Consider the following 71,607-nt stretch of genomic DNA (forward strand, 5'->3'; position numbering starts at 1 on the left):
AAATAAAATAAAATATAACTAGCTAGTGCCACCCACCCCACCTCCCCATCTCCCTGCCCAGCTGTGTAGCAAGGGGACAGAACCTCATTTTCCAGAAAGTGAATTCATAGGCTAATGATGCCAGCTCAAGTCAGAGGGTTCTGAGAAGGCTGCTGAGAGCCTCTCAGCCATTTCTCTGCCATGAGGGCAGCAACGTCCCAACCCAGAGGGGACACTGGGACCATGGCAGGTCTTGGCCTCTCAGGCTGATATTCCTCAGAGGTGACATGGGCAGATAGTGGCTCTACTGCCCTGAGATTGTCATGGTGATCAAAGAGATCATGTGAAGGAACTCTTAGGAGCTCTGGAAAGTTCTGTAGTTTGATCTTGTGTGGGTTACCTGGGTGTATATGTGTGGTAAAATTCGTTAGGGTCATCACTGAAAATTTATGCACTTTGTTATATGTAAATAGTATCTCAATAAAGTCCACTTGGCATGAAAATGAGCAAAACGTGAGATAACATATGCAAGGGCACTTTGTACCCTGTAAACCATCTGCTAACACAGATTTTTAAAAACTTAGTGAACTATGGCCGGGCACAGTTGCCCATGCCTGTAATCCCAGCACTTTGGGAGGCTGAGGCAGGTGGATCACGAGGTCAGGAGTTTGAGACCAGTCTGGCCAACATGGTGAAACACCGTCTCTACTAAAAATACAAAAATTAGCCGGGTGCTTTGGTGCGCACCTGTAGTCCCAGCTACTCAGGAGGCTGAGGCAGGAGAATCGCTTGAACCCGGGAGGCAGAGGTTGCAGTGAGCCAAGATCGTGCCGTTGCACTCCAGCCTGGGCAACAGAGCAAGACTCCATCTCGAGAAAAAAACAAACAAACAAGCAAACAAAACTTAGTGAACTCTAACAACTCTCCTGAGTTGTAGTATCTGGACTCATTTGGCCTGTTTTGGAATATGAATGGAATCATACCATATGGACTCCTATATTTGTTGGCCTTCTTGTGCAACATTACATGCATGAGGTTCCTCCATGTCTTCTCAAGAGTTTACTGATTCTTGTGCTGTATAGTATTCCACTGGGTGAATACACCATTTATTTCTCCATTCCCTGTAGGTGGTAGGCATTTGGGTAGTTTTCAGTTGGGGCTATTACAAAGAGCACCGCTCTGAACATTTTTGCCTTTGGGTAATCAAATATTTGCATTTCCTTTGGCTCTCTACCTAGGAGTGGAGTTGCTGGGTCAGGGAATATGCATGTTCAGTTTTAATAGATATATTGTTAGTTTCTAAAGGATAATCCCACAGAGTTCTCATTACCAAAATAAATATGCAAAGCTCGAAATGAGCTCATGTGGCAATTTCATGTAGAAAATGGTCACATTCAGTCAGGTGCAGTGGCTCACACCGGTAATCCCAGTACTTTGGGAGGCCAAGGTGCTTGAGGTAGGGTGTTGGAGACCAGCCTGGCCAACATGGTGAAATCCCGCCTCTGTTAAAAATACAAAAATTAGCCAAGTGCAGTCGTGCACACCTGTAATCTCAGCTACTCGGGAGGCTGAGGCAGGAGAATCTCTTGAACGTGGAAGGCGGAGGTTGCAGTGAGCCAAGATCGCACCACTGCACTCCAGCCTGGGCAACAGAGCAAGACTCCATCTCAAAAACAAAACACAAAAAACAAAAACAGGAAATGGTCACATTCCACCCAGCACCATTCTGGAGCTCAGCATTTTTGCCAGCAGCATGATTTCCTTGTCTAGCCTACATCTCTACTGCTGCAGTTGAAGGATACCCAGTATACCCTGTTCAACAAGAATGAAAACTTTTTTCATCTGCCCCAGTTTTTTTTTTTTTTTCTTTTTTAAGACAATGCTTTATTAAATCATCTCCTCATATCAAATGGTGTACTTAAAAACCACGGCCATGTAGCTGGTCACCATCATAGCCCTGGTCAGCCTGGCGCAGTGTGACCTCTGAGCAGCAGGGTTCCTACACTCCACTCCATGAGCACCCCATGCTGTCACAAGATCAGGCAACATGGGTGTCCCAACTCTGTAGACCTGTCGTACAGGGCAGGAGGCCTGGAGCTAAGGGTTGAGCCTATGGAAGGGGGCCCAGCACTCAAACCCCCACAGGACGGCAAGGCTCCTCCTGGTATGGGTCTTGCAGCTGCACACATCACTGGGGGGCTCCCCAGGACCCAGACTGCAGCCCACGCAGACACACAGACAATGCTCACAGTTTCCATTCTGACTCATATGTCAAGTGATTCAGAAATATTACTCTGCACTGTTACAGGAACACAGATTAGACTTTTTTTTTTTTTTTTTTGAAATGAAGTCTCACTCTGTTGCCCAAGCTGGAGTGCAGTGGCACAGCCTCGGCTCACTGCCACCTCCACCTCCCAGGTTCAAGTGATTCTCTTGCCTCTGTCTCCTGAGTAGCTGGGATTACCGGCCCACGCCACCATGCCCGGCTAATTTTCATATTTTTAGTACAGACGGGGTTTCACTATGTTGGCCAGGCTGGTCTTGAACTCCTGACCTCTTGATCCACCCGCCTCGGCTTCCCAAAGTGCCGGGATTACAGGCGTGAGCCACCGTGACCGGTCAGATTTTACATTATTAATACAAATACAAGGCTGGACGCGGTGGCTCACGCCTGTAATCCCAGCACTTTGGGAGGCTGAGGTGGGCGGATCATGAGGTCAAGAGATCGAGACCATCCTGGCTAACATGCTGAAACTCTGTCTATACCAAAAATACAAAACAATTAGCCGGGCATGGCGGCGGGCGCCTGTAGTCCCAGCTACTCGGGAGGCTGAGGCAGGAGAATGGCGTGAACCCGGGAGGTGGAGCTTGCAGTGAGCCGAGATCGTGCCACTGCACTCCAGCCTGGGCAACAGAGCAAGACTCCGCCTCAAAAAAAAAATACGATGTCTACAAAAAGTGCTTAACATGACCCCAGGATGGGGCTCACAGGCGGAGTCAGCCCCAGGACCCCTAAGGGCCCCACCCTCATGACCTCATCCAAACCTGATCACCTCCCAAAGTCCCTTTCTCCAAATACAATCCCATTGGGGGTAAGGGCTTCAACATATGAGTTTTAGGGGACACAACTCAGTTCACAGGAAAAGGCAAGAAAACTCTTTGTGTGCGCAGCCAGGCATAATGGCTCATGCCTGTAATCCCAGCACTTTGGGAAGCAGAGGTGGGAGGATTGCTTGAGGCCAGGAGTTTAAGACCAGCCTGGGCAACATAGCAAGACCCTGTCTCTACAAAAAGTTTAAAAATTAGCTGGACATGGTGGTACGCACCTGTAGTCCCAACTACTCGGGAGGCTGAGGCAGGAGGATTGCTTGAGCCCAGGATTCCAGGCTGCAGTGAGCTATGATATTATCACTATACTCCAGCCTGGGCAACAGAGTGAGACCCTGTCTCCAAAAATAAATAAATAAATAAATTTAAAATAATTAAAAAACAAAAATATTTGTGTGCTGGGTCAGAGTTCTGGAGGAGATAAAAAGGATGCCAGAGGGGCCTGAACTTGGCCTGGGCAGGACACAGGGCAGTTGGAGAGACTTCCAGTGGGAGGAAGGGCTGTTCCTTACTTCTATCACTGGCTGGCTGGCTCACCACTGTATCCCCATAGTATCTGTAAGCAAAGGGTCTGGCATGCAGTATGTGCTTCATATATACTCTTTTTTGATTGTTTGTTTGTTTGTTTTGAGATGGAGTCTTGCTCTGTCACTCAGGCTGGAGTGCAGTGGCACCATCTCAGCTCACTGCAACCTCCGCATCCCAGGTTCAAGTGATTCTCCTGCCTTAGTCGCCCAAGTTACTGGGATTACAGGCGCCCACCACCATGCCCAGCTAATTTTTGTATTTTTAGTGGAGACAAGGTTTTACCATGTTGGCCAGGCTGATTTCGAACTCCTGACTGATCTCAGGTGATCCACCCATCTCGTCCGCCCAAAGTGCTGGGATTATAGGCACGAGCCACTGCACCCGGCCAAAGTCAAGTTTTAAAATTACATTTTTAAAGTGCTGTAAGTGAAGAAAACTGTCAACCATAATTCCATATCCAGTGAAAATATCCTTCGGAAACGTAGGCAAAATAAAGACATTCTCAGACAAACGAAAGCTGAGAGAGTATGCCACCAGCATACCTGCTCTAAAACAAAAGCTAAAGGAGGTTCTTCACACAGAAGGGAAATGAGACCAGAAAGAAATTTGGAACTTTAGGGATAAAGGAAAAGCAGTAGGAATGGTAAATATCTGAGTAAATAGGATAGACTACTTTTCTCTTCTTCTTTTTTTTTTTTTTTTCTTTTTTCGAGACGGAGTCTCACTCTTTTTGCCCAGGCTGGAGTGCAATGGCATGATCTCGGCTCATTGCAACCTCTGCCTCCCGGGTTCAAGCGATTCTCCTGCCTCAGCCTCTGGAGTAGAGTAGCTGGGATTGCAGTTGCCCGCCACCATGCCCAGCTAATTTTTGTTATTTTTAGTAGAGACGGGGTTTCGTCATGTTGGCCAGGCTGGTCTCGAGCTCCTGACCTCAGGTGATCCGCCCACCTCGGCCTCCCAAAGTGGTAGGATTACAGGCGTGAGCCACCTCGCCCGGCGATTTTCCTAGCATAAGCATTTAATGCTAGACATTTTCCTTTAAGCACTGCACTTTAGCTGCATGCCACGGATTTTGGTATGATGTATTTGCATTACCATTCAGTTCAAAATAATTTCTAATTTCTCTTTAGGCTTTTTATTTGACCTATAAGCTATTTAAGCATGTGCTATTTGATTTCTAAGTATTTGGGGATTTTTAAGGTATCTTTTTTTTTTTTTTTTGAAACGGAGTCTTGCTCTGTCGCCCAGGCTGGAGTGCAGTGGTGCAATCTTGGCTCACTGCAAGCTCCACCTCCCGGGTTCACGCCATTCTCCTGCCTCAGCCTCCCGTGTAGCTGGTACTACAGGCGCCCATCACTGCACCCGGCTAATTTTTTGTATTTTTAGTGGAGACGGGGTTTCACCGTGTTAGCCAGGATGGTCTCAATCTCCTGACCTCGTGATCCTCCTGTCTTTAAGGTATCTATTATCTAGTTTAATTCTATTGTGGACAAAGAACACATTCTATATTATTTCAATTCTCCTAAGTTTGTTAAGGTTTTATGACGCAAGATATGGTCTACTTTGGTAAACGTTTCATGTGCACTTCAAAACAACGTATATTTTGCTGTCGTTGGATGGAATGTTCTACATTCATTGATTAAATCCAGTTGGTTGATGGTGTTGCTCAGTTCTTTTTTTTTTTTTCTTTGAGACAGAGTCTTTCTCTGTCGCCCAGGCTACAGTGCAATGGTACAATCTTGGCTCACTGCACCCACTGCCCTCCAGTTTCAAGCAATTCTCCTGCCTCAGCCTCTGGAGTAGAGTAGCTGGGATTACAGGCACCCACCACCATGCCCAGTTAATTTTTGTATTTTTAGTTGAGACGGGGTTTCACCATGTTGGCCAGGCTGGTCTGAAACTCCTGACCTCGTGATCTGCCCACCTTGGCCTCCCAAAGTGCTGGGATTACAGGCGTGAGCCACTGCGCTCCGCCCCAGCTCCATTCTTTTATATCCTGGCTGATTCTCCCTCTACTTGTTCTATTAGTTAATGACAGAGGACTATTAAAGTCTCTATAATTGTAGGTTCGTCCATTTCTCTTTTCAATTTTCTCAGTTTTTGCTCCCTATATTTTGAATTTGGATACTTGTACACATTTAGGATTGTTCTGTCTCCTTGGTGAATTAGCCCTTTTATCATTTTGTAATGTCCCTTTTTAACCCTGGTATTTTCTTGCTCTGAAGTCTACTTTGATTTTTTTTTTTTTTTTTTTTTTTTTTTTTTTTTTTTTTGAGACAGAGTATCTCTCTGTCACCCAGGTTGGAGTGCAGTGGCACAATCTCAGCTCACTGCAATCTCCGCCTCCTAGGTTTAAGCAATTCTCCTGCCTCAGCCTCCGAAGTTGCTGGGACTACAGGTGTGCGCCATGATACCTGGCTAGTTTTTGTATTTTTATGAGAGACGGGCCGGGCGCTGTGGCTGACACCTGTAATCCCAACACTGTAGGAGGCTGAGGCAGGCGGGTCACTTGAGGACAGGAGTTCTAGACCAGCCTGGCCAACATGGCGAAACCCTGTCTCTCCTAAAAATACAAAATTAGCCAGGCGTAGTGGTGGGCGCCTATAATCCCAGCTACTCAGGAGACTGAGGCAGGAGAATCGCTTGAACCCGGGAGGCAAAGGTTGCAGTGAGCTGAGATAATGCCACTGTACTCCAGCCTGGGCAACAGGAGTGAAACTCTGTCTCAGGAAGGAAGGAAGGAAGGAGGCGAGGAAGGGAGGAAGGGAGGGAGGGAGGGAGGGAAAATCAATGAAACTGAAAGGTAGTTTTTTGGGAAAAAAAAAAATAATCAGTAAAATTGATAAACCTCTAACCAGACTGACAAAGAAACAAAGAAAGACACAAATTACCAATGTCAGGAATAAAATAATGGGTATCACAATAAATACCATCGATATTAAAAAGGTAAGGGCATACCATAAATAACTCTATTTACATAAATTTGACAACTTAGATTCAATGAACCAATTTCTTGAAAGCCATAACTACCCAAGAGGAAATACATAGTGGAATAGTCCCATGTCTAATAAAGAAATTGAATTTGTAGTTAAAAACCTTCCAACTGGCCGGGCGTGGTGGCTCACGCCTGTAATCCCAGCACTTAGGGAGGCTAAGGCAGGAGGATTGCTTGAGCCCAGGAGTTCAAGACCAGCCTGGGCAACGTGGTGAAACCCCATCTACAAAAAATACAAAAATTAGCTGACTGTGGTGGCGTACATCTGTAGTCCTGGCTACCTAGGAGGCTGAGGTGGGAGGATCAATTCAGCTGGGAGATCAAGGCTGCAGTGAACCATGATCATGCCACTGCACTCCAGCCTGGGTGACAGAGCGAGACTCCATCTCAAAAAAAAAAAAAAAAAAAAAAGAGTTCTTAGACATGAGTCCAAAAGTTGATCCATACAAGATAAAATCAGTAAACTGGGCATCACCAAACTTAAAAATATTTTGGTCCTCAAAAGAGACTATTAGGATCAAATACCGTGGCTTATGCCTGTAATCCCAGCACTTTGGGAGGCGGAGGCAGGAGGATCACTTGAGCCCAGGAGGTCGAAACCAGCCTGGGCAACATAGTGAGGCCTGTCTCTACAAAAAACTTTAAAATTAGCCAGGTGTGGTGCCACATGCATGTAGTCCCAGCTACTCAAGAGGCTGAGGTATGAGGATTGCTGGAGCCAGGGAGGCTGAGGCTACAGTAAGCTAAGATTACACCACTGCACTCCAGCCTGGGCAACAGAGCGAGATCTTGTCTAAAAAAACAACAGGCCAGGTGTGATGGCTCACGCCTGTAATCCCAGCACTTTGGGAGGCCGAGGCAGGTGGATCATGAGGTCAGGAGATCGAGACCAGCCTGGCTAACACGGTGAAACCCCATCTCTACTAAAAATACAAAAAATTAGCCGGGCATGGTGGCGGGTGCCTGTAGTCCAGCTACTCGGGAGGCTGAGGCAGGAGAATGGCGTGAACCCAGGAGGTGGAGCTTGCAGTAGTCCAAGATCGCCACTGCACTGCAGCCTGGGTGACAGAGCGAGACTCCGTCTCAAAACAACAACAACAACAACAAAGACACAGTTAGGAGAATGGAAAGAAAAGCTCCAGAAAGGAAATATTTGCAAATCACATATCTGGCAAGGGACCTATATCCAGAATATATGAAGAACTCTCAATACTCAACAATAAGAAAACAAGCCAGTTTTTTAAATGGGCAAAAGATTTGAATGGATATTCCACCAAAATAATATGGATGGCAAATAAGCACATGAATAGATGCTCAACATCGTTGGCTGTTAGAGAAATGCAAAACAAAATCACAATGAGATATTAACTTAAATGTTAGAATGGCTGGAATAAAAAACACCCTGACAACACCAGCTGGTGAGACAGAAGAGTCCTTGGAACTCTCATACACTGCTGGTGGGAGCTCAAAATGGTACAGCCACTCTGGAAAACAGTTTGGGGGCGGGCACAGTGGCTCATGCCTGTAATCCCAGCACTTCGGGAGGCCAAGGTGGGCAGATCACCTGAGGTTGGGAGTTCGAGACCAGCCTGGCCAACATGGTGAAACCCCGTCTCTACTAAAAATACAAAAATTAGCCAGGCGTGGTGGCAGGTGCCTGTAATCCCAGCTACTTGGGAGGCTGAGGCAGGAGAATCGCTTGAACCTGAGAGATGGAGGTTGCAGTGAGCCGAGATCATGCCACTGCACTCTAGCCTGGGTGACAGAGCGAAACTCTGTCACAATAAATAAATAAATAAATAAATACATACATACATAAATAAATAAAAACCAGTTTGGCAGTTTATTTTAAAGTTAAATATCCACTTACCATGTGATCCAATAATCCTATTTGTAGGCATTTATCCCTACAGAAATAAAAACTATTTTCACAGAAAAACTTGCACATGAATGCTTATGGCATCATTATTCATAATCACCAAAAACTGGAAGTCATCAAAATGTCCTTTGACATGTCAATGGTTAAACTAATTGTGGTACGTCAATTCAATGAAATACTGTATTTACTCCAAGATAAAAGGAAAGGTGTACTAATGCTCACAACGACATGGTTGAATCTCTAAGAATGCAGAGTGGGCCGGGCGCGGTGGCTCAAGCCTGTAATCCCAGCACTTTGGGAGGCCGAGACGGGCGGATCACGAGGTCAGGAGATCGAGACGATCCTGGCGAACATGGTGAAACCCCGTCTCTACTAAAAAAAAAATACAAAAATCAGCCGGGCGAGGTGGCGGGTGCCTGTAGTCCCATCTACTCGGGAGGCTGAGGCAGGAGAATGGCATAAACCCAGGAGGCGGAGCTTGCAGTGAGCTGAGATCCGGCCACTGCACTCCAGCCTGGGCGACAGAGCGAGATTCCATCTCAAAAAAAAAAAAAAAATGCAGAGTGAAAGAAGCCAGTCCAAAAGGTTACATGCGATATGATTCCATTTATATGATACTCTGGAAAAGGCAAAACCACAGTGATGGAGAACAGATCATTGGTTGTCAGGGGAGGGTGTGATGGAAACAGCAAGAGGGAGATTTTAGAGATGATGGAGATGGTCTGTGTCCTGACTGTGGTGGTGATTACACAGTCTGTGTATGTGTTAAAATCAGAACTGCACATCCTCAAAAATTCAGTTTTACTCTATGTAAACTTTAAAAAATACAAGTAAATAAAAAAATCTTGCCAGGTGTGCTTCTGCTTTCTCTCAGGCCCCTGACTGATCCAGTCACTATAAAGAGATTTAAAGGAGAAAATAGGCAGAAGAAGGGGAAAGGAAAGCATGTCTTTGACAGAAATTGCATGTGCAGACCAGGCACGGTGGCTCACGCCTGTAATCCCAGCACTTTGAGAGGCCCAGGTGATCACCTGAGATCAGGAGTTCAAGACCAGCCTGGCCAACATGGTGAAACCCCATCTCTACTAAAACTACAAAAATTAGCCGGGTGTGGTAGCTCATGCCTGTAATCCCAGCTATTCAGGAGACTGAGGCACAAGAATCACTTGAACCCGGGAGGCGGAGGTTGTGAGATCCCACCACTGCACTCCAGCCTGGGTGACAGAGCAAGACTCTGCCTCCAAAAAAAAAAAAAGAAAAGAAAAGAAAAGAAAGAAAGAAACTGCATGTGCAAATCAGGAAGTGAGAAAAACATCAGAAGAATAAATGTGGCTTAGTGTGACTAGAGTGAGAGTGTAAAGCAGGGAGCAGTTTAAAAAAAGGTAGGAGCTGGGCACGGTGGCTCACACCTATAATCCGACTTTAGGAATAAAGGCCAAGGTAAGATCATTGCTTGAGCCCAGGAGTTTGAGACCAGCCTGGGCAATATGGCAAGACCCTGCCTCTAATAAATAAATAAATAAATAGGCCAAGTGCAGTGGCTCATGCCTTTAATCTCAGCACTTTGGGAGGCCGAGGCAGGCGGATCACCTGAGGTTAGGAGTTCAAGACAAGCCTGGTCAACATAGCAAAACCCCATCTCTACTGAAAATACAAAAATTAGCTGGGCATGGTGGCGTGCACCTGTAGTCCCAGCTACTCGGGAGGCTGAGGCAGGAGAATCGCTTGAACCCGGGAGGCAGAGGTTGCAGTGAGCTGAGATCGTGCCATTGCACTCCAGCCTGGGTGACAGAGCTGGACTCTTTCATAAATAAATAAATAAATGAAAGGCAGGCAAAAACGTAGGAAAGCTAAAGCAGGAGCCAGGCCATATCAGTCACATTAAAGAATAAGGGCAACAGGGAGCCACTGAAACAGTGATTCCTACCCAGAGGTGTGCCCCAAAGTCACATGGGGAATGCTTGCAAACTACACATTCCCAACCCACAAGCCAAGCCAACAACTCAGAATCTCCAGAGATTGAGCTGGAGCCTATGTGTTTGGCAAAGGCACCTCCAGAGATTCTGATGTGCATCCCTCATTACAAACAATTGCATTGCAGTGTTAATTGTTGAAGCTGCAGACAGCGCTATGGGGGTTAATTGTGCCATTCCTTCTCTACTTTCGTGTCGATTTGAAAATTCTGTAACCCCCAATCTTACTTTGCAATTGTTCTCAGTAGCAAAATACTGGAAACAACCCAAATGTCCAGCAATAATAAAATGGATTAAACATATTGTGGTTGGCCGGCCACAGTGGCTCATGCCTGTAATCCCAGCACTTTGGCAGGCCGAGGCGGGCGGCTCTCCTGAGGTCAGGAGTTTGAGATCAGCATGGCCAACAGGGTGAAACCCTGTCTCTACTAAGAATACAAAAATTAGCCGGGCATGGTGGCAGCTACCCAGGAGGCTGAGGCAGGAGAATCGCTTGAACCCGATTCAAGGCGGAGGTTGCAGTGAGCCGAGACTGCACCACTGCACTCCAGCCTGGGTGACAGAGCAAGACTCTGTCTCAAAAACAAACAAACAAACAAATAAATTGTGGTGTTCATGAAATGGAATATTATACAACAAAGAAAGCTCAAAAACAGGCAAAGCAAAATTTAGGGCTGTGTATCTGGGTGATTAAACTATAAAGCAAGGAAGGAGTATGGCTGCCCCTAGGAAGAAGGGGTTAAGATTAGAAAAGTGTATCTTTTTTTTTTTTTTTTTTTCTTTTTTTTGAGATAGAGTCCCTCTCTGTAGCCCAGGCTAGAATGCAGTGGCCCGATCTCGGCTCACTGCAACCTCTGTCTCCCAGGTTCAGGCGGTTCTCCTGCCTCAGCCTCCCAAGTAGCTGGGATTACAGGCATGCATCACAACACCCAGCTAATTTTTGTATTTTAAGCAGAGATTGGGTTTCACCATGTTGCCCATGCTGGTCTCGAACTCCTGACCTCAAATGATCCACCTGCCTCGGCCTCCCAAAGTGGTGGGATTACAGGTGTTAGCCACCGTGTCCAGCCAGGAAAGTCTCGCTGATGGGCCTCTGGGATGCTGGCAAAGCTCTGCTTCTTGGCCTGGGAGACAGTTATTAATAGGCTGGCATTTGTGTTATAAGTTATATGATCGGCTTGGCACCTTGGCTGATGCCTGTAATCCCAGCACTTTGGGAGGCTGAGGCGGGAGGATCACTTGAGCCCAGGAGTTCAAAACTAGCCTGGACAACACAGCAAGACCTAGCTTCTATTAATACTAAAAATAAAAATAAAAAAATTAGCAGACTGTGGTGGTGCACACCTGTAGTCCCAGCTACTTGGAAAGCTGAGGTGGGAGGATCACTTGAGCCTGGGAGATCGAGGCTGCAGTGAGCTAAGATGGCACCACTGCACTCCAGCCTGGGCAACAGAGCCAGACTCTGTCTTTTTTTTTTTTAGGCCAGGCGTGGTGGCTCACTCCTGTAATCCCAGCACTTTGAGAGGCCAAGGCGGGCGGATTGCCTGAGCTCAGGAGTTCGAGACCAGCCTGGGCAACATGGTGAAACCCTGTCTCTACTAAAAATACAAAAATTAGCCTGACGTGTTGGCGCACACCTGTAGTCCCAGCTACTCAGAAGGCTGAGGCAGGAGAATTGCTTGAACCCTGGAGGCAGAGGTTGCAGTGAGCCGAGATCACGCCACTGCACTCCAGCCTGGCAACAGAGGGAGACTGTCTCAAAAAATAATAATAATAAAATAAATTAAATTATGTGATATGCCTTTTTTCAGCATTTTTAAAAAAACTGACACTGCAGGGTTTATTTTAGCAGAAGAATAATAAATCTGATTTGCCCTTTGGGAAGGTGGTTCTGACTTCTGGGTAGAGAACGGATGGAATATGAGAGCCCTCAGGACAGCTGGACCAATTCTGAGGCTGCTGCAGCAATTAAGGTGAGGGCATCAATGGGGGCCTCGACCAGGGTGGCGGCAGGCAATTTAGGAGAAGCAGGCATCTGAGGGGAGCTTGGACAATGGAGCCAACTGGAGTTAGCATTTTGGGGTGCTGATGAGGGCACAGGGGCCATGCAGGAAGTCAAGGGAGCCTGGGCTCAGCTTTTTTGAGCTGCGTAATCCTTTTCTTACTAACATCATCCTTTTCCTTTTTTGTCCTTTTAGTCTATGCAGGGGGCTGGAACCAACATACCTTTTACCTCCTTTTCAAATCATTTACATTAGGAGAAGACAAAGTGTTTCAGGAACCACAAACCATGGGGTTTAAGCAGATAGCAATTATGCACCATTAGCAGTGTGGAGAAGAACTGATCCAGGCCGGGCCAGGTGGCTCAGGCCTGTAATCCCAACACTTTGGAAGGCAAAGGTGGGAGGATCCCTTGAGCCCAGAAGTTTGAGACCAGCCTGGTCGACATAGTGAGACCCTGCCTCCACAAAAAATACAAAAATTAGCTAGGCATGGTGGTGGGTGCTTGTAGTCCCAGCTACTGAGGAGGCTGAGGGGAAAGGATTGCTTGAACCCAGGAGGTAAAAGTTGCAGTGAGCCAAGATCATGCCAGTGCACTCCAGCTTGGGTGACAGAGCGAGACACTGTCTCAAAAAAAAAGGCCAGGCATGGTGGCTCACACCTGTAACCCCAGCACTTTGGGAGGCCGAAGCAGGTGGATCACCTGAGGTCAGGAGTTCGAGACCAGCCTGACCAACATACAGTGAAACCCTGTCTCTACTAAAAAATACAAAAATTAGCTGGGCATGTTGGCACACACCTGTAGTCACAGCTACTTGGGAAGGTGAGACAGGAGAATCGCTTGAACCCCAGAGGCGGAGGTTGTAGTGAGCCAAGATCGAGCCACTGCACTGCAGCCTGGGTGACAGAACAAGACTCTGTCTCTCAAAAGAAAAAAAAAAAGAATCAATTCATAACACAATGCCAAGCTCACAAGTGTTCGCACAACATGCTTGGGAATTTATCCAAAGAGAATATTTTTTTAAAGACTTACCAATTACCCAACTCCAACAACTGTCAACTATGATCAATCCTGTTTCATCTATACCCTGACCCACTTCCCCTCTATTTGGAAGCAAATCTCAGACATCATTCCATTTCATTGGTAACTCCTGGGCTCAAGCGAGCCACCTGCCTCGGCCTCCCAAAGTGCTGGGATTACAGGCATGAGCCACTGCACCTGGCCCCAATTTTTAATTTAGAAAAAAATGTAAACCTGCCCCAAAGTTGCAAGAATAGACAGCCCAGGGGATGAAGCCAAGGTGCATAGGGGTTTATTTTTCTCATGTAATAAGAGAGCCAGAAGAAAACAGCTCAGGCTGGGCACTGGTGTCACCGTGTCATCTGCATGTAGATTCACTGAAGTCTCCATCCCACCAATCTCAGCGTGCGGTTCTCATCTTTGTGGTCACAGACCGGTTCACACACTTTTGGGCATCACACTCCAAGTTCTAGGAGAGAAAAAAGAACAGAGCCAAAAGCCTCTTTCTTTTTGTGAGACTTTGTTTGGGAAGGGGCACCTGCCCCATGGACTCCCACCTACTCCCATTATTACATTGACCGGAACTGGGAGGCAAGTCTCTCCTGGGGTGCGAGGCTGAGGAGCCAAGTATTCTTAGAGAGGCACATTGCCATCCCGAACCAAATTGGCGTTCTGTTAGGAAGGAAGGAGTGGAAGGGAATATCTGTTACAGAAGGGTGAGAGAATGAAGGCGGAGGGGCAGCTGTTTCTGGGGTCTAGGCTGAAGGAAGCATGGAAGAGCAGCTGACATGAGCAGTGCTCAGAAACAATGAGGCAGCCTTAGGTCACTGACTAATAGAAAGAGGTGGTGAAATGAAGAGCAGTCAGGGCGGCTCTAAGCTTCCTCCCATGGGAGAGTAGTGGAAGGATTGGGGCAGGGTTTGGGTTTTTTGTTTGTTTTGTTTTGAGACAGAGTTTCGCTCTTGTTGCCCAGGCTGAAGTGCAATGGTGCAATCTCGGCTTACTGCAACCTCTGCCTCCCGGGTTCAAGTGATTCTCCTGCCTCAGCCTTCCAAGTAGCTGGGATTACAGGCATGTGCCACCACGCCTGGCTAATTTTGTATTTTTAGTAGAGACGGGGTTTCTCCATGTTGGTCAGGCTGGTCTCAAACTCCTGACCTCAAGTGATCTGCCCGCCTTGGCCTCAAAGTGTTGGGATTACAGGCTTGAGCCACCGCACCCGGCCAGGGTTATATTTTTTGTGACAGTCAACTATTATATGTCCATAGGAACCATGAAATCATCAACTCTTCTATTTTTTGTGAGATGGAGTCTCTCTCTGTCACCCGGGCTAGAGTGCAGTGGTGCAATCTCGGCTCACTGCAACCTCCACCTCCCGGGTTCAAGTGATTCTCCTGCCTCGGCCTCCCATGTAGCTGGGACTACAGGCGCCTGCCACCATGCCTGGCTAATTTTTGTATTTTTAGTAGAGACAAGGTTTCACCATGCTGGCCAGGCTGGTCTCAAACTCCTGACCTCAAGTGATCCACCCGCCTCGGCCTCCCAAAGTGCTAGGATTACAGGTGTGAGCCACTGTACTCGGTCATCAAGTGACTCTTTGAATAGATCACTTTTTTTTTTTTTTTTAAGACGGAGTGCAGTGGCATGACCTCGGCTCACTGAGAACTCCGCCTCCTGGGTTCACGCCATTATCCTGCCTCAGCCTCCTGAGTAGCCGGGACTACAGGTCACCCGCCACCATGCCCGGCTAATTTTTTTTGTATTTTCTGTAGAGACGGGGTTTCACCATGTTAGCCAGGATGGTCTCGATCTCCTGACCTCGTGATCCACCCACCTCGGCTTCCCAAAGTGCTGGGATCACAGGCGTGAGCCACCGCGCCCGGCCTGAATAGATCACTTCTTTTTTTTTTGAGATGGAGTCTCGCTCTGTCGCCCAGGCTGGAGTGCAGTGGCGCAATCTCGGCTCACTGCAAGCTCCGCCTCCCAGGTTCACGCCATTCTCCTGCCTCAGCCTCCCGAGGAGCTGGGACTACAGGCGCCCGCCACTGCGCCCGGCTAATTTTTTTCTATTTTTACTAGAGACGGGGTTTCACCATGGTCTCGATCTCCTAACCTTGTGATCCGCCCGCCTCGGCCTCCCAAAGTGCTGGGATTACAGGCGTGAGCCACCGCGCCCGGCTAGATCACTTCTTAATTGTATATGGCAAGTATGGTTCTTCTTACTTCATAGCAAAGAAAGCAATGCCCAGACATAAAGGCATTAACTGAAGGTCCCAGTCAGTGAGGTGGTAATCTCTTGCACATGAATAGAGAGCATTTGACTTTTAGAAAGTAAAAGTGCTTTCATGTTAGATCCTTTCAAGGCAGGAAGACAGCAGAGGAGGCTGTCTGATGAGCTCATAATATGGGAGCCAGAAATAACATGTCTACCTGGAGTGCGCTACATGTAGTGACCAGGAGCCAGTGGAAGCACAGGCTGTCCTTGACCTGTCCCTCATCAGCTGGGAGTGAGGTGGCCAAAGAAGAATCATGAGCCTCAGCAGCTCCTGCCCCACCTCCCATAGGGAAGAGACTAGCCCAGAGCCCTGTCAGGGGACGGATGTCTTTTCTGTAGCGCTTCCTTGGAACTCTATAATTAGAGTAGTTAGCTAGGGATGTCAGGGAGAGTCTCTCTGGAGAAGTGACACTTGAGTTGAGTCCTGAATGAGGAGGAGACAGCCATGTGAAGAAAGGAGGTTCCAGCAGAAAGGATGAACTTGGCGTGGTTAAGGATTGAAAGGTGGCTGGTATGATAGGAGCACAGTGGATGAGGGAAGGTTGGCAGGAGTCTTGTATAGTAAGTCATGATGGAGGCAGGGAGACCAGGTAAGCAGGCTATTCCAGTAGCTCAGATGAGGAAAGAAGTTAACTTGGCTTGGCCGGGCGCGTTGGCTCACACCTGTAATCCCAGCACTTTGGGGGACCAAGGCGGGCCGATCACCTGAGGTCAGGAGTTTGAGACCAGCATGGCCAACATGGCAAAACCCCATCTCTACTAACAATGCAAAAATTAGCTGGGCATGGTGGCACGCACCTGTAATCCCAGCTACTCAGGAGGCTGAGGCAGGAGAATTGCTTGAATCCAGGAGGCGGAGGTTGCAGTAAGCCGAGATTGCGCCATCGCACTCCAGTCTGGGCAACAAGAGCAAAACTCTGTCTCAAAAAAAAAAAAAAAAAGAAGTTAACTTGGCTCAGGATTTTAGCAGTGGTGATGATGCAGTGGGCAGGTGTGGAGATAGAACCTAGGAGATTCAATGACAAGTGGTATGATAAAGAAAAAAGGAATGACTTATATCAGCTTTGACCTGAGTGACTAGGTGAAAGAAGATGACATTTAATGAGATGTGGGGGGACCCTGGAGAAGGCAGGGAAAGGGAGGGAGGAAGTACAAGTATCTCTTGCTATCCACCATCCATTCCATGCTTTTGTTCAGATGCTGAGGAATATTGCATTATTTGAACATTAGATAATCTATGAAAATACTTAAGTAGGCTGGGCATGGTGGCTCATGCCTGTAATCCCAGCATGTTGGGAGGCCGAGGTGGGCAGATCACCTGAGGTCAGGAGTTCAACACCAGCCTGGCCAACATGGTGAAACCCCATCTCTACTAAAAATAAAAAATTAGCTGGGTGTGGTGGCGCACACCTGTAGTCCCAGCTACTCGGGAGGCTTAGGCAGGAGAATCACTTGAACCTGGAAGGCGGAGGTTGCAGTGAGCCGAGATCGTGCCACTGCACTCCAGCCTGGGCAACAGAGTAAGACTCTGTCTGAAAAAAAAGAAAAAAGAAAAAGAAAATACTTAAGTATATTAATAAATCTAGAAAGGAAAAAAATAAAACTATCTCCATAAAGACTGAAAGACATGTGACAAATTAAATTCCTATTATTTGTTTGCTTGCTTTTGCTTTGTTTTGTCTTGTTTTGAGACAGAGTCTCACTCTGTCACCCAGGCTGGAGTGCAGTGTCTGGATCTTGGCTCATAGCAGCCTCCACCTCCCGGGTTCAAGAGATCCTCCCACCTCAGCCTCCCAAGTAGCTGGGATTACAAGTGTGCACCACCACACCCGGCTAATTTTTATATTTTTAGTAGAGACAGGGTTTCACCATGTTAGCCAGGATTGTCTCAAACTCCTGACCTCAAGTGTTCTGCCCACCTTGGCCTTGAAAAGTGTTGGGATTACAGGCATGAGCTACTGGCCTAAATTCCTTTTTTTTTTTGCGATGGAATTTTGCTCTTGTTGCCCAGGCTAGAGTGCAATGGCGTGATCTTGGCTCACTGCAATCTCCGCCTCCCAGGTTCAAGCGATTCTCCTGGCTCAGACTCCCAAATAGCTGGGATTACAGGCATGCGCCACCATGCCTAGCTAATTTTGTATTTTTAGTAGAGACCAGGTTTCTCCATGTTGATCAGGCTGGTCTCGACCTCCCGACCTCAGGTGATCTGCCCCCCTCAGCTTCCCAAAGTGCTGGGATTACAGTTATGAGCCACCAAGCCCAGCCCAATTCCTATTCTTAATAAAAACTAAAAACATGAAGAGATACTCATAAGATTTTTTTTTTTTTTTTTTGAGATGGAGTCTCTCTCTGTTGTCCTGGCTGGAGTGCAGTGACACGATTTTAGCTCACTGCAGCCTCCACCTCCTGGGTTCAAGAGATCTTCCCACCTCAGCCTCCCGAGTAACTGGGATTACAGGCGCAAGCCGCCATACCTGGCTAATTTTTGTAATTTTAGTAGAGACAGGGTTTCACCATGTTGGCTAGGCCTTGAACTCCTGACCTCAAGTGATCTGCCCACCTTGGCCTCCCAAAGTGCTGGGATTACAGGCATGAGCTACCTTGCCTGGCCTCCTCTTAACATTTTTAACATTATTCCAGCATCATGCCTAAATGGGGAAACACCAGAAGAATTCACCATTATTATTTAACATTGTACTGACAATACTAACCAAAACAATCAGATGAGAGAAAATAAAGTAGCAGTCTAAGAATTGAAGAGGAGTAAGTAAAACTATCATTATTTGCAGGTGATATAATTGTGAACCTGGAAAAGCCAAGAGAAGTAACTGAGAAACTACTATAAACAATATGAAAATTATTTATCTATTTATTTATTTATTTTTGAGACGGTGTCTCGCTCTGTTGCCCAGGCTGGAGTATAGTGGCACGATCTTGGCTCACTGCAACCTCTGCCTCTGGGTTCAAGCAATTCTTCTGCCTCAGCATCCTGAGTAGCTGGGACTATAGGTGCGCGCCACCACACCTGGCTAATTTTTGTATTTATTTTATTTTTTTTTTAGTAAAGATGGGGTTTCGCCATATTGGCCAGGCTGGTCTCGATCTCCTGACCTCGTGATCCGCCTGCCTCAGCCTCCCAAAGTGCTGGGATTACAGGCATGAGCTACTACACCTGGCCTAATATGAAAATTCTTTTTTTTTTTTTTTTTTTTTGAGACGGAGTCTGGCTCTGTCCCCCAGGCTGGAGTGCGGTGGCGCGATCTCGGCTCACTGCAAGCTCCGCCTCCCGGGTTCACGCCATTCTCCTGCCTCAGCCTCCCGAGTAGCTGGGACAACAGGCACCCGCCACCGCGCCCAGCTAATTTTTTCTATTTTTAGTAGCGACGGGGTTTCACCGTGGTCTCGATCTCCTGACCTTGTGATCCGCCCGCCTCGGCCTCCCAAAGTGCTGGGATTACAGGCGTGAGCCACCGCGCCCGGCCCAATATGAAAATTCTTACAGTAAGGTAGCAAAAAATAAAATACACCAGAAATCAATTATTTTCATATATACAATTACCAGTTAGAAAATACAATGGAATATACTTCATTTATAATTACAACGAATAAGATAAAATACCTAGGAAAGGCCAGGCGCAGTAGCTCATGCCTGTAATCCCAGCACTTTGGGAGGCCAACGCGAGTGGATCACCTGAGGTCAGGAGTTCAAGACCAGCCTGACCAACATGGTGAAACCCCATCTCTACTAAAAATATAAAAGACCTAGCTGGGCATGGTGATGTGTGCCTGTAGTCCCAGCTACTCAGGAGGCTGAGACAGGAGAATCGCTTGAACCTGGGAGGTGGAGGTTGCAGTGAGCCAAGATCATGCCACTGTACTCCAGCCTGGCAACAGAGCGAGACTCTGTCTCAAAAATAAAAATAAAAAATAAAATACCTAGGAATAAACTCCACATGAAATATGCATCTGGCCGGGTGTGATGGCTCATGCCTATAATCCCAACACTTTGGGAGCCTGAGGTGGGTGGATCACGAGGTCAGGAGTTCAAGACCAGCCTGGCTAACATGGTGAAATCCCATCTCTACTAAAAATACAAAATCAGCCGGGCATGGTGGCTCATGCCTGTAATCCCCACTACTCAGGAGGCTGAGGCAGGAGAATCTCTTGAACCTGGAAGGCGGAGGTTGCAGTGAGCCGAGATCTCACCACTGCACTCCAGCCTGGGCAACAGAGCAAGGCTCTGTTTCCAAAATAAAAAAATTTTTAAAAATAAGAAAAGAAAAAAAAACATTAAATCATTAAAAGAGATGATATCCAAAGCCACAAAGATGGGTGAAGGAACTTAGGGAGAGATTAGAGTCAGAGAGGCTGGTCAGTAACTGAACCCCGAGGGTCTCTAATATTTGTTTGTGATATATTGTCTAATATTTGGGTTGTGAGGAGGAAGAGGGCCAGGCATGAGAGGCCAAAGAGGAGGAGAACCAAGAAGTGTGCGTGCATGGAAACCTAGGGACTAAAGCATGTCCATGAGGATGTGCTAAGTGTACAGTGCTGCTGAAAGACCTAGTGTAACGACAAAGAATAGGTGACTATGACTTTTTTTTATTTTTTTGAGACAGAATCTCACTCTGTTGCCAGGCTGGAGTGCAGTGGCACGATCTCAGCTCACCGCAACCTCCACCTCCCGGGTTCAAGCGATTCTCCTGCCTCAGCCTCCCAAGTAGCTGGGATTATAGGTGCCAGCCACAAGCCCAGTTAATTTTTTGTATTTTTAATAGAGACAGGGTTTCACCATGTTGGCCAGGATATTCTTGATCTCCTGACCTCGTGACCCACCCACGTTGGCCTCCCAAAGTGCTGGGATTACAGGTATGAGCCACCGTGCCCAGCCGACTGTGACTTTAATAGGAGCCACTTCATTGGGATGACAAAAGCTGATTACAGTAGAATAAAAATAAGGCAAGGAAGTAGACACAGTGGATTTGAGGTCTTGCAGGAAGCAGGGGGCAGTACAAAAAAAAAAAAACAGAGCAGCAAGCTGCAGAGGGACATGAGATCAAGAGGGCTTGATGGATGATATTGGGCCGAACACCGTGGCTCATGCCTGTAATTCCAACAGTTTGGGAGGCTGAGGTGGGAGGATTGTTTGAGCCCAGGAGGTCAAGGCTACAGTGAGCCGTGATGGTGCTACCGCACTCCAGCCTGGGTGACAGAGTGAGACTCTGTGCCTCAACTGTGCCCCCAACCGAAAAAAAGATGGGTGATATTAAGGGAGTGAGCCAGGAGAGTGGGAAATAGAGATGATGCGTGAATAGATGACAGACAAGCACAAGCGCTAGTTTCCTGAGAAACAAATAGAAGATTTGGCCTTAAACAGAGGCACAAGGCTGGGTGTGGTGGCTCATGCCTGTAATCCTAGCACTTTGGGAGGCCAAGGCAGGTAGATCGCTTGAGGCCAGGAGTGCAAGACCAGTCTCGCCAACATGGTGAAACCCCCGTCTCTACTAAAAATACAAAAATTAGCTAAGCGTGGTGGCGCATGCTTGTAATCCCAGCTACTTGGGAGGCTGCAGCAGGAGAATCACTTGAACTTGGGAGACAAAGGTTGCAGTGAGCCGAGATCATGCCACTGCAGGAACACTCCATACCTCCTCCGCTAGGAAGAAACAGAAAGCTTCTTTTTTTTTTTTTTTTTTTTTTTTTGAGACAGAGTTTTACTCTGCCACCCAGCCTGGAATACAATGGCATGGTCTCAGCTCACCGCAACCTCTGCCTTCCGGGTTCAAGCGATTCTCCTGCCTCAGCCTCCCAAGTAGCTAGGATTACAGGCATGCACCACCATGCCCAGCTAATTTTTGTATTTTCAGTAGAGACGGGGGTTTCACCATATTGGCCAGGCTGGTCTTGAACTCCTGACCTCAGGTGATCTGCCCACCTCGGCCTCCCAAAGTGTTGGGATTACAAGTGTGAGCCACCATGCCCAGCTGAAAATTGAAAGCTTCTAAGGGAAGAGAAGGCACACATATGGCTGGAGTGACACTACTTCCTCTCTTGGGGTTTTAAACAGAGCTATTTCCAAAATACATACTTGTCTTCTAGTACTTAACACATCTTGCAACACCTTTATTTTGACTGCTTAATCGTTAAGACATAGTAAGTCTATAGCTGTGTCCACTCTATTGACACTACTATTCATTAGTTATTTTATCTACCTTAGTAGAGAATACAGTCATAGGAACCATCCAGTCTTGATGCGCTTCTGTAAGGAAGATAAAACAATTGTTTCTAAAACAATTCAGAAAGATAAAACCCTACCTCCCTGTAGAATGAGATAAAACCTAAGAGTTGTATCCCAACTCCTCCGAAGCAGGAAATGAATAGGATGACCTGGGTTACTCTGCTGCCAAACTTTAGGTAAGACTCACCCTCCTCCCATTCTTCTTTTTATTATCACCGTTAAATGTAAATTCTCCTGTCTCAAAATATTCCTTCTTGCTTGGTAAAAAACCAAAACAGTAAACTTTTTCTTTCTTTCTTTCTTTTTTTTTGAGATGGAATCTCAATTAGCCAGGCATGGTGGTGCGTGTCTGTAATCCCAGCTACTCAGGAGGCTGAGGCGGGAGAATCACTTGAACCCAGGAGGCAGAGGGTGCAGTGAGCCCAAATTGCACCACTGCACTCCAGCCTAGGCAACAGAGTGAGACTCCGCCTCAAAAGAAAAAAAAAAGAGAGATGGAGACTCGCTGTGTCGCCCAGGTGCTCTGTCTCGATGGCATGATCTTGGCTCACTGCAACTTCTGCCTCCTGGGTTCAAGTGATTCTCCTGCCTCAGCCTCTCGAGTAGCTGGGATTACAGGCACCCACCATCATGCCCGGCTAATTTTTGTATTTTTGTAGAGACAGGGTTTCACCATGTTGGCCAGGTTGGTCTCAAACTCCTGACCTCAGGTGATCCACCCACCTCGGCCTCGCAAAGTGCTGGGATTATAGGCATGAGCCACCGTACCTGGCCCACTTTTAAAAAAATAGCCTAGGCCGGGCGCGGTGGCTCAAGCCTGTAATCCCAGCACTTTGGGAGGCCGAGACGGGCGGATCACAAGGTCAGGAGATCGAGACCATCCTGGCGAACATGGTGAAACCCCGTCTCTACTAAAAAAATACAAAAAACTAGCCGGGCGAGGTGGCGGGCGCCCGTAGTCCCAGCTACTCGGGAGGCTGAGGCAGGAGAATGGCGGGATCCCGGAAGGCGCAGCTTGCAGTGAGCTGAGATCTGGCCACTGCACTCCAACCTGGGCGACAGAGCGAGACTCCGTCTCAAAAAAAAATAAATAAATAAATAAATAAAAATAAAAAAATAAAAATAAAAAAAATAAAAAAATAGCCTTAAAGTTTCATTTGATATACTTATACCTTATCTCACTCCAAAATTTGGAGGCAACTTTTTTTTTTTTTTCTGAGACGGAGTCTTACTCTGTCGCCCAGGCTGAAGTGCAGTGGCACCATCTTGGCTCACTGCAACCTCTGCCTCTCAGGTTCAAGCAATTCTCCTGCCTCAGCTTCCCAAATAGCTGGAATTACAGGTGTGCACCATCAGGCCCGACTAATTTTTGTATTTTTGGTAAAGGTTTCTATCATGTTGGCCAGGCTGGTCTCAAGCTCCTGACCTCAGGTAATATGCCCACCTCCCAAAGTGCTGGGATTACAGGCATGAGCCACCACGCTCGGCCTGGAGGTAACTTTCAGATGTCCATGCAAGAAAATGAAAAGGTTGGATAAAAGAAAATAAGTAAGAAAAATTCAACCATGGGTGTTGCTAATAAATGCAGTAAGACTTCATTCCTGTGGTGGGCAAAAGTGAAATCATATAGTTTTCCCAGTGTTGCTTCTAAGAAAACATGTTTCTTAGACGCAAAGCATATTTGTGACACTGATACCTGGGATAAATGTATACCACGGGTTCTGTTAACACTGTAGATTTCTTCAAAATTCCTGTATAGGCTGGGCACAGTTGCTCACGCCTGTAATCCTAGCACTTTGGAAGGCTGAGGTGGGTGTATTACTTGAGGTCAGTTCGAGACCATCCTGGCCAACATGGTGAAACCCCATCTCTACAAAAATTAGCCAGGAGTGGTGTCAGGCACCTGTAATCCCAGCTACTTAGGAGGCTGAGGAAGGAGAATTGCTTGAACCTGGGAGGCGGAGGTTGCAGTGAGCCAAGATGGCGCCACTGTACTCCAGCCTAGGCGACAAGAGGGAAACTCCATCTCAAAAAAAAAAAAAAAAAATCCCCGTGCAATAAAGAGGACTGCAAATTGAGCATGGCAGCTGCTTCTGTGCTCCATATGAAAGAGAAGGCTCTGCCCAAGTGTGTTCCAATTAAAGAACTTCTACAGGAAGTCACAGCAGCAGCATTCAATGACAAGGTTCCCTGATGAAAATTGACATGGAAATTTTAAGCGTTATTAAAATCCTGAAACATTAAGGTAATTAAGTTGAATGCATGCTGAGAATTAATATTCAAGTAACTCCAAAGTACTCTCAAAATGAGTTTTAAGAAGATGAAACTGAAAAGGTAGAAAATTCCTTCCAAGTTTGGGATTAGCTGAATACTGCATTTTCTGCCCAGGCAGTTATTAACTTACTTAATTGACTACTAGAAAGCGTCTCTCTCTGTCCCAGATAGGAAACCTTCCAAAAGGTGCTTACAGACTAAGAATGCTTACAGACTCATGCCTGCATGAGTTATGGTTGTCTTCAGCAGGAGGGTCGGTCGTTCTCAAATACCTAAGGCTGCCATGACTACACGCTGGACTCCTGAATATTCCTGCATGCACTTTCTTCACAAAATGTGGCTTTTCATAGCGGCACTTGCTCCACAGAGGAGCACGATCCTAGGATGAACAAATAGGAGAATCTCATGTTAGGAAGCACTAGGTAATCTTTATTGTTGGTTGGCTATTCTAAGTTCACAACATAAAAATAAGTTTAGGCTGGACGCGGTGGCTCATGTCCGTAATCCCAGCACTTTGGGCGGCTGAGGTTGTAGGATAGCCTGAGCTCAGGCATTGGAGACCAGCCTGGGCAACATAGTGAGACCTTGTCTCTGCTAAAAATAAAAATACAAAAATTAGCCAGGTGTGGTGGTGTGTGCCTGTAGTCCCAGCTATGCAGGAGGCTAATGTAGGAGGATTGCTTGAGCCCAGTGACAGAGCAAGACTGGACCTTGTCTCAAAAAAATAAAAATAAATAAAAAACAAAAAGTTTTGAACCCAACATAGTAAAGATGTTGATTCTCCTCAAAACTGATCTATAGGTTTAGCAGCATTACCATCAGAATCCCAGCAAGATTTTTTGTAGAAAAAAAGCTTATTCTAAAATTTATGTGGAAAGGCAAAGGAACTAGAAGAGCTAAATTACTTTTGCAAAACTATAATAAAGTGAGAGGAATCACTCCTACCCAATTTTAAGACTTACTATATAGATAAAAATAATTGAGGCCAGACGCAGTGACTCATGCTTATAATCCCAGCACTTTGGGAGGCCGAGGTGGATGGATCACCTGAGGTCAGGGGTTCAAGACCAGCCTGGCCCACATGGCGAAACCCTGTCTCTACTAAAAATACAAAAATTATCTGGGTGTGGTGGTGCACACCTGTAATCCAAGCTACTTGGGAGGCTGAGGCAGGGGAATCGCTTGAACCCAGGAGGTACAGGTTGCAGTGAGCCAAGATTGTGCCACTACACTCCAGCCTGGGCAACAGAGCAAGACTCCATCTCAAAAAAAAAAAGAAAGAAAGAAATACTGGCCAGGCGAGGTGGTTCATGCCTGTAATCCCAGCACTTTGGGAGGCCAAGGCAGGTGGATTACCTGAGGTCAGGAGTTTGAGACCAACCTGGTCAACATGGTGAAACCCCATCTCTACTAAAAATACAAAAATTAGCCATTAGCCGGGCGTGCTGGTGGGCACCTATAATCCCAGATACTTGGGAGGCTGAGGCACGAGAATGGCTTGAACCTGGGAGGCAGAGGTTGCAGTGAGCCAAGATCACACCACTGCACTTCAGCCTGGGTGACAGAATGAGACATTGTCTCAAAAAAAAAAAAAAAAAAAAAAAAACCTGACAAATTGGACTACATCAAACTTTTAAATGTTTGAGAGCAATTAAAAGTATTTGCTCTGCAAAAGACCTTGTTAAGATGAAAAGACAAGTTAGATTGAGAGAAAATATTTGCAAATTGACAAAGACTTGTACTTAGAATAAAGAACTCTCAAAACTCAACAGTAAAAAACTATCAATTTAAAAATGAGCAAAAGACATAGATATATATTTTACCAAAGAGAATACAAGGATGGCAAATAAGCATATGAAAAGATGTTCAACATCACCAGCCATTAGAGAAATGCAAATTAAGACAATGAGATATTACTTTACACCAATTAGAACGGCCAAAATTTAAAAATAATGACAGGCCTGGTGTGGTGGCTCATACCTGTAATCCCTTTGAGAGTGCTGGGTGAGATGGGAGGATCACTTGAGCCCAGAAATTCAAGACTGGCCTGGGCAACATAGTGAGACCACATCTCTTAAAAAAAAAAAAAAAAAAAAAAAATTAGCCGGGCATGTTGGTACACACCTGTGGTCCCAGTTACTCAGGAGGCTGGGGTGGGAGGATGGCTTGAGCTTGGGAGATCAAGGCTGCAGTGAGCCATGATAGGGCCACTGCACTCCAGCCTGGGCAACAGAGTGGGACCCTGTCTCAAAAAATAATAATAGTAATAATAATACAATACTAAATGCTGGTGAGCATGCAGAGAAATTGGATCTGCCCTGCATTGCTGGTAGGAATGTAAAATGGTACAGCCACTCTGAAAAATGGTTTGGCAGCATTTTAAACTAACACGTACTTAACATAGGACCCAGCAATTGTACTCCTGGGCATTTATGCCAGATAAATGAAAACTTATGTCTACACGAAAACCTGTATATAGGTTCATATGTAGCTGAATGTTCATAGCAGCTTTATTTGTAAGTCACAAACTGGAAACAAGTCAAATATCCTTCAATGGCTGAAGGGATAGACTATGGAATATCTATACCATTCAGCAATAAAAAAGAACAAACTGGCCGGGCACGGTGGCTCACACCTATAATCCCAGCACTTTGGGAGGCCGAGGCGAACGGATCACCTGAGGTCAGGAGTTCGAGATCAGGCTGGCCACCATAGTGAAACCCTGCCTCTACTAAAAATACAAAAATTAGCTGGGTGTGGTGTCGTGCACCTGTAATCCCAGCTACTTGGGGAGAATTGCTTGAATCCTGGAGGTAGAGGTTGCAGCGAGCCAATATCGCGCCACGGCACTCCAGCCTGGGCGACAGAGTGAGACTCTATCTCAAAAAAAATATTTTTTTTGATCAGAGTCAAAATAACCTAGTCTCAAAAGGTCACATACTGCATTTATGTAACAATTTTTAAGTTACATTTTAGAGATGTTAAACAGACAAGTAGTTGTCAGGGGTTAGGGACAGGTTAGGGAAGCAGGAAGGGGGCTGATAGGATTTAAAAAGAGGTAGCAGGCTGAGCACTGTGGCTCACGCATGTAATCCCAGCATTTTGGGAGGCCGAGGCAGGAGGATCACTTGAGGAGTTCAGTTCAAGACCAGCCTGGGCAACATAGTGGGATCCCATCTCTACAAATAATTTAAAAATTAGGCAGGGGTGGTGGCACATGCCTGTAGTTCCAGCTACTCAGGAGGCTGAGGTGGGAGGATTACTTGAGCCCGGGAGGTCGAGGCTGCTGTGAGCCATGGTCACACCAGCCTGGGCAACCCTGTCTCAAAAAAAAAAAAAAAAAAGAAGAAGTAGCACAAGGGAGATCATTGTCATGATGGAACCGTTCTGTGGAGGTTACACAAATCTACACATATGATAAAACTGCACAGAACTACATACATGAGTGCATACAAATGAGTAAAACTGGTGAAATTGGAACAGTGTCTGTGAATTGTACCAATGGCAATTTCCTGGTTTCATACTACAGTATGCCAGATGTTACCATTGGGGGAAACTGGGTGAAGGGTACAGTGGAAGCACTCTGTGCTGTTTTTGCAACTTCCTGTGAATCTATACAGTTTTATTAGAAAATAATTTTAATTGGCTGGGCACGGTGGCTCAAGCCTGTAATCCCAGCACTTTGGGAGGCCGAGACGGGCGGATCACGAGGTCAGGAGATCAAGACCATCCTGGCTAACACGGTGAAACCCCGTCTCTACTAAAAAATACAAAAATCTACCCGGGCGAGGTGGCGGGCGCCTGTAGTCCCAGCTACTCGGGAGGCTGAGGCAGGAGAATGGCGTAAACCTGGGAGGCGGAGCTTGCAGTGAGCTATCTGGCCACTGCACTCCAGCCTGGGCAACAGAACAAGACTCCGTCTCAAAAAAAAAAAAAAAAGAAAAGAAAAGAATTTTAATTGTATAAAATTTTCTCAGGAAAGGATAAAGCAGCAGAAAATCTTTATAATTTCAACCAGAAGCAAAAATTATTAATATTTTATCAGTTTTCCTTCTGGTCTTCTATGTATTTTCAAAATACTTAAGATCATTCTGCACACTGAGATGTAACCTACTTTTTTCTCTACCCACCAGAGCAAGTAGTTTCTCCGTCACTAGTATTTGTAAATGGCAGCTTTATATATATATATATATGTATGTATGTATGTGTGTGTGTGTGTGTGTATAGAGACTTTTCTTTTTTTGAGATGGAACCTCACTCTGTTGCCCACACTGGAGTACAGTGGCACAAACTTGGCTCACTGCAACCTCCACATCCCAAGTTCAAGTGATTCTCCTGCCTCAGCCTCCCAAATAGCTGAGACTATAAGCGCTCGCCACCATGCCCAGCTAATTTTTTTTTGTATTTTTAGTAGAGACGGAGTTTCACCATGTTGGCCAGGCTGGTCTTGAACTCCTGACCTCAGGCAATCCACCCACCTCCCAAAGTGCTGGGGTCACAGGTGTGAGCCACCATGCCCAGCCAGCAGCTTAATATTCTGAATACAATATATAATATTTTAAAACATTAATTTAGCTCCAATTCTAGTTAAAAGGAACATGGTGAGCAAAAACTAAGGCAGAAGCAGCAGCACAGGATTTGTATAGACAGTAGCATGACATTCAGCTACAGGATAAGATCTGGGAAGCAAGTTAAAGCTGCAATGGTAGATTAGAACCACACCATAGGGGCCACGTAATAGAATGCCATTAATTTGTTTGCAATGTTTTAATTTGGAATATAGAGATGCTTCCACCATGAAGAACCAGAAACATGATCATGGCAATGCTAAGTTTGAAACAGATGACAAAAAGAAGGGGAGAGAACAGTGGACTCCACACCTAAGCCTGCTGTATCAGAATTGCCTGGGGAGCTTTAGGAATAAAAACACAGGCAAAAACCAAAACCAAAACCACAGATTCCTGAGAAAACCCCAGAGGTGGAGGATCCTGTTAGGAGAGTTGCCCTAGAATCATTTCCCAGGTACTTTATGTTGCAACACCAAGTTGGAGAAACACAAAAGGAAAATGGCTAGGTTCCAAGAGAGGAAAGACTATCTATATTAATCACTACATCTCCCAGTGCCAATACTCAGACACCAAATCAGGTTTTGATTGCACCCTAAGTCAACCCTCGCCTTGCACTAAAAGATCCCATCAGGTGATTGAGGTCTGGAGGAGAGGTTCAGGGACCATTCTGCATACCACTAATGTTGACTGTTAGGTAAATGAGATGGGCTGTTGTGAATAGAATGAGTGGAAAAGGAAGTGAATGGAGGATTTCCAGCGAAAGATAGGCGCTTTACTTCTCTCGAAAAATGAAACATCAATGTAACAAGGAAGACAGTAAATACCCAATAAACCACGATTTATCTGCTTCACACAGTAAAGGACAAAAACCAGAAATACAGCCACAGAATGCCTTAGAATATAGATGTGTCACGTACTGATAGCCTGCCTAGGCAATTGGAGATGTGGCTGGTCCCCTAGAGGAGATATTACCAGTGCCTCATTTTATGTATATAGTTTGTCCATTTGCCAGTTGATGGACATTTTTGTTTCCACTTTTTGGTTACAATGAATGATGCTACAAAACATTTACATACTTAGCATTTTCATTTTTCCTGGGTAGAATCCTTCTAAGAGTGGAATTGCTGACTTTATCTCGTTTTGAGACACCTATTTCCTGCTCTTAAATCGTATTGGTCCGTTTTGTCTTCTCCCATAATAAACATCTTTCCAAGTCACAAAATACCCTTTCATAATATTATTAAACAGTGCTTTGTCAAAAAAGTCCTGTCTCAGAATTATCCTAAAGAAAACCCAGTCAGGTGTATGCAGAGAAAACTCAGAGGAAAAAGAAATCAATGAAGAATGAGAAAATTAGGCTGGACGCGGTGGCTCACGCCTGTAATCCCAGCACTTTGGGAGGCCAAGGCGGGCAGATCACGAGGTCAGATCGAGACCATCCTGGCTAAATTGATGAAACCCTGCCTCTACTAAAAATACAAAAAATTAGCCAGGTGTGGTGGCGGGCCCCTGTAGTCCCAGCTACTCGGGAGGCTGAGGCAGGAGAATGGCGTGAACCCGGGAGGCGGAGCTTGCAGTGAGCCAAGATAGTGCCACTGCACTCCAGCCTGGGCAACAGAGCGAGACTCCATCTCAAAAAAAAAAAGAAACTAGAGAGTAGTCATTATAGAAGGGACAGCCACATTAGAAACAATGACCCTAAACATGCTGAAAAATAGATCATAAACTGAAATGACACAAGCAACAAAGCAGGTTTAAATATACCCATAATTGTATCAAAAATAGAATGGAACAGAAGAAAGCAAAACCCAAAGATAGTCTTGTAACTTTCAATGCCCTGTACCTACAGTAAGTAGATACCTCTGTATTCTGGGAGTAGTGAAGCCCTATCAACAATGTATTAGTCACTGAGCTCCAAAGAGCAAGCCTGTGGCCATTCAAGCAGGTCACTTAGAGCACAGGAGCAAGGGAAACATTTTAAGAATGAAGGTTAGACATAGTTCCTATAAAGCCATTTTAAAAATCTTGAAATTCAGCCAAGAATCCAGGAAACACAAATAGTGCACAGGAGTGACAACTGCATTTAAGTGTAATTAAAATTAAACCAGATTAATGTAGTATGTAAACGTACTGCATTTGTCACCATAATCCTAACCATGCTAGACTAGAAATAATCTCAATCTCAAATTTTGGCAGTTCCCCCAAAGCAGATTGTCACTCCTCATCATTCACATGAAAGGGAACTTGAACTCTTCTTTAGCATCCAGTTTCACTCCACGAGTCATTTTCAGCCATTGACTATTCAATCTAGCCATCCTAAACTTTTCCATGTTTGACTAAATTGAGACCCAAGTATGTACATCTTTTCTATCTTCAAAATACACACGGCCATGTTTCAAAATTCTGCTCCAAAAATTTAGGCTTGAGTTCATGACTGGACAAAGGTTAACCAGAACCGTATTTCCTTACAGTGCAAAAAATTCTTAATCATACTGCAAACCTTCAACTACAGTGAAACAAAAGCTGAATACACATATTCCTTAGAGGTTGAAACATACCAAACTGCTAGTACGACAATCTAATCAAACACCTAGGCACTTGAGGTAGCAGCCTGTTGCAGCAGTGTGTATGGTAAGCATAGATATCTATTACCTGTTTTTTCTTTTCTTTTTAGAGGTAACGTCCTGCTGTATGTTGCCCAGGCTGGACTTTAACTCCTGGGCTCAAGCAATCCTCCTGCCCCTCAGGTTCCAAGTAAGCTAGCACTCACTATAGGACCATGCCATCATCACACCTGACCCAAATATATTCTTGATTCCTTCCCTAAGTACATACTTACCATTACTTGGACTACTGACACACTTCACTTTTATCCTGCTCATTCTTCCACTGTTCAACCATCCTTCATATCGGATACTTCAAAGAACGGTGAGACTCTCACCCATGTAAAATTGTTGGAAGTATAAGCCAATTTCTAGTACATGCTGTACATCAGTAAGGGCCTTTTAGACTTCCGTCTATTACAAAAATCCTGTTTCACTGTATTTCAAGCTAACATCTTCATCTTTCATTGCAAATACTTTTGAGAGTCAAATCCAAGAGGCATCTCAAAAAACAGCACTGGATGACAACCAAAAAAATAACATTTTACAATTTTTCAGGCAAGAGCACTTTATTTTCACCTCTGAAAATAAACCACAATTGACAACAACAAAGGAGACTGTGCAGTTCAACTTTTTATTTTAATAAAATCAGAATATGCACAGCACATGCAGTGCTAGCATCTAAACTAATACAATAAGCAATTACTAAAGCTACAGTGACTTGAGGTTCAATCTTTACATTCAGCAAGTTTAAATCCTTACATGATTTTTGAAACCTTATTAACTGAAAATATTGCTTGCTGATAAAACTTGCTCAAATGCTATTGCTGAATGTACAAGTCACTGATTATGCCAATACAACAAAGATAACCACATGTTTGAGGATTGCAATGTGCCAGACATTCACTGAAAAAAAAAACAAACAAAAAAAACACACAACTAAACAAAATTCACACAACAAACATCTGAGATTCTGGACACTTCACATCAGTGTTTTGAAGTGTTTCATTAATATCTTAAGACAAGTGTATCAAAACCTTGGCATGATTTAATTTCAAGTCGCCAATTTTGTTTTTACTAACATCAGAAAGTTATGGCTACACTGCCAACGCCGGGTCTGCTTAATTTGACTTAAGAGTTTAATATGACTTAACATTAAAAGCTCACACTACCCCGAAATATATAATTTCACGCATACGGTGACATTCAACATTCAAGTGCCAGTGTTTTTGTACTGTCTTTTGGTCAAGTTTCTTTAAACTTTCAAAGAATCACTTTTAGGCTTACAAAAATAAATATTTGTCAAAATGTTCAATAAATATTACATAAAACTAGCAGCAAAAAGTATCTAGAAATCTGTCGTGTGCAAATAGTTTTCTTCTCAACTATCATTCCCATGGTCCCAAATAAATTTTAGAATCTAGTCCCATCCCCTTCCTAGACAAGCTGCGTTCAACAATCTCCAAGAGACAAAGTAAGATTGGAAGTTTAAGGACACGCACACAAGACATATATATAAAATTCTCTGAATGTGCAATAAAAGAAGTACTTTGTAAAAAGTTATGGGCAAAATGTACAAGGGCCTAAACCTAGACTAATTGAAATAGCACCATAACAAATGACCTCAATACTGTCAAGTGCACCTACTTAATAAAAGTTTTAGAACAAGGCACAATACACTTGAAAATCTATTGCACTTTAGGAAATTTTTGCCGTCTTCCTATGCCACTGTAAAAAGATGGAGCGTTTTCATCACTGCATTCTGGCCACAAAATTAGCACAGAATTCAAAGTGGCAGAGGCATTTTAGTGGTGGACAATGCTCATCTTTGGCCAGATTTAGCATAAACAGACTATAAATACAATGGAAACCTATGCAACTAAAACTGACTAAAACTGCACTGTAGAGCAGAATTGACACCTTGTGCAGTTATGTACATATTTCCAACCTGTGTGATCTCAAAGATTTCAGTTTGTTACTCTTCTGGAGCCATTTTACAAAGTCTATAGTAAGCCAGTTTAACATCTCAACGCAGCTTGAACAGAGTAATGTGAATCGGCATTTAAAATAAAGCCTGCTGCATTTAATTCTTCCTGTTCATACCCTCTTGACCAAAAAACATCAACACTAGCATGCGTTATTAGACCAAAAATCATCCAAGGCCCTAATGAGGGCTGGTCATTGCTGTGGTCAGCCATTCTACCATTTCAATTTCATTTATGGCAGGCATTTAAAAAGTCTAAGTAGATGAATTCTCCTAAAAACCTATTTCAAGTTATCAGACCTTTAAACTTTCCCTGTAATAGTATGCCCACATTTGGCTAGCTCATTAATTAATGATCTGCCTAAACGTTGAAAGAGGAATTGCTGTATTTACTTGCATTAACTTTGAAAACAGTGCTTTGAATGTATGCATGTATTCATACATCACCTTATCATGACTGGAATGGCTTAAAGACTATCAGGTTCTAAATACCTATCCAGGATAGAGTGAGCAAATCAGAACTTTAACTTAATACAGTTTGCCACATTAGAAACTAATTCCATTAATATGCTTCAAGACATTTGTTGTTTGTTTTCCCCCAATCTGCAAGTATCAAAAAGCCCTAATGCAGGCTACCGCATAAGTTTTTCCTTATATTATTTATGGATGAATCGATGATTCCTGTTAAGTTGTATCACACCTGTGTGCCAAGGTTTGATTTTAGCCCAAGTTCAGTAAATTTATTTTGTCAAAACAATTGATATCTTGAGCATTACTGAGCCAACAGGACATCAAAATAAAAAGTTGTCTAAAGTTAAAGGCACAGTACATTAACAAACAAATGATCCTCAGTCACAAAATTATAAATGCAATTTGGGATGGGGGTAGGCGGGAGGGGAGTTAATCCAAACTACAGCAATGAAGTCTTCAAACCACCTTCTGAACAGGGCTGCTGATTGTTACTTTCATTTCTTCTTGTGACCTTGAGCTCCCTTAAAAAAAAAATTTCAGTGGAGAATCACAGCTGGTAATGTACTGCGAGTTCTTGAAGCTACACAAGGTATAGTCTGGCTAAGTTACATGTGGTTTCCATATTAGCTTGTTTGGCAGGGTGACCTACTGCAAAGCAGGCTCAGTTACCCCACCAGTCAACCCCCTGGGAGTTATAATTTCCTCCATATCCATCACTGTTGTAAAAGCCTCCATAGCCACCTAATGAGAGATTTAAAAGAGAGATAAATTAATGAAGTTATCCATCATTAAATACAATTCTTCCCTTAAGTACTTTGCCATCAAGTTTCTATAGTGCTGATCTTAAATGGTTTAATTAGACTTTGAAAAAGATGACTAAACGGAAAAAAACCCTTCCCAAAGCTATGAAGTTACAGATTAACGCTACCTCCACCGAATCCTCTGCTGCTACCATGGCCACCTCCGCCACTGCGGCTGCTGCTTGCACGGCTGCTGCTGAAGCTGGAACTGCTGGCACCACTACTTTGTCGGTAGTCTCTGGCACCAAACCCTCCACTAAATCTGCTACTATAAGAAAAAATTTATGTTGGTTCACATGAAGATGAAATTCCACTGAAGTAACCTAACTCTTACATACTTCCCAATGACCAATTTCTATTTTTCCATTCAAACAATTCCCCATCCAGCCATATTTTCCCCAACATTAGAATGGAGTGTCATCCATTCTAATACAACCCCTTACCAAAGAATCTAGAAAGCCTAAGATGATTAAGCTTTTTAAATACTGTGAAGTTAACCCTGGACATTATGCATGCAGAGGAAACACTAGAAACTGTAAGTGAACACCTATTATACCATATATACCTCACCTCTTAGAACGTCCACGACTGCTACCCTTGTAGTGGTGTTCATAAGCCATGTTTTCTAACCAAGATGGCACTTCTTGTTTAGCTTCAACAAGAAGATCCAACAAATCCTTAGTAATATTTATGTTCCTCTCGTTAAAGAATGAGGTTGCCAGGCCTAAAAGAGTTCCCAAAAAAATATATAAACAAACGTCTTCCACAAAGTAACTTGCTACCCTTCTTACTTTCCTATGCAGAAATATTTAAAATATTACAATCTTATTATTTAAACAAGTGCTTTGAGCAAAATCTTTGTCACTTTCGTTGTTAAAAATGTATTTTAGATCCTAGCAAGTTCTTTGCTGCACGCATCACAGCTAAAAACATGAAACCATCAAGTAATCAAATACTTACCAAGGTTTCCTACACGTCCTGTACGACCAATGCGATGTACATATTCTTCAATATCACTTGGCAAGTCAAAATTGATAACATGTTTCACATTTGAAATGTCCAGTCCTCTTGCTGCTACCTGAAAAATAACTTATATGAGATATGGCCCACTTAAAAGAAAAATACTTGAACATGCTCAACTTGAATCAAAGAAAGATGTTTATACATACTGCTGTAGCCACTAGAATTGGGCTTTTTCCTGAGCGGAACTGGTGAAGGGCCTCTTCCCTATCCCTCTGAGAACGGTCTCCATGGATACTGGTACATGCGTATCCTTCATGGTATAAGAAATCCTCCAGAGAATCTGCACCCTTTTTGGTCTCCACAAACACTAAGGTCAGTGAATCCTTGCCTGTCGTTGAAAAATTATAAGTTTTTGTCACTAATATGGCTTAGTTCTCTTTGCACTTACGTATGCACAATTTTCATGTGTCAATTAAAATACATACATATCTTCTTAAAAATGGGCTTTGAACAGCATGTTTTGAATTGAGGAGGAAAAGTAATAAAGGTAATCCAAATACATTTAAGAGATGGGGGTCTCACTATATTGCCCAGGCTGGGAGTACACTGGCCATTCACAGGTGCAATCATGGCATACTACAGCCTCAGTCTGCCAAGTAGCTGGGACTACATGCATGTACCACTGCACCCAGCCCAAATGGATCACCACCAGATCAATGAAAATTATTCATAATTTTAGCTGGGTGCAGTGGTACGTGCCTGTAGTCCCAGCTACTCTGGAGGATGAGGCAGGAGGATTATCTAAGTCTACGAGTTCTGGGCTGTAGTGTACTATGCCTATCAGGTGTCCACACTAAGTTTGGCATCAACATGATAACCTCCCGGAAGCAAGGGAGCACCAGGTTGTCTAAGGAGAGGTGAACCAGCCCACGTCAGAAACAGAGCAGGTCAAATATTCCCATGCTGATCAGTAATGGGATCGTGCCTGTGAATAACCCTTGCACTCCAGCCTGGGCAACACAGAGAAACCCCATCTCTAAAAAAAATTAAAAATTCATAATGTTGGCCGGGCACGGTGGCTCACGCCTGTAATCCCAGCACTTTGGGAGCCCGAGACGGGCAGATCACGAGGTCAGGAGATCGAGACCATCCTGGCTAACATGGTGAAACCCCGTCTCTACTAAAAATACAGAAAATTAGCCGGGTGCGGTAGCGGGCGCCTGTAGTCCCAGCTACATGGGAGCATGGAAGGCTGAGGCAGGAGAATGGCATGAACCTGGGAGGCGGAGCTTGCAGTGAGCCGAGATTGCGCCACTGCACTCCAGCCTGGGCAACAGAGTGAGACTCCGTCTCAAAAGAAAAAAAAAAAAAAAAATCATAATGTTACCTGTTGCATTTAGGAGGTCAAGCAGAAATGACCGTTTGTCTGATTCTTCCACCCAAACTACTTTCTGTGTGATGTTTTCAGAGGTAGAGCCAACTCTTCCTACAGCCAAGAAGATATATTCATCTAAGAAATCACGAGCCAGCATCTGAAAGAAAAAAAATTTTTTTTATTACCTGAGATAAACAAATTTCTAAATAAATAAAATTTGCGGGGCCGGGCGCGGTGGCTCAAGCCTGTAATCCCAGCACTTTGGGAGGCCGAGACGGGCAGATCACGAGGTCAGGAGATCGAGACCATCCTGGTTAACACGGTGAAACCCTGTCTCTACTAAAAAAAAAAAATACAAAAAAAAAAAAAAAAAAAACTAGCCGGGCACGGTGGCGGGCACCTGTAGTCCCAGCTACCCGGAGGCTGAGGCAGGAGAATGGCGTAAACCCGGGAGGCGGAGCTTGCAGTGAGCTGAGATCCGGCCACTGCACTCCAGCCTGGGCGACAGAGAGCAAGACTCCGTCTCAAAAAATAAAAATAAATAAATAAATAAATAAAATTTGCAACATCCAACAGTACCTGTATTTCCTTAGGAAAAGTAGCACTAAACATCATAGTGTGGCGGACACCCTTTGGAGGCATAGTATCTTGTTCAACTATTCTACGAATCTGAGGCTCAAACCCCATATCCAACATCCGATCAGCTTCATCTAACACCAAGTATCTGTCACGTCATGGGAAAAAAAAACAAACCTGAGTTTAGAATGAGGAGAAATCAAGATGGTTTTAGTATGGCTGTTAGTATAATTACAATTGTGTTAAGTTATTACAATTATATATTCATTAAGGTGGTGCCTCACACTGCATAATTTTACAGACCCAGCACAGGATTCTTGCCACTACATAAGTCATTCAAGATTACACAGCCAAATTAGCCCATCCTAGTTGACTGTCCCACGAGCTGATCATTCTAAGCCTCCACCAAGATATTACTACTGATTTTTCAACATTAAAATTACCATGAACAAGATTTTTGTAAAAGTTAGATGTCTGAAATACATCACTTCTCAATCTTAAAATTTAGACAATGTTGCCACCACCACAAACCTAATGGCCAGTAACTTTAATACTGCATCCCATACATTTAAAAATTAACATAGTTAGCCAAGCACCGATGGCACATGCCTGTAATCCCAGCACTTTGGGAGGCCAAGGCAGGTGGATCACCTGAGGTTGGGAGTTCGTGACCAGCCTGACCAACATGGAGAAACCCCGTCTCTACTAAAAATACAAAAATTAGCTGGGCGTGGTGGCACATGCCTGTAATCCCAGCTACTTGGGAGGCTGAGGCAGGAGAACCACTTGAACCTGGGAGGTGAGGTTGCAGTGAGCCGAGATCGCGCCATGGCACTCCAGCCTGGACAACAAGAGTGAAACTCCGCCAAAAACAAAACGAAACAAAAAAACATACTTGCAAAAGTCTAATCCAATCTTTCCTCTTTCCATCATATCCACTAGACGTCCTGGAGTGGCTACTAACAAATGGCATCCACGTTCCAAGTCTCGAATCTGCTGACCAATATCGGCACCACCATAAACCACGCAAGGACGAACTCTAGATCGGTATGAAAACTGTAAGCAAAAAAAGTTATGAACTTCAAGATCAAAATTTTTACATGTTCATAAAACATTTAAGTAGAATCAATGAAAAAGCTAATAATCACTGGAACTCATACTTACTTTTCTGGCTTCCTCGTAGATCTGTACTGCCAACTCTCTCGTTGGTGCTAATACCAAGGAGATTGGGTACTGTTTGCGGCGCCCATACCTTCCATTTTCCTAAGAAATAAATTAATTTTTAAGTTAACTCTACCTACCCTGTTTGAAAAGTTCATCACAACATAATTCCCCCTTTTGTAATTTATAGATTACAGATTACACTTGAAAACTGTTTTTCATTCGACTTAAGTCTTAGCATCATTTAGAAAGCCCTCTCAATGGCCCCCTACAAAGTTCTACAATAATTTCCCATTTTATAAAGAAACATCTACCTTCATGGCCCTCAAAGCCTCGCCTGGACCATCTGAATAAATCTGACTCAAGATGGGCAAGAGAAATGCTGCAGTTTTTCCAGACCCTGTTCAAAAACAAACAAATCCTGCTCATTAAACAGACATTGGTAGATGACAGTGTTTTTTAACTGCCCTATTACTAGTAATTAGTACTTTCAGTTTATGATTAAGTTTTCCAAAAAGTGGCTTCTTTGGTCCATCTCTAAGGAGTCAGCAAACTGAGACTATTTTTGTAAATAAAGCCTGCTATTTTTATAAATAAAGCTCTTACAGAATACAGCCATACCCAATAATTTATGTATCATCTATGGCTTCTCTCACAGTCCAATAGCAGCGCTGAGCAGCTGCAAAACTGCATGGCCCATAAAAAAACAAAATATTTTATTGTCTAGTCCTTTACAGCAAAAATATGATAATGTTTTACTCTTATGAGCTGAGCTTACCTGTTTGGGCACAAGCCATCAAGTCTCTTTTCTCTTTGATAATAGGAATAGCATGCTTCTGCACTGGAGTTGGGCGAGTATAACGAGTAAGCTCAATGTTTCCCATGATAATTTCTCCCATCTCAACATCACTGAACTGTGAAGAAATTCAATGGGGTTAGAAATGCTATCTAAAGCTATTTCTGTTTTATACTAATAATGGAAACAACCAACAGCTGATTTGTAACTCAGCTTATAGTTTAAGAAAATTACCATATTATACTTTGAGAAAAAACAACCCCCAGGCTTACTGCACATTGGAGAAGACTTTGGGTTGTTCCTATGTTTGACCCATTTTCTATTTTAGGTAATAAATTATTCATAATGGTGACACTGAACTCAGCTTCTCCTTTTCCACAAATCTATGAAGCCGCTGGTCTACACGACTTTATGAAGCTCATCTCACATTCTAATATACCATGAAAATATTTACACCTCCCTGTGTCTTGAAAAGTCAAGTAAAAATACTTACACTTTCAATATGTGGAGGACAGTTGTTGCCTGTTGCCTCAACTGGAATGTCATCATATTTCTCAAAATTAATCCCAGTGTTGCCTCCAGAAAAGAGTTCCCTCAAATCAAAAGATGGGTAAGTTCATTTGTTATACTATAATGCTTCATCACAAGTAACATACACTTCAAAAACTTACTGTTCCAAGCGTTCACTTGGTGGGAGTGGTTTTGACCAATCATCTTCATCTGATTTGTCACACCAGCGACTGTTTCCACCACGTTCGAATTTGCCAAAGCCACTTCTGTCACCACGGCTGCCAATGCCGTCATAATCACTCCGTCCACGATCATCAAACCTGAACAGCACAAGCAATTAATCAGAATCATATCATTTAACCATTATCAGATTCTTATCCCTACTCTATAACTGTTATCTGGAGACTTAAGTTATGGCTAACTATAAGGATGTCAACAATCCAATTCTGAGTTATTTGACAAATAAGGCTCTCTAACCAGCATCATTTACATAACCTCATTTTCTAAAATCAGTAATCTTTGTATTTCTATAAAGTCATATAGCCTAAAAAGCCTCGCAGATGACAAAATTAAGAATAACAATTTTACTTGAAACTGGCAAACAGCTCACAACCTTCATTTAAACTGCTCATCCAAATATATTTAATGGTAGGGAAAAGAAGAAAATAACACACCAAATATCAGTCGTCCTAGTTATAATAGGATGTCACTTAAAGGACAATTCACCTGTGTGACTTTGGATAAAAGGTAGAAAATAATCCTTACCTGAACTAAGATGTTATTAGAGTTTTAGGCCTGTTTGCGAAAAATCAGGACACAGGACTAACAACAGCTATTAGGCACATGGGGTCAGTTCACCATACTTGTGTAATCAAAAATACAAGGTGTTTAGAAATTGTTATAGAGTCCACAAAAATCCCAACCAAATTAGGCCATTCACTAGAGGAACTTACTCTTTTAAGTGGAACATATAAAACACGAGAAATAGAATAACTCATTTCATTATGCCAATGAGCATATTCCTATTTTCATCTAATTTCTAACTAAGAGGTTCAATTTAGTAAAAGCCTCTTACAGCTAAAATACAATGACCAAACAGACATAATGCTTGACATCCAAATGGGTGGTCAGGATAAGGACTTACTAAACTGTTATTACACATACACATAAGGTGGTAGGACAAGAAATCGCTTACCTTCCCCTTGATCCACTTCCACGATCACTGAAGAAGCTAGACTTCCCTCTTGAATCACTACGAGATCCAAAACTGCTATACGCATCCTTATCTTTGCTAGAACTCCACCCTGAACTGTCTTTGTCGTAGAAACCTTCGATTAAAAGAGCACAAATCCATTTTATTATTAATTAGAAATAGGAACCATGTTAAGGTATTATCAATCTTTCTGAATTTGAAGGCCTCCACTGACTATCTTATCTCTGGGCTTGAGGTTCAATCTCAAGATATTCCTACCATGGCCCTATAAGAGAACCAAGATTTACAGCTGGTTTACACCAGGACAAAGTTTTTCTTTAATTCTCCCCACCAGAAAATATTGTCCACTGGCCAGGAATGGTGGCTCATGCCTGTAATCCCAGCACTTTGGGAGGCCAAGGCGGGCAGGTCACTTGAGGTCAGGAGTTCGAGACTAGCCTGACCAACGTGGAGAAATCCCGTCTCTCTAAAAATACAAAATTAGCCGGGCGTGGTGGCACATGTCTGCAATCCCAGCCACTCAGGAGGATGAGGTAGGAGAATCATTTGAACCTGGGAGGCGGAGGTTGCAGTGAGCCAAGATCACGCCATTGCACTCCAGTATGGGAAATGAGTGAAACTCTTGTCTCAAAAAAAAAAAAAAAACAAAAAAAAAATTTACTGTACACTAAATCAAGCAATCTGACTTGTTTTTGAATGAATACTACCTCTAAGTGGTCAATAGCTTTGCCTATAACACATTGATTATGATACTGTTGTATGATCATCACAATTTAATTTCCATTCATTTTATAGGTGTGAATGGGTTTACTAGGAAACAGTTACTATTGTTTCCATGTTTCTTGGAGGTGGTATTCATTTAGAACATTCTTAGACTGTTAGATTACTTGGTTTAATACAATATTTTTCAGTTTCAATAGTATAAAGCACAAGAACACTACTGTCAAATGGTACTATTATTTTAGTGGTTCATCTACTATAAGCTTGATGACAATCAGGAATACCTGGGAAAAAGAAAAACCCTCATCACTATATATTCTCAGTATAGACAAGGTTCCTGGGTACAGCTATAAATATCCAAGTAAAGGGATGACAAACATGTAAATTAGCCCAAAGACAGATAGAGGGTTTAAACACAAGTAGAGTGTTTAACTAGCTTCAGCAACACCTTATTAGTCAGAAACAGCTTCTGAATTCAGTTACTTTCCTTCTGCCTTCTACCTCCTACTGTTAGGCCAGTCAGGTGACCAACAGCCTTTGCTAGCAAGAAATAGTTGAGTTAGAGTGCCAGATCTCTTCCAGCTCTAAAACCTCTATGATACTGCCATATACACAAGGGTCAATTCTAGCTAGTATACTAGGAATACTGAGAACATCCATGATGATAAAGACAAATTCCACAGCAACCTCCCCTTAAAAAGAATATAATGCCAGCCAGGCACGGGGGCTCACGCCTGTAATCCCAGCACTTTGGGAGGCTGAGGCGGGCGGATCACTTGAGATCAGGAGTTCCAGACAAGCCTGGGCAACAAGGCAAAATCCCTAAATACTAAAATACACAAAAATTAGCCAGGCGTGGTGGCGCATGCCTGTGATCCCAGCTACTTGGGAGGCTGAGGCAGGAGAATCACTTGAATCCAGGAGGTGGAGGTTGCAGTGAGGCTCTGCACTCCAGCCTGGGCAACAGAGCGAGGCTCTGTCTCAAAAATAAAAATAAAAAAAAAAAAGAATATAATGCCAAAGTGATCTTCCCATAGAAGTAATACAGATTTTATATACATATATCGCTAGGACAGTGAAGGTAACACAGACTACATATGGAGAGGAACAGCAGCAAACCATGTGCTCCCCTGTGGACTCTCCACTCTTCCTATCTGCCTTCTTTATACAGTATCTTCCCTCCTCCTTACCTTTAGTTTTCCTGACTTTCCCTTTTCCTCCAAATTTTGAATGGTCTAATTTTACAGAATATAAAGCACCCGAACAGCTGTCTCATAATATGAAACATACACTAGCTGTTAGCTATCGCTACATTACAATTGCAATGGGAAAGATGCCAGATAGTGTAATACATTTTGGACAAAACCCTTCAAAAGCAGCAAGGCAAGGAGATGAAACCAGAGAATCACTCTCAACGCTGTAACTTGTTAACTATTCTATGATAAGCCCATCTTCATTTCTGGCAACTGTGCCAAGACAGAAATAACCAGGTTGTTATCATTATGCAGCTTGGTTTACACAGTAGGGGCACCCACCTCTTCCAAACTAAAACCATGCTGTGAATGATTACAAACAGATTCAGCACAACACTAGCGAAACTGTACAAAACCATGCCCTTGGCATCAGAACAGTTTGACACAGGAATGCCGAATTTCCCACTGTGTAACATTAGATGAGTTTTTCCAACGTTATTAAGCTCTAATATTTGAACCAAGGCTGACAGAAGCATAGAAGAACACAATGTTTAGACTTCCCCCAAATGCCTCATTTTCCTTAGGCTTTGACTAACTTCTAAAGGAGGCAAAAAAATAGACCAACGAAGTTACTTGTGGGGACCTACCTTTAGTAGCTTCTCGGTTCCTTAAATGAGGAGGAATATAGCGCCCTTCTAAAAAAAAAATACATATATATATATAATTAAATGCCAAAAAAACCTTCCATTTAAATTTCTGTTACTAAAAAATGATTCCGGGAAATTAAAATCTCCAGCCTTCCAGTCTGATTACTTACCTGGACATTGAGGGGGGGAAAAATAGAATCTAATTTTAAATGGGTTATTGCTTCATAAGGAGAACTCTGAAAGGAGTTTGATAAAAAAAAAAAAAAAAAAAGCTGATTTGGAACCTAATAGTTGAAATCCACAAATTGAGCACATTTAGCCACTAGTGGTCATTTAATGTGACTTTTTTTTAAAGGCCTGCTAGATTTAAGAGAACTGTCATAAAAACTAAGAGGATCACTTACAGCATTAAGTATTACTGTAACAATTTAAGATTACTCATGTAATAAATCTCACAATCTTTTGTTTCTATGCCAGTAAGTTGCAAAACATACAATAAACATTTAAGGAAAAGCTGCAAAGGGGAGTTAATTTCAAGGAATTGCAGGTTTTAATTTGGGGCTTGCTGAGTTTAAGTTGACGACTGCTCTGTACACAGGCAGGAATACAGCCTAAACTATGGATAAGCAAAAAAAGCACATAATATAAACCCAAATAAAGTCAATTTGCTTTATAACTAGTAAACATGTCATTTAACTTTCTTTTTCTAGACTGAATTAAACGTTTTTAAAAATCTCCATTAGGACAATCAGTTCCTAAAAGATTCTTAGCATGACAAATAAGGTGAAAGTTAGAGCAAACACCAATTTTGTGCCCAGTGAGCCTGTTCTTGCCTAAAAATGAGGACATATCACAGCCCATACCCACTTTTGTTTTAATAAGTAGGAAGAGATCTGAGCTAAACATAAGGGTCTATTGCCGTATTACCGTATAATAAACCAGTAAGATCCCCTACCTTAACACTAACCTCTAACAAGTCTCTAAACAACCCCCCTGAAAAGAAAAAAAGCAACTTTTCTAATCCCTTTTTAAAAGAAATGACACATTTGAAAATCTAACCTAACCACCAATCCAAAATTCAGTATAGTCTTCTGTTCTTCAGGAGAAAGGAGCAGCTATAACCGATGAAGTGCATGTTCCCTTATTTCAATTTAATAAATATAGTCAGTTAACAGGGACACATCCCCATAACCTCTAAACTGGGCTCAGGATTTATAATGGACGAAAACTCTTCTAGAGATAATTTGATATAATAACGTTCCTTTCAATGGTTAACTGCTTTTACTCAAGAGAGCCAGCTAGAAAGGCAACAACGCTGGCCAGGCGCGGTGGCTCATGCCTGTAATCCCAGCACTTTGGGAGGCCAAGGCAGGCAGATCACCTGAGGTAGGGAGTTCGAGACCAGCCTGACCAACATGGAGAAACCCCATCTCTACTAAAAATACAAAATGAGCCAGGTGTGGTGGTGCATGCCTGTAATCTCAGCTACTCGGGAGGCTGAGGCAGGAGAATCGCTTGAACCCGGAGGCAGAGACTGCAGTGAGCCAAGACCACACCACTGCACTTCAACCTAGGCAACAAGAGCGAAGGTCCATCTCAAAAAAAAAAAAAAGAAAAAAAAAAAGGCAACAATACTTTAGATTGATCACTAGGTACTACATAATCCTGTAACACAAAGACTACATAATTCTTTAAGCAGTAAAAATTGAAAGGCAAATTTCTTAAATTTTAAATAAGCCCAATGAAATCTTAAGACATTAAGCTCTAATATTCAATAAATCCATAAGATGTTTTACTTACTGCTGGCTGTACTTCCTCCACTCTGATTATCTGAAGAGTTCAGGTCTAGGCCAGCAAACTAGAAGAGAGTGAAATGGTTAGCACCCCATGTACTCAAATACTGTATTAAGAGAAAACTAGTCCCGCCCTCTAGCATTTGCTAGCACTGCATTCAAGTAGTTGGCCAGTCCACCTCACAAGGCTGATACCAACTCTTAATGAGAAAGTGACTAAGAATGCTTTCAAGTCTGTAATGCTCTAGGCAAATGCAAAATATTACTATTGTATATAAAATATTACTATTGTATATACTACAGAAGGCGGCACACCAAGATGCTTGTGCTATTCAGTAGAAACTGTCCAAATTTCATTCATTCATTCAAAACGAATTTTCACTGCAACATGTTCCACAGCACAGGCTCCCTAATCACCAAACTAAAGCTTACACTGAATCTCAAAATTATTCTTCAATGCCAAATAGATAAGGGATTCGTTTTAGTGCCAGTCATAAACATTTCCAACGCCAACTTTCTGTAATACCTGGTATTTTAAACCTAAAAAGCACACCTGAAAAATGTCAGGACAAATTTTGAATTGGCCATTCTTTAGTTCCTTCATCCCCAAATATTGCCCACGTATTTTTAGTCGGGTAGTACTCTTAAGAACAACAAAAAAACGCAATATACCAACCACTTACACAAAACATTATGTTAAGCACAACTCTGAAGTAGTTTGACTGTTAATTCATTTGTTTTTTTTTTTTTGAGACAGAGTCTCCCTCTGTCACCCAGGCTGGAATTCAGTGGTGTGATCTCGGCTCACTGCAATCTCCGCCTCCCCAAGTAGCTGGTATTACAGGGGTGCGCCACCCCGCTAGGCTTTTTGTATTTTTAGTAGAGACGGGGTTTCGCCATGTTGGCCAGGCTGGCCTCCTGACCTCAGGTCAGGTGATCCACCTGCCTTGGCCTCCCAAAGCGCTGGGATTACAAGCATGAGCCCGGCTTGAAGTAATTACCTGTTTATTACCCCATTGTAACAGAAGTTCAAAAATGACTTTGAATAAATGGTACAACTGGCATTCAATGCTCTTAGGGAGTAGGACGTTTTACTGCCTTTCATCTCTATTTCTACCCATCTCCCTTACACTGGTATCTCAAAAGCCTCAACATTCTAGAAAAGGGTTATATGCTACCTTCGTAACGTTGTATAACTAATCAGGAACTACTCACAAGTAGTTGGTGGAAAAAACTGTACATGCAAAATGTTTCATTTTTCTCAAAAAAGCCACAAAAGACCAAGTTACACAGTACCGTTGCCAACCTGTTTGCAAAAGATAACACTATATACCATGTTTATAAATCTTGTGTTTAAAGCTCAGTATGATACTGCCAAACTGCACGCATCATCAATGGAGTCACTGAAAACTGGAAGCAGATGCTGAGTTTAAGACTTCAGGCACCTAATTTCCAGAATTTCTACGAGCAAAAACACCACCGCGCTTTCTCTTGCTTAAAGCACGACAGAACCACAAACTTTCCTTTTGCACTTGTTATAGTACAATTTTGCTTTTTAAATAAGGTTCACTGCTGCCTAGAATCCTTAAAAGGACACTATAGCTAAATGGAAAATGGTAAAACTGGGAATACTCTGTGCTGCTGGTAGATTGTTAAAATGTCTGTGTTCAATTCAACATATGAAGTATCAACAATTAGAGAATTTAATATAATTGGTTCATTAACAGGGAGAAAATGCTCCCAAAGGAACAGATCAATTCCTAAAAAATATTACATATGACTACATTAAAATATGTATTCAATTAATTTGTGCCACTAAACTTAGTCTCAGGATTATTCCGGAGTTTGTGAAATCAACTCCTAATCAGAAGTGTATTTAAAGGCTGCGCATAACCCACACAAGAGCTTATCCGAAACGTGGTGCCACTGTTGCGGCGGGATGCAGACTTCCTGCCACCAAAGCCCAAAACCTTCTCTCAGATCACACGTCCTCCTCTCCTCTGCCCCTAAATCCTTAGAAGAGTGGATTCTGTCTAAAATACTGGGGGGGCCTCGGACCCATCGCGAGATTCTACTCCACAGGCAGCAACAAGTCAACAACAAAACTGTTTACTTCCCCCAAAAGCCGGGTGTTTTTCCAATGGCGGATTCCTGGATCAAAGTCACTAACATGAAGACACTCCCACAACCCGCGATGACCCCTCCACTCCAGAAAAACGCGGGGCTCCCGGCTAACTCGCCACACAGCGACAACCTGGGCCAAGCAAGGAGGAGAAAGGGCCTCGCTGGCTAACCTCCCCGCCGCGTCTAACCTCTATCTCCAGAGCCCAGCGGCCCATTCCTGCCTCCCCTCCCCGCCCCCACTCCTCCCCAATCTTCTGCGTCACAAAACTTTCCACTCCGGAAACGCAGCCTCCCCGGCCGCGGCGCCGGGCCTGCGGACCCTGCGGAACCTGGGCTGAAGCGAGAAGGCCTGCGGAAGGAACCCAGGAAAAACAAGACGCCAATTCCATCCTCCTTTCCAGGCCCTCGCCCGCCCGGGACCCGCCGTCCCCCGGGAGTGAGCCACAGCGCCTCCCAGCACCACACAAAAGAGGCCGCCGCCATTACCCCAAGCGAAGGCCACCCCCTCCCCGCCGCGCCGCGCCGCGCCGCCCCCTCCCACATTCCTGGGCCGCGTTCCACCCCTTGCTCGCAGGCACGCAAACACCGGATGCCGCCGGGTCCTCCAGACGGGAATCCAGGCTGCGCCAGCCGTGAAGGCCGAAACCCTCCAGGCCAAAAGGGTCTCCAGTCGCGTCCCGCCGCGCTGCGCACTCCCGCAAACCACCCCCCGGTCACTAATCAGTCGGGGTTCGCGCATGCGCGTCCCCGCGAGAGCGCGCGCACTCCCTCCCCCTCCGCCCGCCTGCGCACGCACACACAAAAGCCGCCATTGTGCTCGTCCCGGGGACAATACAGCGGGCCGAGACCGGGCCCGGGCGACAGCCCCAACCAACGTTCCTGTCCCTCCATAGCCCCGGGGCACTCACACCCGCCAGCCCGGGGCACCCAGGAAATGAAAAGTAAGGGTCCCGGTTAGCGCTGCGCCATTAGCCAGGTTAGGTCAGAGGAGGGATTCACGCAGCAGCCAGCCCAGTGGGGTCCTTGCGGCTCACCTGCTGGTCCAGCCCGAGCGCATTTTCCACCGCCACATGACTCATCCCTGAAGAGTACCGAGAACTCGGAGTCTTCCGCTGCTAAGCGAGTGTGTCTGTTCCACCGCGAAGGCCCTCTCACGGGAGAACTGCGGCTCTGGAGCGCACCGCGCGGCCACGGATCTAATATACCCGCTTGAAAGCCCGCTACGTCAGCACGTACAACGTGTGCCCTCCCTCTCACACTGCAATCCCCCGTCGCGGCGACTAATGCCCGGCTACTGCGCGCTCCCTCAGGTCTAACCTCACGGGATTTCCTACTTAGTCCCGTCGCCCCTAGCAGTCCTGTCTTGGAGCTTGGAGCGCCAAATGCTGTCCCAGTTCTCCCGAGCTACACTTCCCGTGCTCTCCGCTAAAACCGTAGTCTCAGCCACAGAGGTCTCGAGATCTCGCGAGAACTTGCGTCTCCCGTTTACCACCAGCTAAAAGGCCTGGAAATGTTAACCTAGGCCTCTTCGCTCCCCTTTCCAACCCTATGCACTCAGCTTTAGTTTTTCGGGTTTTTTTTCTTGGGTTTTTTTTGTTTTTCTTTCTTTTTTTTTTTTTCCCAACACTGGCCTTCACTCTTCTTCCTCTCTCAGTTCCCGGGCTTGGAGATATGGTGGGATTTCTCCGGTCTAATCTGCCCTCGGTCTTCCGCGTGTAGCCTCCCCGAAGTCGGAGCTAGGCAGACAGTCCCGAAACCGAGAGGGCGGCAGGCCACGTGACCGCAGGTGTCGCGTGCGGTGGCCATTTTGTGAAACAGGAAACGGTGGCTTGAATATAGAGTGCTCGGGACGGGGGGGCGGGGAAGAGGAGGAGAGAACAGAGGGAAGGGGAGGAGGGGGAGGAAAAAGAGGGGAGCGGAGTAAGGGGAAAGGAGGAGGGAGGAGGGTAGGATGGTGACCGGGGCGGGAGTCGGGGGGAAATGGAGGGGAGCCGGCGGCGCGCTGGTGGCCCGACACCTCCCTGCGCTGTTGCCTAGGCAGCGGGGGCGCCGCCTAGAAACACACAATGGCCCCTCCCGGCCAACCCCCCGACGTGTGCGCGCGCGCCCCCACCCCCCGCGGTGAGGGAACAATGAGACAGTCACGCGCTGATCCAGAGCCGCCGCTGGTGCGCCCTCCCGGGACCCCTGCCCTCCGCAGGAATGCGGGCTACATTTGCCCCTAGCTGCTTCTCGCGGGGCACCCAGCTGCTTAGGGCAGGTGAACACCGGCGTTGCGGGGAGCCTGCGGGCGGCGAACGGCCCTTCTAGGGCCCAAGGGTGTCGGGAATGTTTGTAGTCGGTGCAACCTGGGCCTGCCGGAGGGGCTGCAGCGGGGTTACCGGCTTGGGCTCGGGGTGACCCTCAGGCCGCTGCGGTGTATGAGGAACGGGAGGAACCAGGTTTCTGCCGTCGGAGGAACCTCTTCCCGTGGCCCCCTCCCAGGCAGGCCACCCCAATTCCCGGCTTCGGTGCCGCAGGCCCTTAAATACAAGAAGATGTGTTTACTAGTGGATTCCCGGCTTTGAGCCGGCACACGCACATCCGTGGTTTCTTATGACCGCTTTCCTCTCTCCCTTCTGACCCTCAGCCCGACGGAATTAAATAAAACGCAGTGGTTTCCACCACCCTCCAAAGGGTCTTCTGCTGCCAGGATTCAAGTAGTTCGTGCTCATCACATAATTTACCATACACAAAACTTCTCTCCCCAATTTTTAAAATCGAAATGGAAATTCGAACGAGATAGGGAGAGAATACCACAGTGTCGGGGGCAAGTGGTTTAACGGCTTTGGGTCTCAATTTCCTCATCTATAAAAGGAGCCTGCTACATTCCATAACCCCGTGAAAGACCCAACTCCTTTTCATAACTAGTATTTTCTAACGCCCCTTTTACCTATACTGAAATAACAAATCATAGGTAATACTATGTAAACCTACAAACACAATTTCAAAAAACATGACCTATTAACAAACGGAAGCAAAATGATTATAATAAAACAACGTATTATAATATGTTCATACGGCCGCCCAGCTATACTAACTGGTGGGAAGATACCTGCCCAGTAGAGCCACAAATGCGAACTGGAAAGGTGTTTTGATTTCACAACTCGAGTTCCATGTACAGCATTGCTACTAGGAACCTCATTTTCCACAATGTTGAACTATTAATAATGTTTAAATAGGCCGGGCGCGGTGGCTCAAGCCTGTAATCCCAGCACTTTGGGAGGCCGAGACGGGCGGATCACGAGGTCAGAAGATCGAGACCATCCTGGCTAACACGGTGAAACCCCGTCTCTACTAAAACTACAAAAAAACTAGCCGGGCGAGGTGGCGGGCGCCTGTAGTCCCAGCTACTCGGGAGGCTGAGGCAGGAGAATGGCATGAACCCGGGAGGCGGAGCTTGCAGTGAGCTGAGATCCGGCCACTGCACTCCAGCCTGGGCGACAGAGCGAGACTCCGTCTCAAAAAAATAAAAATAAAAATAAAAATAAAATGTTTAAATAAAACAGTACAGTCTTCCTTCCGTTGAAATAGTAGTTGCATTTGTGGAAAATTCAGAATATATGGAAACTGGGCAAAGATACTTTGTGTTCATATGTAAAACAGTGTTAGTTCTAGGCTTAGATGATAATGAACTAGCTTTTCACCGACATCAGTGTCCAGTGGTTCAATTCTTCGCTCTATGGGACTGACCAGCATCACAGAACATCCTAGCATGCCTGGCTCCTGCCCACTAAATGCCAGTAGCCCTCGCCAGTCATTGTGACGACCAGAAATACACAGATTTCTACAATGCCCCTTGGAGAGTCACTAGGTTTAATGATATTAGGGTCCCTTCCTGCCCTGAGATTCGTGGATTCTCATGGAGTATTGGTGAAGGACCTCGGTTTTGTTTCAGTTTCGTTTTCCTATGAACCAGGGTAAACATGAGTCAGGTTCAAAAACTGTGAGTTCCGATAGCTCTTCAAAATGTATATAGCAACAATGGGATGCACTGACTACCCTGGTTCTGGGCTTTGTTTTACTTTTGAGTAGAGCCGAGTACAGGGTACCGCCATGGGAGTACCTAAAAGAATTAAAATATACAGCAGTTCCCTATTTTCAATTAACCCCTGCTCATAGGCATACTCAGTTCAAACCAACAGGGTATTTTGTTAATCAATATGTTATAATTGAAATATCCAATTGGAGAGGAAGCGGGAAAACATACAAAGCTTTGTCTTCAAACACATTCACTCTGAAAAAGAATGATGTGCACACTTGAGGCAGCTAAATAAATGAGCCAACTTTCACAGCACTCCAAATGACTTTTCCATTAAGCAACATTTGCATATTTTCTCCACATGGCAGTTATTTGCAAATTTTATTTGAAGTAACCTAAAAAGGGTTAGAAATGGCTGAAACCAGGGAAATTTTTTTTTGCACGCTCCCTGTCTTAATGTTTCCAGGCATTTTAAGTGCCCATATTGAAGCAAATGAACTTCCTGCAACACCGCCCCTTCTCCCGCCGCCCCACTTCCACCCCCATTCCTGGAGGTAGCGCAGTGAACCAGAGCCTAGGAATTGCAACTCCTCTAACTAGCAGTTCAGCTCCCTGCTTACAGGCACCAGGCAACCGTGTTGACAGTGCCCCGGCTTCCTTATCTATAAAGTTGGAATACAAGTAGTCTCTGCCTCCAAGAGTGTTTGTGATTCAAGGGCTTGTGCATGAATTGAAAGTGCTTTGCGAGGCAGGGCGTGGTGGATAATGCCTGTAATCCCAGCACTTTGGGAGGCCTAGGCACGCGGGATCACTTGAGTCCACGAGTTCCGGCGTGGTGGCGCGCGCCTGTAATCCCAGCTACTCCGGAGGCTGAGGTGGGAGAATGGCTTGAGCCCAGGAGGTGGAGTTTGCAGTGAGCTGAGATTGCGCCACTGCACGCCAGCCTGGGCGACAGAGTGAAACCCGTCTCAAAAAAAACCACAAAAAACAAAAAAAACGGGGGGTGGGGAGGAGAGGTAGTGTTTAAGATTTTTTTTTTTTTTTTTAGTACTTTGCAGGAAGTAAGAGCTTAGTACCGAGTGGCTCTGGATCCACATACACGTGTCTAGCTCCCATCCTCTCAACTCCCCTAGTAGAGTAAGTTGCTCTGGGCACTGGACTCCCACCGTCTCCACTGTTCAAACCTCCATTGTAATTCCGTGTGGTACTGCAGCTGTGTGTGAGCCCACAAAGGACAGGAAGTTTGCCACACCTCTCTATGCAGAATGGAGACTGAGGTAGACTGAAATCACATTATCGCGATGCACATAAATAATGTGCCCAAGTAACCTCAAACCTGGGACAAAGATAATTAGACTATTCCGAAGCTAGAAGAAAAGGAATTGTAGAAAGGATTCCAAGAGATAGGTACCCTAAAGCCTTTAGTGAATTTCATGATTGCCAGTCATTTTTCTGCAAGGTCCAGGGGAAGGGCCTCCTGGGTCCAGCTGATCCATACTTTTTTTAGGGTGGATTTGGAATAAAGTTCAAAGACATGGACCTTCACTATAATAAGAAGGATAATTATGTGTGTGGAGGTAAATGCAGTTCCCTACTACTCTCTCTGGTTTGGTGGGTTTTTTTTTTTTTTTTGAGATGAAGTCTTGCTCTGTCACCCAGACTGGAGTGCCATGGCGCGATCTCGGCTCACCACAATCTCCGCCTCCTGGGTTCAAGCAATTCTCCTGCCTCAGCCTCCCGAGTAGCTGGGATTACAGGCATGTGCCACCAGGCCCGGCTAATTTTGTATTTCTAGTAGAGATGGGGTTTCTCTCCATGTTGGTCAGGCTGGTCTGGAACTCCCAATCTCAGGTGATCTGCCCGCCTCGGCCTCCCAAAGTGCTGGGATTACAGGCATGAGCCACCACACCTGGCCTTAGGCAATTATTATACTCCCAAACAGCAGATCCAGCATGGAATCTGCTTACTTTCCACAAAGAAGACAAGATCAAAAACAAAATTGTATCAAAGGGCATCTTTTCTACCACTAAAATTGCTAAAAATATTTTCAAACAGCAAAGCTCAGTGCACTTCTGCCTTTGTTTATGCAAAGTGACCGAAGACTGAAGTCTTGGAAGTACAGTGAAGGGGGTTGAGTCATATGCCCTCAGGAGGCCAAGCTGCCTCTTAGGCAGTAGGAGCATTTTTAGCAATCACTCTCTCAGGCCATGCAGGACTTAAAGCCTAGCCATACCTCACAGATAGGGCTGCGGGCTGCATAGCAGTCCTGTGTTGGAATTATATATTCTACTTCAAACCAATTTACTCACCCCTGCACCTTCCTGCTTACAGATTATTGCTGTTATTGTGCTACAGACCTTTCTTGATGTCTATTAGATTTAATCTTTTTTTTTTTTTTTTTGAGATGGAGTTTTGCTCTTGTTGCCCAGGCTGGAATGCAATGGCACGATCTCGGCTCACTGCAACCTCTGCCTCCCAGGTTCAAGCAATTCTCCTGTCTCAGCCTCCCGACTAGCTGGGATTACAGGCATGTAATCCCACACCCGGCTAATTTTGTATTTTTTGTAGAGACGGGATTTCTCCATGTTGGTCAGGCTGGTCTCGAACTCCCGACCTCAGGTGATCCGCCTGCCTCAGCCTCCCACAGTGCTAGGATTATAGGCGTGAGCCACTGCGCCTAACCTAGATTTAATCTTTTTTTTTTTTTTTTTTTTTTTTTTTTTTTTTTTTTTTTTTGAGACGGAGTCTCGCTCTGTCGCCCAGGTTGGAGTGCTGTGGCCGGATCTCAGCTCACTGCAAGCTCCGCCTCCCGGGTTCACACCATTCTCCTGCCTCAGCCTCCCGAGTAGCTGGGACTACAGGCGCCCGCCACGGCGCCCGGCTAGTTTTTTTTTGTATTTTTTTAGTAGAGACGGGGTTTCACCGTGATAGCCAGGATGGTCTCGATCTCCTGACCTTGTGATCCGCCCGTCTCGGCCTCCCAAAGTGCTGGGATTACAGGCTTGAGCCACCGCGCCCGGCCGATTTAATCATTTTTAAAGCTTTTAAAACTTTTTCAAGGTTTTAACTTTGATTTATTTAATTTTTTTTTTTTTTTTTTTTTAAGAGACAGGATCTCCATCTGCTGTCCAGGCTGGACTGTAGTGCACTTATAGCTCTCTGCAGCCTCAAACTCCTGAGCTAAAGTGATCCTCCAGCCTCAGCCTCCTAAAGTGCTAGGATTACAGGCATGGGCCACCACACTCAGCCCTTTAAAGACATCTTTTTTTTTTTTTTTTTTTTTTGAGACGGAGTCTCACTCTGTTGCCCAGGCTGGAGTGCGGTGGCGCAACCTCAGCTCACTGCAACCTCCGCCTCCCAGGTTCAAGCGATTCTCCTGCCTTGGCCTCTCGAGTAGCTGGGACTACAGGCACATGCTACTACACCCAGCTAATTTTTTGTATTTTTAGTAGAGACAGGATTTCACTGTGTTAGCCAGGATGGTCTCGATCTCTTGATCTCCTGATCCACCCGCCTTGGCCTCCCAAAGTGCTGGGATTACAGGCATGAGCCACCGCGCCTGGCCCAAAGACATCTTGCTATAACTGTCCAACTCAGTGTCCTCTTAAGAAATACAAACTGATTGGCCGGGAAAGGTGGCTCATGCCTGTAATCCCAGCACTTTGGGAGGCCGAGGTGGGTGGATCATAAGGTCAGGAGTTCTAGACCAGCCTGGCCAACACGGTGAAACCCCATCTCTACTAAAAATACAAAAATTAGCCGGGTGTGGTGGCGGGCTCCTGTAATCCCAGCTACTCAGGAGGCTGAGGCAGGAGAATCGCTTGAACCCGGGAGGCGGAGGTTGCAGTGAGCCAAGATCGTGCCACTGCACTCCAGCCTGGGCGACAGAGCAAGAATCTGCCTCAAAAAAAAAAAAAAAAGAAAAGAAAAAAGAAATACAAACTGAGCACAGTGGCTCATGCCTATAGTCCTAGCTACTTGGGAGGCTGAGGCTGGAGGATGACTTAGTCCAGGAGTTTGAGGCTGCAGAGAGCTATAAGTGCACTATAGTCCAGCCTGGACAGCAGATCGAGACCCCATCTCTTAAATAAAGAAAAAATTTAAAAAAAAAACAAAAAAAAAAGAAAGAAAGAAAGAAAAAGAAAAACTGGGCCAGTTATGGTGGCTCACACCTATAATTGCAGCTTTGGGAGGCCAAGGTGAGAGGATCCATTGAATCTAGAAGTTTGAGACCAGCGTGGGCAACATAGCAAGCTGCCATCTCTACAAAAAATGAAAAATTAGCCAGGTGTAGTGGCATGCACCTGTAGTCCCAGCTACTCAGGAAGCTAAGGTGGGAGGACTGCTCGAGCCTGGGAGTGCGACACTGCAGTGAGGCGTGATCAGACGCAGGGTGAGACCATGTCTCAAAAAAAAAAAAAAAAAAAAGGCCAGGCGTGGTGGTTCACGCCTGTAATCCTAACACTTTGGGAGACTGAGGCGGGCAGCTCACCTGAGGTCAGGAGTTCAAGACCAGCCTGGCCAGCATGGCGAAACCCCATCTCTACTAAAAACACACACACACACACACACACACACACACACACAAATTAGCTGGGCGTGTTGGCTGGCGCCTGTAATCCCAGCTACTCAGGAGCCTGAGGCAGGAGAATCGCTTGGACCTGGGGGGCAGAGGTTGCAGTGAGCCGAGATCACACCACTGCACTCCAGCCTGGGCAACAAAAGCGAAATTCCCTCTCAAAAAACAAACAAACAGGCCGGGCGTGGTGGCTCAAGCCTGTAATCCCAGCACTTTGGGAGGCCGAGACAGGCGGATCACGAGGTCAGGAGATCGAGACCATCCTGGCTAACATGGTGAAACCCCGTCTCTACTAAAAAATACAAAAAACTAGCCGGGTGAGGTGGCGGGCGCCTGTAGTCCCAGCTACTCGGGAGGCTGAGGCAGGAGAATGGCGTGAACCCGGGAGGCGGAGCTTGCAGTGAGCTGAGATCCGGCCACTGCACTCCAGCCCGGGCGACAGAACGAGACTCCGTCTCAAAAAAACAAACAAACAAACAAACAAACAAACAAAATGGATCATTTGTCCTGTAGAACTTTCCAATCTCTCCCCCCAACCTCACCCTTTGTGTGTCTACCAGAGTTTTCTTCTTGAACACAGTCCTGTTGTGCCATTTTCCTGCTCGAAAACCTCTGACACCTCCCATGGCATTCAAGATCATTGCAGACCTAGCGCCCATCCAGTCAGGATGGCTCCTGTCCTCCATGGTTCCCCACCCCTCTTGTGCACTTTGCCCCCTTCTGCCACCCCACCCCAAGGCTGCACTTTTTGCTCCTCCACTGGACTTCTCACGATTCTTTGAGCGTGCTCAACATCTCCCCACCTCTGCACCTTTGTTCACTACGTCCCTCCCGGCACCTGTGCTTCCACCTTCTAATCCCTGCGTACACACTCAGCCAATGACGGTTAATTTTAATGTGTCAACTTGGCTAGGCCATGGTACCCAGATATTTGGTCAAATATCAGTCTAGATGTCACTGTAAAGGTATTATTTATTATTTTTTATTTTTTATTTTTTGAGACGGAGTCTCGGTCGCCCAGGCTGGAGTGCAGTGGTACAATCTTGGCTCACTGCAAACTCCACCTCCCGGGTACAAGTGATTCTCCTGCCTCAGCCTCCCGAGTAGCTGGGATTACAAGTGTGCACCACCACACCGGCTAATTTTTTTATTTTTAGTAGAGATGGGGTTTCACCATGTTGGCCAGGCTGGTCTCAAACTCCTGACCTCAGGTGATCCACCCGTCTCAACCTCCCAAAGGGCTGGGATTGTGGGCGTAAACCATCGTGCCCAGCCGTGTAAAGGTATTTTTTAGATGAGACTGATATTTGAATCAGTAGACTGAATAAAGTGGGTTAGCCTCCATATTGCAGGCAGTCCTCATCCAGTCAGTTGATGACTTTAAAACACTGAGGTCTCTCTAGGAAGAGGGAATTCTGCCTCCAGACTCCCTTCAGACTCAAGACTACAACATCAACTTTTCCTTGGGTCTCCAGCCTGTCAGCCAGCTTGTCCTAAAGATTTTGGACTTGCTAACCCCACTATCATGCAAGCCGATTCCTTAAATACAAACATACTCTCTCTCTCTCCCCCCCCATATACACATACCCGTGCATCCTATTGGTTCTGTTTCTCTGGAAGACCTTGACTAATACAGTCTTTCCTGCTCTGCGCTCCCATAACCCTTATTGTATATCCATCTTTACCTGTCTTGTATGATATGTTAATCAGACACAGGTCGGTTTTGTGTGTGTTTTTTTTTTTTTTTTTTTTTTTTTAGACAGAGTCTCACTCTGTCACTCAGGCTGGAGTGCAGTGGTGCGATCTTGGCTCACCTCAACCTCTGCCTGCCGGGTTCAAGCAATTCTCCTGCCTCAGCCTCCTGAGTAGCTGGGATTACAGGCCTGCACCACCACGCCCAGCTAATTTTTGTATTCTTAGTAGATACTGGGTTTCACCATGTTGGCCAGGCAGATGTCAAACTCCTGGACCCTAGTGATCCTCCCACCTTGGCCTCCCAAAGTGCTGAGATTACAGGCATGAGCCACTGTGCCTGGTCCACAGGTCAGTTTCCTCCATAGCTACACATCCACTGAGGGCAGACCATTTCTCCTTGTCTGCACGCTCCATGGAACCTAGTGCCTTTTTTTTTTTTTTTTGAGAGACAGGGTCTCACTCTGTCACCCATACTGGAGTTGCAGTGGCATGATCATAGTTCATTGCAGCTTGGAACTCCTGGACTCAAGTGATTCTCCTGCCTCAGTCTCTTCAGTAGCTAGGACCACAGAGGTGCACCACTATGACTGGCTAGGTTTTAAATTTTTTTGTGTGTGGAAACAGGGTCTCACTGTGTTGCTTAGGCTGGTCTTGAACTCCTGGGCTCAAGCGATCCTCCAATCTCAGCCCTTCAAAATGCTGGGATTATAGGCATGAGCCACCTTGCCTGGCCTCTTAAAAGTCCTGCTCCATCAAGAAAGGAGATGCCCCAAAGCACAGGCAGGAGAACTAGAGAAAGGGAGAGCTTGAACAGCATCAAGGGAGAAGGAGCCAACCCAGAAAGGAAACCCATGGCAGGGGTTACCAACGCAGATGCCTCCAGGGCTGGACAGGTCATGTGGGTGGAGGAAGCAGCAGAGAACAGATGAGGGTGGGATTGGGTGATCGGCATGGGTTCCCCATGAAGGGCCAGCCCCTTATTTCCCTATGGGAATATAGGCACAGTGATGCCAGCTTTTTCAAGAGAGGCTGGAAATCCAGATTTTTGTGTAAAATGTCCCAGTTTGTAACTGTTGGCAGCTAATTCTGATTATTTCAGTGCACTGTTTGTGTCTAGAAGGCTTCAGGGCTACTGGTACTGTTCTGTTTTTCAGGTCGAGTTGATGGGTACGTGAGTGTTTGGTTTTCCTGTATTTTTCTTGCCTTATAGAAATGTAAATATTGGCCGGGTGCGGTGTTTCACGCCTGTAATCCCAACACTCTGGGAGGCCAAGGTGGGTGAATCACCTGAGGTCAGGAGTTCAAGACCAGCCTGGCGAACATGGTGAAACCTCGTCTCTACTAAAAATACAAAAATTAACCACGTGTGGTGGTGCATGCCTGTAATCCCAGCTACTCAGGAGACTAAGGTAGGATAATTGCTTGAACCCCGGGGTGGGGGCAGAGGTTGCAGTGAGCCAAGTTTGCGCCACTGCGCTCCAGCCTGGGTGAAAAAGCAAAACTCCGTCTCAAAAAAAAAAAAAAGAATATTTTAAATATCATTTCATATGTATTCAAAATTAAGTTGAGAACTCTCAAAACCCTTTCTGTGAGTTCAGTTTTGCCGGGAGACCACCCATTTGCATCCCCTGCTGGGTATTAGCTTGTTGCTTTGCAGTACTTGTCGATTAAATGAGGTGTGTGGCTATACACTTTCACTTGAATATTAATCAGTTAAGTGTTACTTTGTGCTGAAAATAGAAAAAGTCAGCAGTGCTGTTTCTTCTACAAGAATTGTTCTGTGAAAGGAAAAATGTTGCAGCTCACCAACTGCCGCCCACTCTTTCCTCTCTGGAATATTTTTGAACCTATCATGTGTTACCTTTCACACAACTTGATATTGAATATAAGAAGAAATATTAATCATTCTGTATAAACCAAAGTCTGACTTCAAACGTACACATGATTTTGATAAAGTCTGTATGTGTGTATATGAAGGCACAATTTGCATCTCAGAATCTAAGAGACATCTAAATACTGGCACCAAGGATATATAGCTGTCTTTGGTTCCAAAGTTGTCCAGCACATATTTTGGATGAAGTAACTATGAGTCACTTGCAGCCTGGAACAAGTTACTTCACCATTCTGTGCCTCAATTTCCTCACTTATAAGTTTCTAGGCTGGGTGCAGTGGCTCACACCTATAATCGCAGCACTTTGGGAGGCTGAGGTGGGAGGATCACTTGAGCCTGGGAGTTCGAGACCAGTCTGGGCAACAAAGCGAGACCTCATCTCTATTAAAAAATAATAATAAAATAAATAAATAAAATACATTTCTACATATGTGTGATACATTATTTTATCTAGGTGGCAGAAGTAAACCACAGAGGAGGAAAGTACCAAATCAAATCAAATCATTTTACTCATTCAAGAGATGTTTATTGGACGAGTGCGGTGGTTCACGTCTGTAATCCCAGCACTTTGGGAGGTTGAAGCGGGTGGATCACCTGATGTCAGGAGTTCAAGACCAGCCTGGCCGACATGGTGAAACCCTGTCTCTACTAAAACTACAAAAAATATTAGCCGGGTGTGGTGGCATGCACCTGTAATCCCAGGTACTCGGGAGGCTAAAACAGGGGAATCGCTTGAACCCGGGAGATAGAGATAGCAGTGAGCCAAGATCGCGTCACTGCACTTCAGCCTGGGTGACAGAGTAAGACGCCATCTAAAAAAAAAAAAAAAAAAAAAAGGATGTTTATTGAACACCATGCTAAGTAAGTAAGTAAGGGCTCTGGGGAAGACAAAAAAGTTTAGGACATGGCCTCTACTGTCATGGAATTGGAGAGACAAGATACACACACAAAATATTATGACACAACATGAGGCAATATGTATTGCCGGCCATCTAGACTGTGAGCTCCTCTACGGCGGGGCCTGCATTATATTCATCTTTGTAAATGTGGAGCAAATGAATGAATAGTACCAAAAGCACAGTAGCTATTCTAAGGAGGAAGATGCCATCGTGGACTTGAAAGTTCGTGAAGCGGTCCTTCCTGTGACTGACGTCATCGGGAGATTTGCTTTCCTTTTCTCTGAAAGAAGAGGAAATTGAAACTGAGTGGCCCATGATGGAAAGAGGGGAAGTCTAGGGGTACAGGAAGCCCCTGGGTGAAGTCAGAGGCTAACGTGGGGTTCAGAGCGACCGTGGCCGTGGGCCTGACCATCTTTGTGCTCTCTGTCGTCACTATCATCATCTGATTCACCTGCTCCTGCTGCTCCCTCTACAAGATGTGCCGCTGACCGTGTCCGGTTGTGACCACCACCATGTCCCCCACTGTGGTGCATGCCCCTTACCCTCAGCCTCCAAATGTGCCACCTAGCTACCCTGGACTACCAGGGCTACCACCCCATGCCCCCCTCCCCCAGCCAGGAATGCCAGCAGCACCCTACCCAATGCAGTACCCATCACCTTACCTGGCCCAGCCCACAGGCCCGCTGGCCTACCTCGAGACCCTGGCTAGAGGAGCAGCCACACCCTATCCCACCAGCCAGCTTCCTTCCAACCCGGCCTACATGGATGCCTCGAAGGCGGCCCCCTGAGCGTGCCCCGGCCTCTCTGGCTGCCACTTGTTCATGTCATGTGTGTGTGAGTGGTGTGCAGGCACGGTTCCTTACACCCCGTGTGTGCTGTGTGTGTCCTGTCTGTATATGTGGCTTCATCTGATGCCTACTAGGTGGGGAGTGATCCTTGCCAGAGTGGGCTAGGACCAGACTTTGTTCTCTTCCTCACCTGAAATTATGCTTCCTAGAATCTCAAGTCAAACTTGAAGAATGGGGTGGTTGGGGCACCCTGGGAGGTGGCCCCTGAGAGGTGGGGGGCTCTCCAGGGCACATCTGGAGTTCTTTTCCAGCTTACCCTAGGGCGACAGAGTGTGGCCTGTCACACTAGGATGGCGCAGCTTTCTGTGAGTATTTTGCAGATGTGTCCTGATTTCAGCAGCATAGCCAGCTGCCACTTGAGGCCATAGCTTGTCCCCAGAGTTGGGGGTACCCTTTGCAGAGCCAGAGACATAATGCAGGTAAAGCTTGGGATCTGACCAAGTTGGGCTTTGATCCTTTGGGCTGATGTCCCATTGCTCCCTGGAGCCTGTGTCATGCCCACTGGGGGTCAGGCAGCCTCCTGAAGCCAGAACACCTCAGGCAGAGCCCTGCTCACCTGAGAGCTGTCTGCCTGGACTGTTCCTGTCCCTGCATCCTCCCTGGGACCACCTGGAGGGCCACATCCACACCCAGCCTAGCTGCCCACGGGGAGCTCTCCTGCCCTTGCTGGCCCTGCCCTTCCCACAGGTGAGCAGGGCGGCCTGTCCACCAGCACACTCAAGCCTCTTCCCTGCAGTGTTTTCGTTTGATTTTAGCCAAACGTTTTGCCTATTTTCTGGGTTTTCTTGTTTGTTTCTTTTTTTTTTTTTTTTTTTTTTTTTTGAGACAGAATCTGGCTCTGTTGCCCAGGCTAGAGAGAGGGCTATGGCACGATCTCGGCTCACCGCAACCTCTGCTTCCCAGGTTCAGGTGATCCTTCTGCCTCAGTCCCCCTAGTAGCTGGGATTACAGGCACGTGCCACCATGCCTGGCTAATTTTTTTTTTTAGTAGAGATGGGGTTCCGCCTTGATTGCCAAGCTGGTCTAGAACTCCTGACCTCAGGTGATCCACCTACCTTGGCCTCCCAAAGTGCTGGGATTACAGGTGTGTTTTCTGTTTTAAAACATGATAGGTGAGGCCGGGCGCAGTGGCTCAAGCCTGTAATCCCAGCACTTTGGGAGGCTGAGACAGGCGGATCACAAGGTCAGGAGATCAAGACCATCCTGGCTAACACGGTGAAACCCCGTCTCTACTAAAAAAAAAATACAAAAAACTAGCTGGGCGAGGTGGCGGGCACCTGTAGTCCCAGCTACTCAGGAGGCTGAGGCAGGAGAATGGCGTAAACCCAGGAGGCGGAGCTTGCAGTGAGCTGAGATCCGGCCACTGCACTCCAGCCTGGGTGACAGAGCGAGACTCTGTCTAAAAAAAAAAAAAACATGATAGGTGATATGAGACTGAAACCCCTGGGTTGTGGAGGGAAATTGGCCCGGAGGAGAGGAATAACCTGGCTAATGTGAGAGTTTCTGCTTCCCCTGACACCGGCTTCATGGAATATGCAACTCCTGTACCCCAGTCCATCCAGTGTGTTCTGGCAGCAGGGACACCTGGGCCAAGGGGCTGTCTGGACCAAAGGTGTGGTGTGGGGCCCTGGATGGCAGCTCTGGCCCAGACATGAATACCTCGGTGTTCCCCGTCCCTCTGTTACTGTTTCACCAGAGCTGTCTCGTGGAGGGAAAATCGATAAGCCAAGGTCCTAATTAGACATGGGGCTGAAATGCTTTCTCAAGTTTTGAGGCTCAAGTATTTAATGCAATGAAAATTTAAGGGCCAGGCATGGTGGCTCATGCCTGTAATTCCAGCACTTTGGAAGGCCGAGGCAGGAGGATCATATGAGGTCAAGAGTTCGAGACCAGCCTGACCAACATGGTGAAACCCCATCTCTACTAAAAATACAAAAATTAGCCAGACATGGTGGCAGGCGCCTGTAATTCCAGCTACTGGAGAGGCTGAGGAAGGAGAATTGCTTGAACCTGGGAGGCAGAGGTTGCAGTGAACTGAGATCGCACCATTGCACACCAGCCTGGGCAACAAGAGCAAAATTTCATCTCAAAAAAAAAAAAAAATTTAGTATGGGCACGGTGGCTCACGCCTGTAACCCCTGTCTCTAACTAAAAACACCAAAATTAGCCGGCTGTGGTGGCATGCACCTGTAGTGCCCGCTACTGGGGAGGCTGAGGCAGGAGAATTGCTTGAACCCAGGAGGCAGAGGTTGCATTGCTGGATATCGTACCACTGCACTCCAGCCTGGGCTGCAGAGTGAGACTCCAACTCAAAACAAACAAACAAACAAACAACCAAAACAAAAAGAAAGAAAAAAATTTAATCAGTCCTATATAAGCAAGATCAGGCCTTATACTTAAAAAATTCTTGGTGGAGAACTGCAGCCTAAAACCAAAGTTTCAATCCCCTTCTTACTGCTGGATCCCTTCCTTCCTCCCAAATGTGTCATTAGACACACTTTTCTAGTTACCTGGGTAGAGAGGATCCTTCTCTACTTGGAATATAGGCCACTGGATAATAAATCTTATCTTGCCTTCCTCAAAGAGTCAGTGCAAAAATGAGACAGCTTGTCATGTGAGGCAAGTCCTTTAAGCTTCTCAGATGAACGTTGCTATATTAGGACCAAGGACTGTTATGCAACAAGACCTATCTACACCTTTCCTTGATACCTGAGCTTCACAGCAAAGATCACTTGTTGAACTAACAGTTGTCATTGTATTTTTGAAAAATGATCACTTCTAGGGGTGCATCCTCCACAAATTTCACAAGATCTCAGTTTGAGTATTAGCCATTTTGGCATTTGGGAAAAGGATCTTGCAGAAAATGAACCAGTGGTAATCATGATGAAAATAATAGCTGGAAATGTTTTTATAGAATATACTATAACCTGTATATAGCAAGAATAACACTAAGATTTCAACTGGTTTGTAACTGACAAGCAAGGAGTGGCCTTCCCCACTTCCCTGGCCAGAGCAGGTGCTCTGTCTTGAACTCCCACAGCCTGCTTTCCATCCCTTACCACACTTCCACAGAAGGCATGTGCTTGGAAGTCTCTGTCCCGGCCAGGTGCAGTGGCTCACACCTGCAATCCCACAACTTTGGGAGACCAAGTCAAGCGGATCACCTGAGATCAGGAGTTCGAGACCAGCCTGGCCAACATGGTGAAACCCCATTTCTTTTTTTTTTTTTTTTTTTTTGAGATGGAGTCTTGCTCTGTCACCCAGGCTGGAGTGCAGTGGCCAGATCTCGGCTCACTGCAAGCTCCGCATGCCGGGTTCACGCCATTCTCCTGCCTCAGCCTCCCGAGTAGCTGGGACTACAGGCGCCCGCCACCTCGGCCGGCTAGTTTTTTTGTATTTTTTAGTAAAGACGGGGTTTCACCGTGTTAGCCAGGATGGTCTCGATCTCCTGACCTCGTGATCCACCCGTCTCGGCCTCCCAAAGTGCTGGGATTACAGGCTTGAGCCACCGCGCCTGGCCGTGAAACTCCATTTCTACTAAAAATACAAAAATTAGCCAGGTGTGGTGGTGGGGGCCTGTAGTTCCAGCTACTTGGAAGGCTGAGGCAGGAGAATGACTTGAACCTGGGAGACGGAGGTTGCAGTGGGCCGAAATTGTGCCACTGCACTCCAGCCTGTGTGACAGAGTGAGACTCTATCTCAAAAAAAAAAAAAAAAAAGTCTCTGTCCCCACTAGACTGTGAACACTTAAAGGCAACTGTATTATATTAATTTTCAGATCACTAGCACCTGGGACTGAACCTGGAACATAGTAAGTACTCAATAAACGTTGACTGAATGGGTAGATGAAATTTGTACATGCTGTTACTTGGCATGGATTAAAGGGCAGGCCAGGAGATGATAATGATTATTATTATTTTCATAATTTTAATTTTTATTGTTTTGACACAGGGTCTCGCTCTGTCACTCCAGGCTGGAGTGCAGTGGCATGATCGCAGCTCACTGCAGCCTCCAACTCCTGGCCTCAAGCGATCCTTCCACCCCACCCTCCCAAGTAGCTGGGACCACAGGCACATGCCACCACAGATGGCTGATTTTTTTTTTTTTTGTATTTTTTGTAGAGATGGGGTTTCGCCATGTTGCCCAAGCTGGTCTGGAACTCCTGGACTCAAGAAATCTACCTGCCTCAGCCTCCCAAAGTGCTGGGATTACAGGCCTAAGCCACTGAACCCGGCCTGAGATCATTATTATTTTTTAACCTTTAAGGAGAAACCACATCAAAATTAAAAATTACTCTGCCAAAGACCCTGTTAAGAGGATGAAAAGACAAAGACTGGGAGAAAATATTTGCAAATCACATATCTTACAAAGGACTAGTATCTGGAGTATATAAAGAACTCGCAAAACTTATCAGTAATATTAGCCAGGCATGGTGGTGCGTGCCTGTAATCCCAGCTACTTGGGAGACTGAGGCAGGAGAATTGCTTGAACCCAGGAGACAGAGGTTGCAGTGAGCTGAGATTGCACCATTGCACTCCAGCCTGGGCAACAAGAGCAAAACTCCGTTTCAAAAAAAAAGAAAAATCTTATTGGTAATAAACAATCCAGTTAGAAAAAGGGCAAAAGACATGAACAGATATTTCCCTGAAGAGGTTATACAGATGGCAATTAAGCATGTGAAAAGATGCTCACTGTCATTAGTCATCAGGGAAATGCAAATTAAAACCACAATGAGATGTCACCACACACCTATCAGAATGGCAAAAATAAAAAATAGTGACATCAAATGCTGGAGACGCAGAGAAACTGGATCACTTGTAGATTGCTGGTGGGAACGTAAAATGGTACAGCCATTCTGGAAATGGTTTGGCAGTTTATTTATTTATTTATTTATTTATTTTTGAAATGGAGTCTCACTCTGCCGCCCAGGCTGGAGTGCAGCGGCATGATCTTGGTTCACTGCAACCTCTGCCTCCCAGGTTCAAGCAATTCTCTTGCCTCAGCCTCCCTAGTAGCTGGAATTACAGGCGTGTGCCACCACACCTGGCTAATTTTTGTATTTTTAATAGAGGCAGGGTTTCACCATGTTGGCCAGGCTAGTCTCGAACTCCCGATCTCAAGTGGTCTGTCTGCCTCGGCCTCCAAAAGTGCTGGGATTACAGGCATGAGCCACTGCGCCGGGCCTATGTATGTATGTATGTATGTATGTATCTATTTATCTATCTATCTATCTATCTATCTATCTATCTATCTATCTACTGCTGTGTTGCCCAGGCTGCTCTTGAAGTCCTGGCCTAAAGCCATCCTCCTCCCAAAGCGCTAGGATTACAAGCATGAGCCATGGCAGTTCCTTTTAAAACTAAAAACGGGTTTACCATACAACCCAGCACTTGCATTTTTGGCCATTTATACCAGAGAAATGAAAGCTTATTTTTACACAGAAACTTCTACACGAATGCTCACAGCAGCTTTGTGATAGCCAAAGCCTAGAAACTGTCCAAATGTTGCTCAATGGATGAATGGTTAACCAAACTTTGATACAGCCATACCATGGAATACTACTCAGCAGTGAAAAAGAAATGAGTCATTGATACCAACAATAACATGGACAGATCCCCGGGGAATTATGTTGAGTGGAAAAAAAAACAACCTCAAAAGGGTACATGTCACATGATTCCATTTATATCACATTCATTGAATAACATAATTCTAGAGATGGAGAACAGTTTAGTGTGGCCTGGGATTAGGGTGGGGGAGGGGGAGGGGAGTGGATGTGGCTATGAAGGGACAGCCCAAGGGAGACTTGTGGTGATGACAGAGTTAAGCACCTTGATGTGGTGCAACCTACATGTGATAAAATTGCATAGGGACACACACACACACAGAAATGAGCTCCTGTAAAACTGGCAAAATCTGAATAAGTTCTGTGGATTGTACCAATGGCGATTTCCTGGTTTTGATTTTGTACTATAGTTATGCAACTTCCTGTGAATCTATAATTATTTCAAAATTAAAAGTTTAAAAAAGAAACTAGTCAGTATTTGTGATTCGCAACTATTTTTTTTTTTATGCACACTCTCTCTCTCTCTTTTTTTTTTTTTTTTTAAATTTTGAGACAGAGTCTCACTGTGTTGCCCAGACTGGAGTGCAATGGCACAATCTTGGCTCACTGCAACCTCTGCCTCCTGGGTTCAAGCAATTCTCCTGCCTCAACCTCCCAAGTATCTGGGATTATAGGTGCCTACCACTACGCCCAGCTAATTTTTGTATTTTTAAAAGAGACAGGGTTTCACCATGTTGGCCAGGCCGGTCTTGAACTTCTGACCTCAAGTGATCCACCCATCTTGGCCTCCCAAAGTGCTGGGATTACAGGGGTGAGCCACCGTGCCCAGCCCACACTGTCTCTCTCTCTCTCTTTTTTTTTTTTTTTTTGAGACAAGAGTTTTGCTCTTGTTGCCCAAGCTGGAGTACAATGACACGATCTCGGCTCACAGCAACCTTGACCTCCTGGGTTCAAGCGATTCTCCTGCCTCAGCCTCCCGAGTAGCTGGGATTACAGGCATGCGCCACCACGTCAGGCTAATTTTGTATTTTTAGTAGAGAAGAGGTTTCTCCATGTTGGTCAGGCTGGTCTCGAACTCCCGACCTCGGGTGATTTGCCCGCCTCGGCCTCCCAAAGTGCTGGGATTACAGGCATGAGCCACCGCACCTGGCCACACTGTCTCTTTCAAAACTGTTTCTTACGTCATGATGTGTGAGAACTTCACAGCCAATAAAACATATGTAGAGCTTCAAATGTGCCTTTAAAGTTTGAATCTTTTGTGATTGTTTCATGGTGGCAATAGTGGGAGCGGATTTCTTTTAAAGGCCCAATACAGGTTCCTTCCCCTTCCTTCCTGAGCATAGAAATCATCATTGCCTTTCTCCTTGGTAAAACTCTTCTGACAAATGTTGGAGTAAAGTGTTTTCTTTTACTTTCTTTTTTTTTTTTTTTTTTTTTTTTTAAGTCTAGTCAAGCAAAGCAGTGGGAGTGGAGAAGGAACAAAGAAATCTGTAACTAGTTGTGATCAATTGTAAACACCACTGCACTGGGACCAGCCAGGGGTGAAGTGTTTTCTGAGGATCCTGGAAGATTATTATAGTGTCTAGAAACGTAAACCAGTTGACGTTGTACGTGCTAGAACATTTTGTTGTTGTTGTTGTTGTTGTTGAGACAAGTCTTGATCTATCCCCCAGGCTGGAGTGCAGTGGTGCAATCACAGCTCCCTGCAGCCCCAACCTCCTAGACTCAAGCGATCCTCCTGCCTCAGCCTCCAGAGTAGCTGGTACTACAGGCATGAGCCACTGCACCCATGCTAGAGCATCCTTTTTACTGTTTTCCCCAAAGTTTTATTGGCCACTTGTGCTCTTTCATTAACCTATCTTTAATAGCAGGAAAGCCTCCTTACTTGGTAATTAATGATCACAACTTCCTTGTATTCTTTCGTTTCTTTTTTGTTTTTTCTTTGAGATAGAGTCTTGCTTTATTGCCCAGGCTGGAGTGCAGTGGTACAATCTCAGCTCACTGCAACATCCACCTCCCAAGTTCAAGCGATTCTCCTGCCTCAGCCTCCCTAGTAGCTGGGACCTCAGGTGTGCACCACCACACTCAGCTAATTTTTGTTGTTGTTGTTGTTTTTCAGACGGAGTCTCACTCTGTTTCCCAGGCTGGAGTGCAGTGGTGCGATCTCAGCTCACTGCAACCTCTCCCTCCCAGGTTCAAGCAATTCTCTTGCCTCAGCCTCCCGAGCAGCTGGGACTACAGGCGTGCACCACCATGCCCAGCTAATTTTTGTATTTTTAGTAGAGACGAGGTTTCACCATATCGGCCAGGCTGGTCTTGAACTCCTGACGTCGTGATCCTCCAGCTTTGGCCTCCCAAAGTGCTGGGATTACAGTTGTGAGCCATCTTGCCTGGCCTAATTTTTCTTTTCTTTTCTTTTTTTTTTTGTATTTTTAGTAGAGACGGGGTTTCACTATGTTGGCCAGGCTGGTCTTGAACTCGGGACCTCAGGTGATCCACCCACCTTGGCCTCCCAAAGTGCTGGGATTATAGGCGTGAGCCACCGCACCTGGCCCTTGTATTATTTCTTGACCTCATCACAAGGACAAGTGACAAAGATTCTCCCAGGTCCTCCAATCTGAGGTGACCCTCTACTGGGTTGGCTGGGGAAGCTGAGAGAAAAGAAAGGCAAGTCCTGTTAGGGGAACTGTTTTCTCCAGAAAGACCTGGGAGCCAGCGGCGTGGGGGTGGAATCAGGGCCCTCCTTGTTCTGTGGACCAGCCCCATCTCTGCTCCTGCCTTCCCTGTTGCCATTATTGCCTATGGCCCTGCAGCCCAGCGCTGCTGGGGAAGGACTGGAAGGAGCTGTCACAGCTGGACTCCCAGTCACCTTTGTCACTTCTGAGTTCCTCCCTGTGGGAGGCCCCTGGGCAGCACTGACAAGAGAGTTTACGCCATACAGGAATTTGCACAAAGCCTCAGAAAACCAAATGATTTGTCGCATCCTGTGAGACTAAGCCAGTCAAAGATCTGAACTGGTTGATGTTAACATACAGGGTGTCTGTGAACTCTGGAAATGCACATACCATTACTGTATTTGTTGTTGTTTTTTGTTTTTGTTTTTTGAGACTGAGTGTTGCTCTGTTGCCCAGGCTGGAGTGCAGGGGCGCCACCCCTGCTCACTGCAAACTGCAAACTCTGCCTCCCGGGTTCAAACGATTCTCGTGCCTTAGCCTGCTGAAGTAGCTGGGATTACATGCGCCAGCCTCCACACCTGGCTAATTTTTGTATTTTTTGTAGAGACGGGGTTTCATCATGTTGGCCAGGCTGGACTCAAACTCCTGGCCTCAAGTGATTTCCCCGCCTCGGCCTCCCAAATTGCTGGGATTACAGGTGCAAGCCACTGCACCCGGCCCACTATTTATTTTCTGAAGATGTTCTTGATGACATCCTATATTTTTGCCTGTTTCCAGACTGCATGGACACCCTGTATAGTTAGCTAGGGTGTAACTCAATTACTGCATGAATGGAGCTGTTTTCAGTCTTGCTATTTATAGGATCCCTGTGGGTTACCTGACTCCAAGCTACTCAGTTTCAGGACTTCTAAGTCATAGATTCATTCATTAGGCAAACATTTTTGAGTGCCATCTGCACCTCAAGACAGCATTGCAGGTAGGCGGAGGAAAGCAACTGCTGTTGATTATCAACCTCGTAGGGAGCACTGACCCCCAGACATATTCTGTGTCTTATTTTTATTCTTGCTGTTGTAATTTTCTTTTTTCTTTTTCTTTTTTTTTTTTTTGAGACGGAGTTTCACTTTCGTTGCCCAGGCTGGAGTGCAATGCCGCAATCTCCAACCTCCGCCTCCCGGGTTCAAGTGATTCTGCTGCCTCAGCCTCCCAAGTAGCTGGGATTACAGGCATGCGCCACCACGCCCAGCTAATTTTTTTTTTTTTTTTTTTTGTATTTTTAGTAGAGACGGAATTTCACCATGTTGGTCAGTTTGGTCTCGAACTTCTGACATCAAGAGATCCACCCGCCTCGGCCTCCTAAAGTGCTGGGATTATAGGCGTGAGCCATGAGCCACTGTGCCCGGCCATTGTTGTTGTGTTTTTAAGACACAGGGTCTCTCTGTGTTGCCCAGGCTGGTCTTGAGCTCTCTGGTTCCAGGGACCCTCCTGCCTCAGCTTCCCAAGTAGCTGGGATTACAAACATGAGACACCTCCCCTGGCTTCAAACTCTGGGTCTTATCAGTTCGTCTAACATAATCACATGCTTCATTCTTCTGACAGGGAGGGATTAGTGAACTTCCATCACCTCAGTGGCTGTGTTACCCTGACTGACTGAATTTGTGTAATTGTTCA

The 71,607-nt window shown here is 45.3% G+C and overlaps 1 protein-coding gene, 1 long non-coding RNA gene and 1 pseudogene across 3 annotated transcripts; 1 reads left to right on the top strand and 2 right to left on the bottom strand.

Annotated features, from left to right (window-relative positions):
* Positions 1 to 13,730: 13,730 nt before the first annotated feature.
* On the bottom strand, positions 13,731 to 26,311 carry LOC140710792 (uncharacterized). The gene is made up of 3 exons (XR_012091858.1): positions 24,483 to 26,311; positions 21,972 to 22,018; positions 13,731 to 13,953 (listed from the first exon to the last, which is right to left on the bottom strand). It is a non-coding gene; the product is annotated as an uncharacterized lncRNA (long non-coding RNA).
* Positions 26,312 to 32,057: 5,746 nt separating this feature from the next.
* On the bottom strand, positions 32,058 to 48,981 carry DDX3X (DEAD-box helicase 3 X-linked). 2 transcript variants are annotated; one of them, XM_037992916.2, is made up of 17 exons: positions 48,803 to 48,981; positions 45,652 to 45,709; positions 43,852 to 43,899; positions 41,274 to 41,406; positions 40,240 to 40,398; positions 40,062 to 40,161; positions 39,551 to 39,686; positions 39,087 to 39,172; positions 38,776 to 38,874; positions 38,507 to 38,667; positions 37,615 to 37,759; positions 37,048 to 37,192; positions 35,867 to 36,048; positions 35,658 to 35,775; positions 35,268 to 35,421; positions 34,826 to 34,962; positions 32,058 to 34,638 (listed from the first exon to the last, which is right to left on the bottom strand). In XM_037992916.2, exons 1-17 carry the CDS (start codon positions 48,845 to 48,847, stop codon positions 34,559 to 34,561), a joined length of 1,986 nt encoding a protein of 661 aa, XP_037848844.1. In that variant the 5' UTR covers positions 48,848 to 48,981; the 3' UTR covers positions 32,058 to 34,558. The 2 variants fall into 2 exon arrangements, with proteins under 2 accessions (XP_037848844.1, XP_037848843.1); XM_037992915.2 differs by having other exon boundaries at positions 34,826 to 34,965; positions 48,803 to 48,954.
* Positions 48,982 to 58,936: 9,955 nt separating this feature from the next.
* On the top strand, positions 58,937 to 61,641 carry LOC119622017 (protein shisa-5 pseudogene; annotated as a pseudogene).
* The last annotated feature ends 9,966 nt before the right edge of the window (positions 61,642 to 71,607 follow it).

Source organism: Chlorocebus sabaeus, chromosome X, assembly GCF_047675955.1.
Source record: "Chlorocebus sabaeus isolate Y175 chromosome X, mChlSab1.0.hap1, whole genome shotgun sequence".
Taxonomy (NCBI): domain Eukaryota; kingdom Metazoa; phylum Chordata; class Mammalia; order Primates; family Cercopithecidae; genus Chlorocebus; species Chlorocebus sabaeus.

Bases quoted from the DNA above. Each gene is read 5' to 3' on its own strand.
- DDX3X (XM_037992915.2), bottom strand. From the start codon at position 48,847: ATGAGTCATGTGGCGGTGGAAAATGCGCTCGGGCTGGACCAGCAG. The intron at 40,162-40,239 runs GTAAGTTTTTGA...TTTTGATTTGAG, and splicing joins CCAAGTGAACGCTTGGAACA to GGAACTCTTTTCTGGAGGCA. The intron at 34,639-34,825 runs GTAGCGTTAATC...ATCTCTCATTAG, and splicing joins CAGCAGAGGATTCGGTGGAG to GTGGCTATGGAGGCTTTTAC.